Genomic DNA, 67,728 nt, shown 5'->3' on the forward strand with positions numbered 1-67,728 from the left:
AAACTGATGGGAAGGAAACCGCTTTAACCACCGATTTTCACCTTGGCAGTTCGACCGTTCGGGTCAAGTGATTCAAACATTTTAATTATATATCTCATCATACACTTTGAATTGGAATATTAGAGTACGGTGGGATATAAATGTTACGAGAAATGGGCATGAAAACAACAGTGAAAGGAGGGTCTATGACGTCTGACGTCTGTCGGCTGTGAAAAGGGAAAAGAGGAGGAGGAGGAGGAGGGTGGTCTATGACATGATCTCTAGATTTCTCTCATCTATCATCTTTCTCTCAATCTCAGATTTAATATCGATTTTGCTTCTCTCTGTTTTTCTATGTTTTTTTGTTATTTTATTTTTAAAAATTTAAATAAAACATATTGGATTACAAACCGTTGCCCGAGTCAAACGGTTCAACGGTCAGACCGTCCGAGTCAACGGCGATTCGAAAAGTGTTAAAATCCGCAGGTGCGTATTACACACTCCGCTTAAGGTAACAGAAAGCGTAGGGGAATATCAGTCAAAGGAAAACGAAATGGCGGTAAAGCTTTACCATAACTCCGGTCTCCGGCTGTGTGGATGCCAACAACTGCTTAAACAAAACCGTCAAGTTTACGGTCTTAACTAGACCAACAAAATGCTTTCGCCTGAACAAAACGACGAGGGAGGGCTGTGAAGTGTGAAGTACGCCTATCTGCAACTCCTCTCCCCTGTTCAATGGCCTCTATCTCTCTTTCTTCGTTCTGCTCATCTCAGAGACCGGCATATCTGTTTCTCGATTCGAATTCCACGGATCGGTCGCGGTTCGGGTCATTTTCTCTGCGATTCCGGTCGATAAAGAAATCAAGAGTCAGACTTTCTATGTGCAAGGCTGCTTCTGTTGTCTTCCGTGACCTCGATGCCGACGATTTTCGCCATCCTCTCGATAAGCAGGTGATTGATACCCGAATTTGCATTCCATTAAAAATAACATCGAAAAATTTGTTTCGTTAATTTTGGTTTCTCTGGATGTTTTTGGTGTTTATTTACCACTACCGTTCTCATCTGGCTATAATTTTCCTGAGACTTATTTGTTTATGATCGTGTTATCGTATGTCTACTGTATCCGCAGTTTCTGCAATTTCTGATTTATGTTTCTGATTTTTTTTTCCAGAACACATTGCTTTTGCGGGCAATTCCAGGTCTTAATGAACTTGGCAAAGTTCTTTTAGGTAATAAAAATTAAGATGCCTATAATCTCTGCAGCTCATCACCAAGTATGTTTTTCTTCTTGGTATATAGTTTTGTTCAGTTTTCATGTTTATAAAAAGATTAGAAAATACTAGTTAGTGCAAGTAATGTTAAATGCTGGAATGCTTTATTGCGTATGAATTTGTCATTCAATTGACACTATGCCATATTTGTTAAAAGAACCTCAATAATTGCATTTCACGTTACAGTATTAAGAAAGGGTTCACCTGCACCTCTATTCCAAATTAGAGACATACTCTTACATTCAACGTGCTGTAAAAGATTCATTACACACGTATTAACAAGATACTTGAACATACAGTTAGGGTGAACAACTTGTGACCACATTCTGTGCCTTGTTGCAGAGGTGTCCCTGGTCATGTGTTTAATATGAACTATGGACTTGCCTTACCAGTCTCTTTTCACGTGATTTTTAGGACTGTTTTATGAATAGGGTAGCAACTTCTTAGATAAATTCCTAACATGATAAACATGTTTGCATATGGAGTATTCCTTAACTTACAAATACCAAGACTTTGTTGAATAGTTTACTCGATAACATGGCTTGCTTTTTTATTCATATATAATTTCCAGATCCCACCTTTCAACCTACAAAATCTTTTGGAGTCAAGGACATTACAATGCATAAGATACTTAATATGCGAAAGTATTGTATCTTTGTTAAATAGTATGCTCTTAGGTGGAATGCTCCACCAGTCATACATTGGAGTTAAGAGGATGATGGCTTCCATCTAGGGCTGCAAACAGATCAGATTAAACTCGGATAGGGGTATATCCGAATATGATCTGAAAAGAATCCAAGAGATCTAAATTTGATTTGATATTCGACAAATATCTAAAACATAGATTTGATTTGATTCGTTTGCATATGTGGATATCTGGTTTGATTAAAATATCAATAATTTTTTTACAAAATTAGTATACATTCATAAAATTATATATAAATAGAAATATATACCACAAATAAAAAATAGTTTATCCAAATCATAAATTATAAAGAACTTTAATACTAAAGTATATGTCATTAGACATAAATCTCAACCATTTAGAGGGATTTCTTGGGGGGATTTGGATAGAAATCTCAATTATTTCCTTCTTTCATCAGCCTTAGACCCCAAACCACCCCCGGCCTGTCACTAGTCCTACTTTTGAGTTCTTGCTAAATTTTGATGGTAACTGTCAAGCAGATTCCAACTGCAGCGTCTGGCTGGGATTGGTGGTCTCATCACTAATTCATCAGGGGCTGCTTTATGGGATTACGATGGACTGATTGGTTCTACAGATGCTGCTGAATCTGAAGTTTGAGCTCGGTTGGATTAGGGGTGGCTGCCTCCAGTCATTTCAGCCATTCAGCAATGGAGAGTGACTCATGGATAGCTATTGGGTGGGTCTCCAATCTGGAGGTTGGTCCTTGGAGACTGGACCACGTGCTGAATGAAATCTGTGATCGCTCAGCTCTCCTTCATTTCTCCTTCATATGGATTCCTAGGGAACTGAATACTTTGGCTGATTCCTTAGCTATAAATGGGGTTGATAGGGACTGTATAGCACTAGCGCTATGCCTTTGTAATATCTGGCCTTCTGAGCTTCTGCTTTTTGTACATCCTCTCATTTACATCCCCTTTTTTGGATCCATTAGGGTATGTACACACACACAGATCAAGCATTATCTGAGTCTGCTCCGATTAATAAACAGATTATATTTTCAGATCTGATTAAAGCTAAACAGATACCCGAATCCGACTTAATAAATTCAGATTTGAATTCAAATCCGATAATTTGCAGCCCTGCTTCTATCCCTTTTTGTAGTATGTGTAACATGCACTTGGTCTAGCATAGTAAATGGGATATTCCCTAATCAGCATGCTGGATTTCTGGGAGAGAAGAGTTCAAAGGTGTATTCATGAACTCTATTTTGAGTGGTTGTGAAACTATAACTGTGTATGGAGTCTATGGACTCTGCAGACTATTGTATACTGAACTTTCAAGTGGGCACTGCTCCAGACGGTGGGTGATCAAACTCAATTCTGATGACAGTGCATTGGGAACCCTGGTCTTTCCAGCAGTAGCATCTTAAGAAATCACAAAGGCAACATCCTCATGGGTTTTTTGCATTTGGTGGGAAAAGGAATTTTCCTTAGAGATCAGATGCTTGCTCTCATACACAAGAGTTAAAGTTGGCTAATTCATCTGGCCAGAGTGGTCTTGTAGTTGAAGGTGACTGCTGAGTTGTAATTAAGTGGATGTCTGTGGCAATGGATGGACTTTGGGCTTTCAGGTTCCTAGTTAGAGTAGCTGAGTCTATAGCCAATTCCTTGAACCATTCGCTCAGTTGGACCCCCGGATTAGCTAGCACCTAAGCAGTTGGACTTGCAAGAGAAGGAGCTAGTAGATAGGACCTGCTATGGTGAGTATTAGGGCCTGGGTAACACCTACAGGGATAATACATAGACTGTTAGCTATTCTCACACTCTTTCTTTTATCAATGTTTGCTTTTCTATATCTTTTGTACTGCTTCCAGTTGTGAGAATATCTTAACAGCAGGGGTATTCCTTGTTCATTAAAGTAATAAAAAAGAAGGGCTCTTTCTCCTCATTACATCAATAAAAATCTTTCAGTGTTAATAATAGAGAATCCTTAATCAGCGCTGTATATTAAAAAGATGTTATTGGTGCACATCTACTCTAAGAAACTACAAAACATTATTTCTTTCATACAATGGAATAAGTTCCCTAGGGAGCTAGATGTTGACAGGTGTTTGACTTGAAATGTCCCTCAACCTAACTATGTGATAACTTTCATTTCTTGAAGATAAATATGTCAACATTTAGGGGTCATTTGTTTAAGCTTTTGTGCATTTGTTATCCTAAGTACAATGGGAGAAATAGTGCAAAGATACTATCATTGAAAAACAACTACATTTTGCTTCATAAATAATTTGAAAAATAAAAGAACTTTTATGTGTCCAATAGCACTTCTTAGTTGACTTTAGAATTCATCTCCAACCACCCTCGACAAAATAAGAATTGCATCATAAAGACATTTGCCCCAAATCTCATCTAAATGACCACTAGTCACCTTTATTATGAGATACTTTTGTATTTGGAGTGAGAATGTCGTCCTGCCTGCATGATTTCAGAATCTATTGAGGTTTACTGAAGCAACCCATGTGAATATATTGTCATTGCAGGAACTGTTACAGAGCAGGTCATGCTTCTTGAGAATATAGGGACATCTGTTCTTGTTGGTGAAAATCAGGTTATTTGATGCTTCTGGCATAAAAGAAGATTTATGATAAAGATAAATATCAATGTTTTTTTTTTTTAATTTTATACTTTTGCACCTCTTTGAATTATGCAAACATCACAGGTAGATCTATTGTTTTGATAGGTATCTTAATGTACAAATCCATGTAAGATGCCCTCTTAATGTAAAAATCCATATAACGCGTACTTTGAACAGTTTATGAGTTTCCTTTTTGTATATTAAAATTTGATCTACTGGCAACTGTTGTAAATATGGTGTGGATGGTTTTGTAGCTGAACATTCAGCTGCCACACCTAGAACAAGGGGGGCAGGCATCTGATTAGTGGTCAATCAAGCATATTTGATGCAGTGAATTTTTGTGTCCTAAAACCCAATATCTAATGTATGCAAAATTCCTAGTACTTTGCTACTACTTGTCGACTTTGGCACTTGTTTCCTAATTCTCTTTTTAGTTTAATCAACTAGTTGAGATAAATGATTAAAAAAAACTTAGATGAGCTAAATGGTTTGTTAAGTTCAATCTTAATATTCTTGAAAAATATCATGTAAGTTTTATCTTGCTTTATTCTTTTTGAAGTTAATTATGGAGCTTAGCATACATAAAGATGGTAAACAGGCTACTGTCATCTTTCAATGTGGGTGCTCCCATTGGAATCTCCCTTTGTGTGTTTCTTTTCCAATTCTCATCAGTCAGGTCTTGTGCATTGTTTTAAAAGGCTTAAGCCTAGAGGCGAGGCACACAGATTTTTCCTCAAGCCTTAAGCCTCACACCTTTGATGCGAGGCTTAAGCCTTTGTTAGAATGTGGCATAAGCCTCAAGTATCAATGATTATTTAGAGATTTAATACAAAATATATTTTTTTGCATTTTTATAGTTCAAATTATATGGAAGAAGCACTTCAGTAATTATGAGAAAAATAAATAAAAAGAGTAAAAATCAAAAGCTAATAGGGAAATCAAGTTCTATTAGTTTCTCATAGTGTTTTAGGAGAGTTCAATGCAAAAAGGGCCAATCAAGTTCTTAGTTTCCCTTGGATATATCAAATGATTTTTCTTATCATTCTAGATCTAACATCCCATGTTAGTTATTTTTCTCATTTCTTCTCCTAATGGATTTATTTTATTTTATTTTTTGCAAAAATCAAATTAACTAAGTTATTTTCTTTCTTTTAAACTATTGAATGACTAGAAGTCTAATATCCAATTATATGGATGATTCTTCATATGTTTTCTTTCTTCTAAATTGGTAATTTTAATTATTTGAGAACTTTGCATTTTGAGACATGAAATGTAAAGTGTTTATAATTGTTAGTTGATTCATTGTTATTTTATTTAATTCTTAACCAATGGAACTTATTGCTTATAAAATTTTATTTTATGGATATTTATATCTTCTATCATTCTAACTTGGTATATTATATGTTATTTTTATCAATTTATAAACTTTAATTAATTTTATTCTTAAGCTTTGAGGCTTAGGCCTCGCCTTTTTGGGCCATTATGCCTCAACTACACCTTTAGCCTTTTAAAACCTTGGTCTTGTGATCCACTTTTCAACTAAGGTTCAGGATTGGGTATTTTTTATTCTGTTGAATCTATATGATCTTGTGATTCGATGCAAGGTGAATATTCCAGACGGACAAAGGAGGATCAAGAAGAAAGTGGACCAGAGTAGTTTGGGAAGACTGGGATATTTGTCATGTAATATAAGCATGAAGGTAGACATGCTTGTTTGAGTTAACTGGACAATTCAATCTTGTCCATGTGGGTTTGCAACAGGGTGTAGATTGTGAAAAACTATCTTGTGACTTGGGCTGTGGATAACAAAATCCATCTTTCTTGTTTTAAACATTTCTGATGTCCAAGTATGCATATGTAGCATGTACTAGTCATTTTTTTTAATTATAAATAACAATCATAACAAAATTAGGAGACTTTACTCATTGTGTGCATAAGTTTGATCTCTTATAAATACCTCAGTAATTCTGCCCGTGTTCCCTTTCTTGAGATCAGCAACAAGATTCCCATGTTCCTTCATCTGCTACTGATTTTGAAATTTCTTTCAACTTTTCAGCTTTCTGAAATTCATGAATTGATGGTTGAGGCGGCAAAAATACTAAACATTGAAGCTCCTGATTTGTACATTCGCCAAAATCCTGTACCCAATGCATACACTCTAGCCATCAGTGGTAGAAAACCATTTGTTGTTGTGCATACAAGCCTTGTGGAGCTTCTGACCAGAAGGGAGCTGCAGGTCTGCCTTCCTTTTAATGCAGACATTCTTTTTTGGGTTTATCATTTTTTTTTCCTTCCTTAGTCTTCTATTCATTTCTTTCTTTATATGATTACTGCTGTCTAGCTTTCTAAATATTTTGAATCTTTGTTTAAAGTTGACACACAATCTTCTGAAAAATCTTGCATGATTAACCCTGGGGAATAAATGAATGCAGCTTTCTAACTTCTATGTTTTTCCCCCCTGAGAGCATGACCCCTAATTTATTTATCAAAATTACTGAATAGGCTGTTTTGGCACACGAGCTCGGTCATCTTAAATGTGATCATGGTGTATGGCTTACATTTGCGAACATTCTTATGCTTGGTGCATACACTGTACCTGGTAGGTTTTCTGTTCATTTCAAAGAGTGGTGATGTAGGAAACTTATTCATCTTACATATAAAAAGTTCTAAATGTCACTTGTATCTAAAAAAATGGTGAACACTTGAGGGGGTCTAGGACACTGACCAATCTTTCCTGGTTATGAATTATGACCACTTGGTTGACATTTTGATGTCAAAGATGTCTTGGGTTAAACCTTTAATTGACTTATTCACATGGACCTGTCTCTTGATAGCCCTCACATTGGTGAAAATTATGTTATTTAGTGCAGAATACATATTTTCCATTGAAAATATATCTAAAATGCTTGGATTTTCATCTCGAATTAATGTGTGCACATGTCGATACACCCATGCCATTGGCAGGGCTTGGTGGATTGATTGCTCAGAGATTGGAAGAACAGCTCTTTCGCTGGCTCCGAGCAGCTGAACTAACATGTGATCGAGCAGCCCTTCTTGTAGCCCAGGATTCCAAGGTATATATATATTCTATGCAAATTACATATTTAGATTACAAAATTTATCATTTATATTCTGTAGCTTCTCTGTTGGTAATCTGATTTTTGCATTGTGATTCTACCAAGAGGTGGTCATTTCTGTTCTCATGAAACTAGCTGGGGGCTGTCCCTCCCTCTCTAATCAACTTAATGTGGATGCATTCTTGGAGCAAGCTCGATCTTATGACAAGGCTTCTTCAAGCCCAGTTGGATGGTATATAAGGTAACTCACACAATCAAAATATCATGCGAAGTTTGAGATAGTGAACAATGAGGTTTTGAAACTAACATGCTCATCTCATTTCAGAAATGCTCAGACAAGGCAGCTCTCCCATCCTTTGCCTGTTCTACGTGCCCGTGAGATTGACAAATGGTCAAGGAGTCAAGAGTACTTAACCCTTCTTAGACAGGCAACAGAGCTCAGTTCTGTTCAGAAAGTTTAGACTAGGCAAAGAGAGGCTGCAGCTTGAAGAGATCCAGATGATTTATGAAGGTGTGTTTCTTCAATGCTTCTGTTTGGCACTGATTTTGAGAATCTTGTGCTTTTAAGAAGTGAAAATTTCTCCATATTTTGATGGGGAAATGAAGGTCCTTTACTGACTATAAAGTGTCCCATCTAACCCTAATCCAACTGTCATAGAGTGTTGAAGTTCTCCCCAAAAAAATAAAAAATGGAACGAAAATAAGAAAGAAGAAAAAAAATATATAGTTGTGAATCCTTATTCTGTTGTCATGCTTTTCTAATTGTTTTATGGTTATCCAAGATCATGCAATAGAATGATGGAATTCCTTTTTATGCATTCAATATAACACAATACAATGATGATGAAAGTCATCTAATCTGACAAATTCTATGGTTTCTTTATTGCCGTCCAAGATGATGCAATGGGTTGGTGTTAAAGGTCATTTAATCTGTCAAATTCTGGTTTAGAACCTCCTATTAATGAAAGTGGCGTGTTCAACCCACTGCATGTGTGCTGTCCTTGTGGGTAATGATGGTCCATGTTTGTTTTATGTATTGGCAAATCAGTTGTAGGCGGTCCTTGTGGTTGGTGCTTCATTTTTTTCTCAGGTCATTTGTCATGCAGCTGTTTCCTTCTTGCTTAATCAAACACTTTATATGTTGTTTCTTCCTAGGCATTGGAGCACAGAAAAGGGGAATGCAGAGAACCAGTGCAGAATATGACACGTATAATTCTTATGCTTATAGCAGGACCATACAAGTACAGTATGGAAACAAAACCTTGGGGTGATTCATCCAGGTCTACTGGTATACTTAAAAGAGCAGAAGGATATTGGTTCTGAATATTCATAAAAAAAAAGATATTGGTTCTGAAAAGTTGTTGTATGCTTGCAACTAGATGATTGTATGGTTTATATTATCTCTGAATGTATGATACTGTTTCTTAAATATACAACATTTGTACGGGGTACTCATGAAATATCCCTTGCTCGCTGCGAAGGAAGATTGCTGCAATGCAAATTATTGGTAGTGCTAAATAACATGTGAGCCTTGTGAGACATTTAGTTCCTTTGAACGATTTAATGGCTAAAAACCAGGTTGAGACAATAGAAACTTGGCTTGGCTAAGGGTAAATTGCATTGCTGCATGCTTTTGTGCTATCCTTAATATCGTGAGTCCATGGATGATAAGTTGGCTAAAGGAGATATTTCATATTTCATGATTCTCAGTGGCCAGCCAGGGGGAATTCCTTTTTATTTTGCAGTTCCGTGCTTCTCAGCTTAAGACCTTTCACTCATGGAAGATACGCAGCAGCCAGCACCAGGCCCACCACTGAGAGAAAAGATAACCTCAGAAGCAGAAGAAAATGGGTGGCCAGTGGGGAGGGATGCATTTCAGCAAAATTGAAGGATGAGAAATTTTCTTTTCCTTGATTACCAAAAAAAGGGATGAGATTTGATCGTATGATATTTAGTTTTCCTGCAATTGTAACTCAGTTTGGATCAACCTGTGGGTTTATAAAGTTTTCACACATTTTATTTCAATGTTGAGGTAGAATTCAGATTTACGAACTAAAGAATGATTTAAGAAATACCGATAGGACGGTCAAGCAATGATGAGCACATTTGAGCAAAAGCCAATGGAGACACGAATCCACTGAAGGGTCCGTTTGGAGGTCTAAAGGACTGAAGTTTTTGGTTATGAAACTGCTTTGGATAAGGTTTTTTTTTTTTGCATAAAATTACGGTTGATTTCTGATTTCCACTGCAGAGCTATAAATATTCAAAATGGTAACAACCCACACTATGCACCAAGGCCGGCTTGTGAATTGGCATTAATTCCAAGCTGAAACCTATTCCAACAGTACTTTGAGCCTACAAATTCTGACCCTGGGCTGAATTGTCATTTTCCCTTTTTTTGGCTAACATCTAGTTGGGAGAGGTCAATAAAAACTCAACTCTTTTCTCATGTTGATACTCCAACTAACCCCAGGCTTCTGTAGTCCGATTCTTTTATTTCTACCAAAATAAATAAATTACCGATACTATGGTTTTCAAATTGCCATTGGCCCGGATGGTGGGATCTTTCGGCCCAAGAACCATTCAGGCAACCGGTTCTGTTTTACCCCACACTCGGTCCCTGGCAAAAAATTGTTGAATCGATCAACAACCCATTGATCCAAGTGGTTGAACTATTTACCTGTTCAATGATTTTGACTGTTTTTTTATTTTAATTATTTTTTAAAATTTTAATTTTTTTGTCGAAATAGGCCATCTGTTCAAACTGGATAGTCAAACGGTTGGCCCAGAAACCATAGCCAGTAACTCTAACTGAGCTCTCACTTATTTTGGTTTTGGGAGAGAGATTCAAGTAAATACGGTTCAAATTGAAGCTGAACAAAACAGTTAAAACAATGCAGCAGCAGCAGCAATAACAGCTAACATAGGTGTATCATGGGCAGCCCGTGCTGGTCCATGGGCCGAGTCTTGGGCCAGTCTAGGTTGCGGGTCAGACCAAGCTATAAAATGTATATTTAAAAAAAATTAATAAAATAGACAAAATTAAAAAAAATCTCAAAATTTATTTTATATGAATTTTGATATATACAATTATTTATATATAAAATAATAAATACGAAATTGAAAAAAGTACAATACAATTGAAATAAAATAATATAATATGGGCCCATGCCACACCAGCCTGTGGGCCTAAAATCTCAAGCCCGGAATGGCCCACATGCTACAGTGACGGGTTGTGCCGGGCCACAGGCGGTACGACTTATGTTGTATTTGGTTTGAAGGAAAAGACGGAAAGAAAGGGAAAGGTAGGGAAACCAAGCGGGCCCAAGGGGTGGGTCTGAGGCCCAGACCGGATGCAGTGTGAGAGTGAGAAGAGATACACGATTGTGGAGACTTCTAACAAAAAATCAATCAATAAAAAATCTCCGGCTTCAACTTAAAAGCCTTGTCCTTCCCAATTGGTAAGAAATAATTATAGGGATTTATCTCCACCAGTGGAAGGGCACGTGTTATACATAATCATGGAGATTTCTAGAAATATGTTAAAAAAGCGAGAAATCAATATAACGAAATTCAATTTAAAAAAAAATCATTTTTGTTTTTATTTTTTGACTTTTTGTTTGCGACGCGCAAGCCCAACCAAATTATGAAGTCTTCCACTTTATACTCATGGACCTCGGAATTCAGAAAAATCGGAGTTTCAACATCTATCTATCTATCTATCTATCTATATTGGTCTTGCCATGTCAGCATGTCTCTCATTTCAGAGAAATTATATATATATATTATTTTTTAATTTCATGTTATTTTTGAAACAACCATTGAGATGCACTTTCCTAATAACCTAAATAATTTCTTCTCTAAAAATTACTCCTAAACTACATCCCCCACTATCCCCAACTTTCTCTAAAATTATCTCTAATTCTTATTTATCTTCTAAATTATCCCTAATTCCTATTTATCTCCAAAATTATCTCTAATTTAGTAGAGAGTTTATATTCTAAATTATCTCTATCTAAAGAAAGTATGAATTAAAAAAATTGAGAATTATTTAAATATTCTAACAATATTATAAAATAACTAAAATATTTATTAAAAACACAAAAAATAATTTTATATTTTTATAAAATATATCACAAACTTATGTACTGACAATTTAAATTATGTTTTTCTAGATTATCAACTTAAATATTTTTTAAATATTTAATAATATGTAATAGCTTTAAATAAATAAAATTCAAATAACAAAAAAAATTTATAAATTATTTAAATATTTAAATAACTAAATAATTTTCATAACTAGATTTTAAACAGTTAAAATAACGAAATTATGTAATAAATTTAAAAATTTTCTTCAAAGTAGAAAAATAATTATGACATAATATTTAAATGAATAATAATTTAATATATTACAAATTTAATAAGGAAATTATGTAATAATAGTATAAATTATGATTTTATGAAAAATTAAATTCAATAAATAATTAATATTTTAAATTTTAAATATTTTACATATTATTTAAGTATTTAAATAACAAAGTATTTAACATAACTAGATTTTAAATAGTTAAAATAAATAAATTATGTAATAAATTTAAAAAATCTAAAAAGTAGAAAAATAGTTATAACATAATATTGAAATTAATAATAATTTAATATTTTTACATAATATTATAAATAATTAATTTTACTTATAACAAGTAATAATTCAAGAAAATAACTTTCAAAAAAATAATATTTATTAATAATAATTTTAAACTCTTAATCTATATTTATTATATAATTATATATAATAAAATTAATATTTATCGTCTTTTGTGATAAATGTATTTTCAATAAGTATGTATAACTTTATTTTGTTAAGTTATTTAATAGAAAATTTTCAATAATTATTGGAGATTACATTACTATCATTGAAATTTTTAAAATTAATTTATTGTACTTATTGTATTTATTGTGTTTTTGTTATAAGTTATTGATTAATATTTAGTAGAGCTTAAACTATTATTTGAGATTATACTATTTATTAACTAAGTTAATATATTTTTAATACTTATTGTATTTTTGTAATTTTTGTAATTATTGTAGTTTTCATTATCAATATATTTTCAATAATTGTGTATTTTTCTATAAATTTTCAATAATTATGGGAAATTAAACTATTGTTATTTATTAGAGATAAGACTATTAATTTAGCAGAAACTATGAGTGTTCATGAGTTGGTTCGGTACAATTGTAGGTTATTTGGCCAACCAAATTGACCTGGTCAGTTTAGGGAGTTGGTTAGCTGAAACCGATTAACCTTTTGTGAAAACCAACCCACTCAAGTTGTATTGGTTTTGGTCGATTTTTTTGGTTTGGTTAGTCTATTCAAAAGATTTGAACTTAAAAATTAAATTAAATTTTAAAAATTACAGTGCAATCATTAAAAATAAATTTATGATTTAAACATTTTAGACTAAGAAATATGGGAAATTTATCACTTTTTCATATTAAAAATTATATTTAAAATATAAAATATTAATATATATCAATGGTTAGGTTGTCCGATTTTGGTCAATTTACAAATGGACAAAGTGGAACTGATCCAACTTGGTCGAACTGGAAAATTTTTGAACCAAAGCTAACCTAAAATACTAGAAAACTGACCAACTCAGGTATTGAACAAATGTAATCTATAGAGTGGTTGCCCATGTCTTATTAAGGGCAAAAATTGTATTTTTATTTTTATTTTATTTTGATTAAATTTATTTAAATAAACATTAGGTCAACACTGTCATTTTCCACTGTCATCTAATGGAAGATTGATTAAATTCATTACAAACTATAAGTGGTGTTTTGGTAAAATGCTAACTATAAGGTAGATTTTAGTAAATCCATGAAACTATAAGGGGTACTTTAGTGTATGACCATTTTTATTATTTAGCTTTCTCTTAATTAATCCCATGCATCGCATGGATCCCCACTAGTTTTTTTTTTTTTTTTTAAAGTTGGTGTTGGTTCTTTTTGACTTTATTTCAATATTGTCTAGGGCAGATTCGATCCTAATAAAAGCAGGGCTGGACCATGTAGAAAACTAAAAGTATGTTGGTGCTGCTGTCGAAAGTAGAACTCTCTAGTCTGGACTCTTCGAATTCGGTTCAGCTTTGTTAAAGGTAGAAGGGATTATAATGTTCTGCTCATATGCTTTGTTAAAAAAGTTTGGAGTTAGAGGTGCAACTTGGGTGGGCCTAGGTTGGTAAATTTGGGCTTAACTTTGAGTTAGGTTAAACCTGAGTTCAAGGTTTGAGGCTTAGGGAGGGTTGGGTTGATCCTTAATCCCACCCAATCCACCCAAGTTTTACCCCGGGAAGGAGCATTATGATGTATTAGTTTGTATTTTTTATTAAATTATTTTAACTTTTACTAAATTTTCATTTAGTATTTTTTTGTTATTTTAAATGGATTAGAGGTTTTTAAATTAATAACAATTAAGTTTAAAATTAATAAATTTGTTAATTTTTAATCTTGTTAACAAATTTGTAGTATCGTTTTATTTTTTTAATGAAATTTGAATGGATATCAGATTATAAGATTTAATTTTGAGACTAAATTTTTTCTTACTTTTTATTATTTTATTAATAAACATGTATTAATTTGTTTCAACTTTATTTAAAAAACTCATATTAATACAAAATTAAGTTTGGATAATTAAACTAAAATTAATTAACTAATTAACTAATTATATTAATTTATATAAAAATATATAAGTAATATATATGGGCCGTGTCATATCAGGGCCATAAACCTAAAACCTAAAATTTAATAGAATTCATACAATCATGCCGAGACTGACACAGTCCGTGTACCATTATGCCGGATCAAACCGCGGGCGGCAGAGCCCGATTTACACCTCTAATCGAGAGTAGGTGAGGGTGAGTCAGTGGCGGACTCTTTAAGATTACAAGATAAGAATTAACATTTCAAGATTAAGATTAGGATGAGATTACAACAGAAATTTAAAATAATTTGAATCCTCCTATTTACGTAACTGTGCATGGTTATGAGGTGTCACTGCTCTTAACACATGCAACAAAAAATATTCCAATCCTAGGTAATCCACGTTCTTGTAAACGTCAACTGTCAAAAAGAAACTGAAGCCCATATCAAAGAAAATCAATCGCGGGAAAACGTCATCTCGGAAATATAAATACTAATTGAAAACATTCCGAAGTTGGGGTTGATTGGTAGTCAGCTGATAAGTCTGGTATATAAATACTAGAATACTACTACTATACTAGTTGTTCCTGCCGCAAATTTCTAAAAAGATCAGGGATGGAGAGAATGTTCTCTCTCAAGTTGTTAGTGTTGTTGTTGCTCTCCAATGGTGTTGCAGCAGCATCTCATAGGGTTGTGGGTGGCGAGCAACCGTTGTCAAAGATTGCAATTCACAAGGCAACGTTAGCTCTTCTAGATTCAGCGTCTGTTAAGGCATGCCCTCTTGTTCTCGGCTTGAAGGTAGAAAGAACTAGTACCCATATTCCATTAGTTTCCAATTTGCTCTTCTTTACTCCTTATACTCTTTGTTTTTCTGTTTCTACTTTGATCTTCTTCTTTCCTTTTTCCCTGCCATCGTCTTCTGTAGTCTTGAACTTTTTTACTTCTTATTAATATAATATGCCAATTAATCTTCCTTGCTTCAATGCATCTGTTTAATTAACCTTATTAAACTTGTATGATATTAAAACTTTTGGTCGTAAAAGCAAAATCCTCACTAGAGGAGGAGTAATCATTGGTTGGGAGTTCTTTGACATTTAGCATTTTTATATCATTTGTCCGCTTCTAAGGTTTCTCAGAGAATTTCCGACCCTAGATTTTAGTGGCTCATGCTGCTCCAAATAGCACCCAATCATATGATCATTATATTCCAACTTCCAAGTAACGAGTTTTCCTCTTGACTGTTACAGTGAGTTTATCACCGGCAAGTGATCATCCTGTTTGGAGCAGCAAACGGTGTGTGTGTGTGTGTGTGTGTGAATTTTGTATCTATTAGTAAAGCTGATTTGAATTTTGTGTTTATCCTAAATTGTCATAGGTTCAAAATTCATATATGTAATTTTAATTCATTTTCTTCATGATAGTTCACTTTATTAATAAATATATAAAATTTTGATCATTTTTTAGTTTAATTTATTTATATTATTCAATATTGATCGCAATCCGAATTTGATTCAAATCCCATATAAGTCTGATGGATAAGATCCAGTTCGATCTGTTTGCAGCTCTAATCCTGTTGGAGTGATTTACTAGCTTGGACCATCGATTATATGTGTGTTCCTTTATGCAACAACATGTAATTCCTACATATACATGAAATAATAGGTTTTACATTTACTCTATTGGAATTCTTGACGTTCAGAATGCTTGGGTAGGTTTTAAAGCCATTATCATTGTCTAAGCCTTGTCCCAAATATATGGGGTCAGCTACTTGAAATGATTGGTTTAAATACTTGATCAACTTCTTGCAGGGGGAAGATACTCAATGGGTAACTGTGATGCTTCATTGCCCCAATCCATCTGAAGATGATTGGGTTGGGGTCTTTTCTCCTGCAAACTTCAAGTAATTCTTTCCTCTATCCTTCTTTGTTATCTTTTGTTCTACTATGCATGGATTATGAGTTTTTTCCCCACCATACACTAATTCTTGGACCAAAATCCAAACTTCCAGAATAATGTCTACTTTTCCCTCTTTTATTGTTATAATGATATAATCTGGCAGTTTATCAATCTGTCCACAAGAAAGCACTGGTTCAAGAGTACGGGCTCCATTTATATGCTCTGCACCAATAAAGGTTTGTACTTCATCTAATTTACAGTATTGGAATAGTGGAATAATCTTCCTGGCTTTGCATTCAACTAAAATAATTCTCATTTGGTAATATAACTAATCGAATCTTGGTCATGTGCATCTTCAGTACCAGTATGCAAATTACTCCAGTCCAAATTATACGAAGACAGGGAAAAGTTCTCTGAAATTCCAATTGATCAATCAGCGGGCAGACTTCTCCTTTGTTCTATTTTCAGGCGGATTATCAAATGTGTGTTCATGATTCTTTCTTCTTTTCGTAGTTCACTATTTTTCTTCTGATTCCTAACCAGGATGGTGCTCTATTATAACTACTATTCTTAAATGCTTGGCCATCTGATATTTGATCTTATTTTGTAGTTCGCTACTCTTTTGTTGTTATCTTTTCATCTTATGAACTGAGCTATTAGAGAATGTGGAATTCCACATCCACTCATAATCAGACTAATGTTACAACTGGAATTTGCAGCCAAAAGTAGTGGCAATTTCAAATGTGATATCCTTTGCAAATCCAAAGGCACCTGTTTATCCACGTCTTGCTCAAGGGAAGTCATGGGATGAAGTAAGTCTATTTGAGCAATCTTCTGAAAGGATTTTGACTATCTTAGGCATGATACATTTGTTTAGGTCTTCAGTGTCCAATGTCACTTGTAGTAGACTGTTCCATTTTAGCATCACTTTCCAACCAATGTTATTTATTATGTAGCCAATAAATTTATTTCCTTGAATAGTTCTGGCCTTCTGGTTTGGATAAAATAATGATATTCCTTTCCTTCCTTTTTTTCCTGTTATTATGTGGTCACTGTCAAAAAGCATTATTAACACACTTGGGGTATCTTGATCTCCATGTTATTGTTTATTTAAAGATGGTTGATAAATGATGAATATTTTCATTTGGAGGATTGAGAAGCCATGTAAATGAGGTAATAGTGATTTCTCTGAGGATGAAATAGCTATGTTTATCCATAAAAACTATAGCTTCTCTAAATGAATCTTTCAAAGATTGGTCAATTTGAAATAGTTATGTTTTGGCAGCAAGCTCTGGTTAGAAACTTTATCTGTTGAAGTATTGGCCTTTGTCTTCTATTTTGTCTTTTGGAACATCTAAAATTCCATGTGCCAAATATCCTATGTTTTCTGGCAGATGACAGTAACATGGACAAGTGGCTATGATATAAATGAGGCTGTTCCTTTTGTCGAGTGGGGCCTGAAAGGAGAACCTCAGATGCACTCACCAGCTGGGACATTGACATTTCAGCGGAACAGCATGTGTGGTATGATCCCTTTTTTTTTAGTAGCCTGCTTGATGCAATTAAGACAAAGGGTGTGAATGCATACAAACTACAAATTGCATCTTGGTCCCAAATTTTCTCCTCCAACTAATTAGTGATGCCTGTGAACACGTCTTAGTTGGTTCATCTCTCCACGAACTTGCATTTCTTGAGCATTCTCTTGTTTTAATTGACCATGTTGATCATGTTTGCTTCATTGACATTTTATTTATTTTGGATATACTAATGCTTATTTAAAAGTAAAATAAAAACCTAATTGCAATTTTAATTTCTTCAAACATCAAAGACAAACATAACCTTGTGAGGAACACACAAAGTTAATCTCTAGTTTTTGCAGTCCCAGATCTTGCACTAGCAAAAACTGTCCCCCCCCAAAGAAAAAACAGCCGCGTGAATCCTGTTTTACCACTCCAACATAGTAAGCCATATTATCCATTAAATTGTGGGTCCTGATATCTTTTCTTACTATCTCAATTGATGTCCTTCTTTACTTTCCCCTGGTTCTTTAAAATGATCAACTTGCATAAGATCTCTTCTTTTCACAGATGCAGTGAAAGCACCCCCCAAGGTCCACTTGTATTATCTGCATTGCCATGACCATATTAATAAATCTCCTTATCATATTGACTGATCTAATGTGTTCTCTTATCATTCCCTAACATCTTATGAAGGTTCTAATTCTCTTTCTTTTTTAAAATATCTGGATAACGGGAGTTCCTTGATTTCATTTTCCTTGTGTTTGAATTTCTAGTTTAGGACTTGTGAGCTGAAATATGGTATGTTTTTTCTGCCTTACTGATAACACGGCTAGAATGTTGACACAGACACAGGAATCAGAATCGAAAATGTTTATGAGCAAGCAAAAACAATTAAAATACTCCTTATTTTATTGAATTTTAACATTATCAACTTTAGGCAGTTTTTAAAAGATTATCTTTATTACTTAACGTTTTGTAGGAAAAATGACATTGTACATTAACTGTTCATCTATGCCAAATAGGCAAGAAAGAAAAATGTCAGATAGGAGTGTCCCTCAAGAATCCATGGAGTGTCAGAGTCTGATGCATATTTTAAGCAGACAATTCATCCATTTAGGAGAATACATGCAATACTGGTTACCATGAGAATATGAGTTGCAGTCATGATGTGGAACACCTAATATTTTGCATCCATATTGCTTTATTCTAGCAATGCTCTTGGTTGGGCAGGATAACATTAATGAGCTACACTGTGATGTGGTTTACTTGCTGCATTATGCAGGTGCACCAGCACGGACAGTTGGTTGGCGTGATCCTGGTTTTATCCATACAAGTTTCCTGAGAGACTTGTGGCCTAATTCAGTGTATAAATCTTAATGACGCATATTTTTTGCTGTAATAGGGTTTACAAGAATTAAACAATATGTTTCTAAGAGGGTGGTAATGATTGATCCAGGTATACTTACAAGCTTGGTCACCGATTATTTAATGGTTCATACATTTGGAGCAAGATTTATTCTTTCAAGTCGTCCCCTTACCCTGGGCAGAATTCATTACAGCAAATCATCATATTTGGAGACATGGGAAAGGTAGAATCAGAAGTTAAAAGTAAATAAGCAAATAAACACTCATTATTTGTGTATAACAAATTGAATATACCAGTTGAGTACACCATTTGTAGAGTAGTCTGCGAACTGATATGGTTGCACATGGCACACATGCAGAGAGTTTCATCTATCAATCCTATTGATGGCTTATCTAACTAGGTTGTCTTGTAGGCCAAAAGGCAAATGGATATGACCCAGTTTAATCAAAGTATTAACTAGTCAAATGAGGGCCATTACCAACCACTTTAATTAGCCAGTTAATACTCATGATGCAGTTGTTTGGGCTGATTAAGTGTTGATTGGGTTAACAGGTCGACCTAGTCAAATATATGATTAATACTTTATTTGCTTGTCTTCATCTATAACTATTTAAAGTAGTATTATATATGCTTTTATTTGGCACATTCTTGCTAGTTGTTTTAAGCATTTGTGATTGAACATGATTGGTTGGTGGTATACAAATACAGATAAGACGTAATAAAAGCAGATGGTGGAGGAGTTTTTGTTAGTTTTCTTCCAATCAATGGTGTACTGGTATTGAGTTGCCATAGATAAAGGAATGCACCAAACAAAGGCTATAATAACTCCTAATTAAATGTTTGATATATTTTTTGTAAGTTTTCTTACAAATTAAGTGTTTGCTATATTTTTCTTTTATTGCATAAGTGCATGCAAATTGACTTATATATGATTTTATCAATATCTTATATTTAGGATGCATCTTTTTCATGATTGGCTACTCACTGCCTTGGCACCAACTAGTCGTTGCATCAACTGATTAGTCATCATCATACCACATCAATACTCTTATATTTGTTCTACTAGGACTAACTGAATTTTATATCTATACTCTTATATTTGTGCTACATGTACCATTATGTTATTGTTAGATTGTGTTGAGAAAACTAATGCCAGGTTCCTGTAAAAAAGATAACAAATGGGAGAATTTGGAGGATAAATTCTGACAGATTATCTCTCAGATCGTAGTAGGACAAACTGCATTTTGGATCTATACTCTTGCATTTGGGGAGGGGCCATTACTTGGTGTAATGGTAATATCTTGGGCTGGAAAGCCCGAGAACGTGGGTTTGTGTCTGAGGACGGCCACTTTGTGCAAAAAATGCCAAAGGTTATGATCATACCCACTCTACCCCTCCCAAGACCCCAAATAGCTGGGACCAACATTGGGTAATTGCCTTCTTTTAACTCCTGTATTTGGGGCACATATACCATTTTGCTATCGTTACACAATTTCTGCAGTCAACGTAGTAACCAAGGACTTCTTGCTTTTTCCTAAAAGAAGAAAAAAAGAGGGAAAACAAAAGTTAAACACCTTCTTAATTCTTTTGTCTGAAGCATCAGTAGGTAGTAGTAGTTGTTTGCCTTGGTTGCAGGAAGCATCTACCTAAACAGTAAGCTACACTCCCCGTTTGACCTCCTTCATTCCACCTGGATATATTCAGATTTGCATAAAAAACTGTCAATTTTGCTTCTTTTTTTTATGGATTCTAAATATTTTTAAAATCCGTCTGCAAACTCTCCAAAGTTTTCTTATCATAGAAAATGGAGAAACATATTTTAGCAAATGATTTACGCTGTTCCAGATACCAAACATCCACTTATCCTGATGTTAAAATTTGACTTTTTCAAAGCACTATCTTTGTTTCACCAAAAAAAGCATTTATCTTTTGCTTCCTTGAAGAAGTGATAAACTTTGAGCTTATTGAATAAATATGCTTCAGTTACTGTGGAGCCTAACTAGTTTTTTTAGTGGATTCCAAATATTTTAAAAATCCATTTACAAATTCTCCAAGGTTCCGTTAAATAGGGACAGTTTTCAATGCAAGATTTACTCTGTATACCAAGTGTCCATCTATTCTAATATTAAATCTAGACTTTATCAAAGGATTATCTTTTGCTTCCTTGAAGAAATGATGGATTTTTTTAGCTTATTGAATCAATATACATCAGTTACTATGGGTTTTTTTCTTTTCCATTCTTAACATAAGAGTCATTATTTAACTTTCAACTCATGACTTTGTCTTGTGCAAGTAGGTTGTCTATAAGAATAATGGTAAACAGGTTAACATCCATATTTTCTACATTTTCATTTTCCAGGCAGAGCGTGATGGTTCTAATGAATATAACAATTACCAGCCAGGCTCGCTTAATACCACAGACCAGCTTATCAAGGACTTGAACAACATTGACATAGTTTTCCATATTGGAGATATGCCATATTCAAATGGATATATATCACAGTGGGATCAGTTCACATCACAGATCGAACCCATTGCATCAACTGTGCCTTATATGGTTGGGAGGTTTGCTGACTTTGCATTTTTTAACATTTTAAATGTATTTCTTTTTTACTGGGCTTGGATATATTACTGATGGAAGTTACTGAAAAATTTGCTTTTATTATATTTCTATGTAGTGGCAATCATGAACGTGACTGGCCTGGAACAGGATCCTTCTATGACACTACAGATTCTGGTGGAGAATGTGGCGTGCCAGCTGAGACCATGTTCTATGTTCCTGCTGAGAACAGGGCCAAATTCTGGTAACTAGATAATATTTCTTCTTCATCAATTCCAAAAGTTGGAATAAAAAGTTAATGTTGGTCTTTGAACAGAAAACTGACATTAAATCTTAAACATGATGGTGCCAATTGGCTCAGTTGGTAAGGCCTCTGACTGGTTGTAATGGAGACTTGGGATCAAATCCCTTCATCACCAGGGTTAGGGAATGGGATGCCCCCTACTGTGTAGCCCCATGAAGAGGGGGGAAAAACTCATGGACAACTAAAATAATCACCATGAGGAATATTTATCATCCTTCTGAAACAAAACACGTAAAGGATATATACTATGCTGTCATTCGCTGCCAAAAAGACTAATTGTATTACATCATTTTCTTTTTGTAGGTATTCAACGGATTATGGTATGTTTCACTTCTGTATATCTGACAGTGAGCATGACTGGAGGGAAGGCTCTGAACAATACCATTTTATCGAGCATTGCCTAGCATCAGTAGACAGGAAGAAACAACCTTGGTTAATATTTGCTGCTCATCGTGTCCTTGGTTACTCCTCTGGGTCTTACTATGGCATGGAAGGCTCATTTGAAGAGCCAATGGGAAGAGAGAGCTTGCAGAAGCTTTGGCAAAAGTATAAGGTTGATATTGCTTTCTATGGCCATGTCCATAACTATGAAAGGACATGTCCCATATACCAGGTAATTGATAAATTGCCAATGTATGTTATATCTTTCCACGAGGTTCTATTAATTAAAAGACAATATCCTCTTCATGTAGAGTATACAATGCATGAAAGTGTATGCAAATAACATGGTGCATTTAGTGAGATGGGATGGACTCCCCACAAAGTGTGTACCTGACTGCCTATCCCCCCACCCCAATTGGGAACATCTCCCCATGACAAGCACGGAAGATGTTCCCAATGCATGGGGAAATGGGCTGTTGTGGGGTGTGTTCTGTGGGGAGCCCATCCGAACTTGCATTTAGTCTGTTGACTTTGTTGGTTAGCTCCTTATTTTCTGAAGCCAAAGCTTTTGTTCAAGAAAATATCACCATCATATTTGGATTGCTGGGATGGTGTATCACTTTTCTTGAATTATATGATTTAGAACTTTACATTCTACCCACCTTACTTTCTCTTGTTTCTTGTGATGCAGAGCCAGTGTGTAAGCACAGGAAAATCTCATTATTCAGGTACTGTGAATGGGACCATTCATGTTGTTGTTGGTGGTGGAGGTAGTCATCTATCGGAGTTTAGTGATCTTCAGACCCTCTGGAGTCTCCACAAAGACTATGATTATGGATTTGTCAAATTGACAGCATTCAACCATTCCTATCTACTCTTTGAGTACAAGAGAAGTAGTGATGGAAACGTCTATGATTCTTTCACTATATCAAGAGACTACAGAGATGTCTTGGCATGTGTACATGATAGTTGTGAACCAATCTCCTTGGCAACTTGATAAACATTTAATACATCATTAGGGAGAATGAATTTGTACTTCAGTCAATATGAAAAATGCTCCATTGATGTAATTTTAAATACAATCTTATTAATATAAATGAAGTTCAATACATGAATAGTTTTTGTCAGATAATGTGGGTGACTCTAGTGCAAATGATGTGGTTAATGCCTCAGACATGGCATCGCCAAAGAAATGCACCAAAGCTCATTATTGGTTTCAAGGGAAATAGCTAAGGGTTTGATCCTCTGCCCATGTGTGGATTCTAATGCCAGAGAGACTGACTTTATACTTTATGGGGGCACTTATCTGATAATCCCTATGCTGTTTTGTTTTGGGTTAAGACAGACTCCATAATGTTGGATTATGGACTCATGGACACATAGCAACAATTACCTTTCTTAAGGTCATGGAAATAAATGTCCTGCACAAGAAAGTATGACCCACAATATATTTCATGCCATCCATCAGCCAATGTGTTACGGTGTGCCAAATAGGAACTTTGGCTCTGGTTGACAGCCATATGCCGAGCATGTTACCAACTTTGGGAAAGTTAAAGCCAATCAGGTATTGTGAACAGCGATCTGAATTCTGGGTGCTATAATAGTATAATGACAGAGGACGAGCTCCAATGCCATCATATTCATTGTTATTCGATCATTTCGATATTGATACAAATTTTTATACCCCTGATCATGAAAATAACTGACAGATGCAATCAGATCATAAATTCTAAGAGGTGGATGTCCAGGCAGCAACATACTGAAAATCTGTCTCTGAGATGGTCTGATCTGGTCGTGTGTGTAGATATCAATGAGCTACACGATAGCGCCAAGCAAAAGCAAGTTGATGGAAGGGGTGAGCAAGTGCAGAGAGAATATGGGTTCATATGACAAGAAAATGGAAAATTTGCACTATGATGGACTGAAATTCTAGAACTTGTCTGAGTTATCTAACTAATGAGTAATAAATAGGGTAGTGCGCTCATGAATCATGACTTAATGAGAGAGAAGATCATTGAATCATCGTTCTTTTTTTCCCTCATTTTTTCTCTAATAAATTTCATGGTCCCTAAAGTTTTGAAACGGAAGATAATCACCCTGTTTCAGGCTTTCATCACCATCAGTGTCTCCATATTTTCAGTAATTCAAAGCAAACGTTGTTTAGACTTTAGAGTTAAGGCACTACATGAAACGAAATGATTTTTATTCTTATCACTATCGAAGATGGATCCTCTGATGATTGGTAACAGAACTGTGCGATGAAATTAGTTCAGATTTTAGATTTGTTTGAAACTGAAGAACATTACGATTTTCCTTACTGGTACCCAAACAGGGTCTCAATGTATAGAACTACTCATTTATATCTATCGGTGGGGATCTCGTTGATCCACGTTAACGCATTATCCAGACACTCGTTTTGTCCAAAACTCAGAACTATTGAATAATGTCCATCAGCCAACTGCTAAACCAATCATTCTCTTTCAATCAATCCATCAGAACCTTTGAAGGAGTGCAATTTATAGAAGGCTTTTGGACCTAAGAGATCCAATCAATCTCTACAGGCGAAGGAATCAGGCCAGCTATGCTTTACCCAAGTTCTCAAAATCAAATTATTCAGTTACAAGTTACAAGGAACAACTTGTAAAAAAAATAACAGTAATATATAATAATAAGTGGTAAAACAAATTCAGATTTGGCTCTACTTTTCAATAATCTATACAACAGCTACGATGAAAACCAAGCATAAAACCAGCATCCAATTCTGCATTTGTGGTGTGAGCTCAAATGAAGCACGGAGTACCACGTTGTCGATCACAGGACCACAAAACACAAAATCTCTTGTCTGACTCGTGGTTAGGCTAACGAAGCTGATGTTTGTTAGAGCTGAATCTGCCTTGAAAGTCATGAGGAAGCTTTGGGCCAAGCTGGTTCCGTTGGTCTGCATCATCAAGTTCATTGACGTAGATCCTGCTTGCACCCTCACGATGAAATTTGCATCACCAAGTACAAATTCCAAGTTATAGGTCGTACCCTTATTGAGCTCTGTTGCTGTTTGTATCCCAGCTGAAGCTCCCGAAACAAGCTCAACTGCAGCTTTGCCTTGTGGAACTTTGTAGTTTTTGGAGTCTATGTATTTCACTGTCCCTATCACAAACCATTGTTGTAATGCTGATAGAGTGAGACTTGGTTCTGCATCAAGTAGAATCCCCTCAGTGGAATCATTGAGGAAAGCTGGTCCCACTTCAAATCCACCATTGAGCAGCAGGTTGTCTGCATCACCCCACCATTGAATACCATAAATTGTACAGTTGGCGTTAGAGATAAATATAGATCGATCGTATCATATCATATAACAGAGGTGGTCTGAAATTAATATAATGTTTAGGGCTTGTTCTTTTCTTCCTTAACTCTTATCTCTTTATAGGAATCTTATAATTTTATAATTTTAAAGGTTTTTTTTTTTTTGTTTTGGATTTTGAGAGGTGAAATTTGGCCAAGGGATGTTGGTTCCAATTGACCAAGAATCCCATATTCTTTTTTCAGATTAATGTGGGGATTAAAGGAAGTTTATTTTACTCATAAATGATACCCATCTCCTAGATGGATAAATAATTTCTCACTTGAATGTGACAAAAATGCCCATTTTAATAATAGATTTTTATGGTTAAAATGGCTATTTCTTTTTTTTTTTTAATTTTTTTAGTGTTTGTTTCTTTTATTTCTTATGTTTTAAAGAATAATCTTACAACTTTTTATTTTCTAATAATACTCTCAGAATACAATCAGAAATTAGGATAGAGGAGAGGCTAGAGAAGAAATAAAAGTTAACCAATACAAATATTCAATTTGTACATGCTTACTATAAGTAATATTAATTAATGGTTTCAAATTAAAAGGTTTGGGAAAGGAGCAGTTTGGTCCATTAGCATTGGTTCAGTCATTTGGGATAAGAAAATCTACATACCAGTGGCCTGAATGAGAGTTCCAGTGCTCTGAAGAACGACATTGTCAATCACAGGACCGCAAGTGATATTTGGATCAGCTTCTGATGGTTGAGTTTGGAGGACAAGGTTGATGGGCTCTCCGTCGTATCCCCAACTACCCAAGTAGCAAGCGTGGCTTTCCCACTTTTCCTTGCCATATCTTTACTCCAAGGAGAAGAGCGAGGACTTGTTGGGAGCTGAGACGTGGTAGAACAGTTGTCTCCGCCTGGTCCAAAGGTGAAGGTAAGTAAGTAATTCATGATGTCTCCATTAGCTTTGAAGGTCTGGTTGATCTTGCCGTCTTGACCCAATTGGATGGCGTGTCCGTTCCCCGGCAATGATACGTTGGGCCCTGCCGTTACATACTGCACTGTGCCGGAAAAGGTTCATCCGGGAATGGTGTTATTTTGGTTCAAAAGCACAAAAGGGTCAGAACTGGAATTAGCCGGTATGTTTGATGGTGGTTTTTCGAAGTATGGATTCACCAGAAGATCTGCAGGCGGAAGTCGGAAGGCAGCGTTGCGAGTCGCAAGCAGTAATTCAAAATTAATGAGAGAAAATATATATATGTTTGGGGCCGGCCGTTAATTCACCTGCATGTGCCGCTGCTATGAAGAGAAGTGGGAGAAGTACTTCCGGCCGCTTCGTCGGTCTCTGTCTGTGTATCGAGAGAGAGAGAGAGAGAGGGAGAGAGAGAGGGAGAAGAAGAAGAATAAGAAGTAGAAACTAGAAAGTTGTTTCGCCAGTTGACTAATCATTTCTTAGTTGTTACAAGCTAATTCATGCGATTTTACAAGATGTTGAGTTGGCAGCAGCACATGTTTAACAAAGTCAAACCTCAATAGAGACTTGGACTACGGCACAGAGAATTACAGTTACAGAGAATAATAACAACCATAGGAAGGCAACCCAACGACTTAAATTAAAGAATTACTAAAAATAGAAAAACGAAGCAGGATATTGTAAATTGCTTTCTCTGTATCCCCTCACTGGCAGAAGTACGAAGAAGAACCACATCGTCGATGACCGGACCACAGGGAAGAAGCTCTCTACTCCGTCTCTCGTTGAAGTTAACAAAGCTTATCGGGGTCAGACTTGAATCGGCCTTAAATGTGAGGGAGCAATTTCGGACTGAGCCTGTCCCGTCGCTTCGCATCGTAAAATTCTGAATCGTGTTTCCTGCTTGGGCCCATACTATCAACTCTCCCACGCACGAATCCTTGGCGTCACCCATCATGAATGTTAGGCTATAATCGGCACCCTGCTGGAGTCTTTGAACCGTTTTGATTCCCGACGGAGCACCCGAAACGATCTCGATCGCAGCCTGGCCTTGTGGGACTCCATAGCTTTCGGTCTATGTACTTCACTGTTCCCATCACAGACCAATCCTGTAGCACTGACCACGATTCATCTGGATCTTCATCTAGTAGAATCCCCTCGGTGGAGTTGTTGAGAAAAAGCCGGTCCAACCTCGAATCCACCGTTGGGTAAGATATTATCTGTAATAAAAACCAATTCAGATCGAATCCATGGTTTTGAGTTTATCAGAGAAACTGGCGATGGCGAAGGAGTAAGGACGATGTACCTTCAAAATACTTGGGCGTCTCGATCCCTTTGAGAATAAATGTATCGACCACAGGCCCACAAGTAGCATTGGAACCAGAACGGTTGAATTGGCTCCGAATGACGAGGTTGTCGAACTCGGAGACACCCCAGCCCCCTAGATGGCATGAATGGCTCTCCCATTTCTCCTTCCCGTATCGATTTTTCAGGTAGAAGAGTCTGGAGCTACCAGGCACCGAAACATTTACGAAGGCAGTGGATTGAGAACAATTGTCGCCGATCCCTGGAGCAAGCGTGAAGGTCAACACATAGTAATAGAAGTTGTCGCTAGCTCTAAATGTCTGGTTGATCTTGCCGTCCCGACCCAACTGAATGCCGTGCCCGTTCCCATCAGAAGTCACATAACTGACGCTGCCGTTGAAGGTCCAGCCAGGAATGGTGTTGGCTTTGGTTAATTGCACCAACGGAGTATTGGGTCCTGCGGTTATATTGAGCGGTGGGGATTCGAAGTCTGGGTTCCGAAGTAGATCAGCTGCGAATAACAAAGATAATTTTGTACGTTAAGTTGGCGGCAATTCCTTTTCTTTTTTATTTTTATTTTCCATCATATCATATCACTCATCGGAATCTACATCTACTACCTAGAGGCTAGAGATGAGTACCGAGCTTTTAACTAAACTTTACCTGCAGAAGCCATTAAAAGGAAAGAGGACGTGTCGGAGAAGAAGAGAAAGCATTACAGCGGCCATGTTTCCGTCACGTAATGAGAATGAATGAGAGAGACAGAGGGGGTGCTTTATTTGGGGATGCGTTGACATCTATCTTTATTCTTTAAACAGACTTTGACTGAGAATGAAGTTGCGTAAGCCTTTTATTTTATTTTGGGTAAAGCCGTAAAGTCTAGATGAGATGAGGTAATTTTGGTTTTTATAGCATTACCTGGTGCCTGAAAATCATTTGATTTAGAACTTCTCAAAATTTCTTTTGGGAAGAATACATACAAAATACAAAATACAAGGTTTTGCAATCTAAATATTTTTATTTGTACTCCTTCCAAACAGAGCCTGAAGAACGAGAAATTTTTGAACGGTGAAAGTGTCCTCTAAAATATTAAGGAAAACCACAAGTCAAACCGTTTCTATTCATATGGTGCCTAAAACGGCCGTGATCACCATCGATTAATTAACTGAAAGGTACGTGATGGTGGACTGCACCCAAGAAGTCAAGATCTATGAAATTATAAATTAATTAACTAAAAGACAACAGCAAAACTGTATAAGAATGAGCCCACATTCTGCCCTGCCCAACCCAGCACAGCCGGTTGCTCTAGCAGCTCTTTCTGAATAATCCCACAGTAATTGGATGAGCATGAGCTGTCTATCGCCCACTAGTCCTGACTCCTGACTAGTCTCCAGTTTGAGCGGATACACATCTTCTCTAAAATAACTACATAGTCTCAATTCTCAATTCAAGACCTGAGGTGCTATCATGCGACTCTAGCTAATATTCCGACTAGGAAAGTAAGCAGCCTTAAAGGACTCAACTTTGGATAGAGATTCGAAGCATACCTGCATCACTTACCAGCTATCATGAAAAGGCAGACTCCACCACCCTCCTCAAGCTTCAGCCATTGCAAAAGCCAAATGATAAAACGACCATTGTTTTAATTACATTAGTCAAAATCCAAACAGTATTTCATTTCCAGAATCCCGATTGATGCACTATGTCCACTATTTTCAGCTATTGCAACGGGAAAATTATGACGGAAAAAATTATTCTCAGATTAGTTCTTTTAGACTTTTACAGTGGTCATCAGACTTCATTTCCGAAAAGGAAAAAGGAGCAGTAGTACCCTTAGCCTGTCCATCAAACTTCCGATAGACTAATTACACTCCAGAAAAACTGCAATAACTCATCAAAACTACCACACCCTTCTCAACCACCAATAACTGCAAAGTGAAAAGAAACAATGAACAAGTGGAGAGAGAGAGAGAGACTGTACACCTAATTATCATCTAAATCTAAATGGATAAGAACAACTCTGGTATTCTCTCCACTTTTTCCCTGCATGATAGGCTAATAAAGAAGGCCATAGGAGGGCATGTCTTCAATTCGTAGTACTTCATTCATTAAAAGTTCTCTCTCCAACTGAGCCCGAGTAGATTTCAAGACATCCTGATCAATATTATAGTTCAATATTCGATTAAATTCAATATCAGTCGGACAGCTGAGCAATAAAAACAAGAAGTTCCAAAATCATGCAGCAAAAACATGGGAAATAAAGCCCAAGCTAAACTACAGATGACAATGAAGTAATGCCACATCTTACATTGAACTCCATGTATGTGGCATTCTTCTCCAGCCACTGTTTGTCCATAATCATAAAAGCCACACAATAAAGCAAATCGAATGCCCATTCGTTCTCTGAATACACAAATAAATATAAATTATTTCCAACATTAGGAAAACATGTTTAACCACTTTAGCTGAAATAATAAGGGGAAGGGGGGGGGGGGGGGAGAAAAAAAAATCCTGATAGCTAAAATTGTGAAACATTCCATTGTCACATCCAGCTCTTGATCAATATCATACCTCAAATTATTTGACCCATGAGTCGTTGTACATGGGGAAATTCATAGTACATACTATCTAGAGTTTAGGAAAAAAAATCTTGAAAGCCCATTCTTATATGTGAACATGCTGTAAATTATAGGACTGAAATTAACATATAATACCAGTACCCCACTTTTATATTGATATAACCGCAGTCAAACTCCTCTATGGCAGTCTATGGCATGTTTCCAAGTAAAAAATATGCTTTCCAAAGTTTAAACTAATTGCATAGCAGCTCTTACCTGACAACATTTGTACGAAAACAGCTCTGACAAATGTCCTTGGTTTTGCTGCAATACAAGGTGCCCTACATTAGCAATATCACAATTGGGTGCCCCTACATGCAAGTAATAAAAGAGTAGGATTTATGATTTCTAGCCTACTGAACTACGAAGCAATTTGGATGGTTCAAATATGACAGCATATAATGCTGTTAGAATATCCAAATAAAGAAAGGAAAAATAATAGGCTAGAATGACACCAGTTGACTAGCCCTTTTATATTAAAAAAAAAGACCAATTTGGCACTGATTATGCAATTATATAATAAATCTTCAAACATTCTAAGACACTATATTCATGGAGGTGTGATTTGAATAGAACATGTGCTGGAATCCAATCAGATGGTTGATTCTTACAAGAATCTAAATCTAGCATTTGCATGATCATAAATGTTATGTTCACACCAGCAACAGCAAATGGATATTCCCATGTAGCTCGCTTCCCCCCTTGCTTGTTTAATAGGCGCTGGAAGGATGTCTGCAAATAAAAAATAAAGATAAATAAAAGACAGTTCAAACTTTCTCTCTCAATATCTAGAGAGGGAGAGAGATAAAATCCAGAGGTCTGCCTATTAGTTTAAAAGAAATATCTAGTATAAAAAATCATGATGATCATTAACGTATACAGATAGACCAGGAAAGTTAATTTGATACTATAAAGGACCACAGATTTGTGGTATAAATTCTCAACCGGTTAGCATGGTTAGAATCTCACAGAAAATGTCTTTGCAAAGAACAGCAAGTTCTCTAAAGAAATGAAGCCAGCTCCCCTGTTCATCAGGTAAGTTGATCATATCAATGAAGAAACATAGCCCGGAAACTACCTTGATGAAAGAAAGTAAACACTAAGCAACAGAAAGTGGTTGTATAAGATTAAGGAAACCTGAAATCAGTAGATGGATCTCTGCCCTGCCAACCCATTTCCTTCCATTGTTCAGATATCAAACCATGGAGTTCCCGACCAGGGTATGTAGCTGACCAAAGAGCTCTCAGAGCATCCTGCCCCATGAAAATGGCTTAGTCAATGGTCCCAATAAAAAGGATAGGGAAATATTATCTTTCAGTATTTACAATTTTCTTTTCTTTATTATTTTTTGGACTGGTTGCTTTTTCTTTGGCGGGGTGTAGGAATATTCTGGCTGTACAATAAAATGAGGAGTTTCATGCCATAATACTCTTCAAATATTAAATGTGGAGATTGTTTCCACGATTAACCCATGTGATCTCAGATGAAAAATTCATCAAGTATAATGCACCTGGTGATCTGGCCTGGAAGCATCAAAATAAATCTTCATTCGATGTTTCAATCTTTGAAGTCTCTCCTCCTGCAAAAACACAGCGTTTCCAGCAGTTATATATAGAATCAATGGTGTACTTCCACAAAATTAAGGTGTATAATTTGATTTAACCTTTGAAGAATGGCATGCCTATATTTATCGCTACAAATACTCTTCCAATAATAATAATAACCATGGGAAGAAGCTAATTTGTGGAAGCAGGTGATTTCAGAAATTTGATTTTAATATATTATACAAATAACAGCAAAAAACAAAAGCAAAAAGAATCCCAAACCATAGAGTGTGGCAGTTTTCACCCTGTTTGTGGTCAAGTGTTGGGGAGGCAGCACTTTGACGGTTTGGCCACAAAGGGGTGGAGCAAGGGTGGAACCAGAGTTCCAAAACTCATTTGAATACTAAAACAACAACAATAGATGTCTTATATTTTCACATCTGAACATCTACTTCAATTTAGTGATCTAAAATTTTGTATTAATTCTTGAAACTCCCTAAACCAAGACACCTAATCAATGCTTCATATTACATTTCTCTAGAATCAATATTGTGTTATTTACATTCAGTAATAACTAATAGCAAAATTTGTTGGAGTAGCATTTCCTTTACAACATGCATGACGAGAAGCAAGTTGCTTGAACCTCAAGGTTGCCCATTTTCATCAACTACAGAGTAATTCCATAGAAATATGTCATACTCTTGAAATATATAACAAAGGGTTATATCATGCTAATCTTAATAGCTGAAGTAACCCCTTGATTTAACTGATTTGATGGGTCGAAGTTGGCTTTAGATTACTATTTTTCATTACACGCACTTGGAGCTTATTGATCTTGAGTCCACCAAGGGCCATTACCTGATGTTGCTCTTGGCTATCTGGGGTCTTGGGAGGGGTGAATTGGATAGACCTAACCTTTGGCAGTTTTTTACACAAAGTGGCTGCTCTCAAACTCAAACTCATACACCCGTGCTTGTCATACCAAGATTTTACCACCGCACCAAGCAATGGCCCCTATTTTGAGTCCACAACCTAGTGAGAATCAGCACCTTCTTCTGTGTAAAAAAGCCTTTATCTGTAGTGTAATCCAACTAATTTAATGAACATCTTGAAGGACCATATGTTATTATGGTTTTACTTAGCATCAACTGTTGAACTAGGGCATAAGAACATGTAGGTTTCTTAGACAGGCATTTGTCATATCAGGAAGAGCTTGTATCAGGATGTCCAGACTCTGAGACATCCACTTTCTTTGCCTGCTTTGAACTTCACCGGTACATATTCCATCTGCTTTGAATACTTGGTCTGAACACTGCAATTTGCTAGCAAGTGGCTCAAGTGAAAGTAATGACCTATGATAAAGTAAAACAGTCAAAATCAATAAGCAACAGAAAATTTGGCTATGTAAATGCAAGACAAACCACATATTGTGGCCATTGGGAGTGTACATTAATTATTAATCAAGAACAAGACCTTTTTTTATCTTCAGTTGCCTAATTTTATTATTTTTGCCTATTTCTTGATAAGACCAGTTGGATTAACAGTTTTATAGAAATCCAGAATCTTTAGTCAAACCTGGGAACACAATTACGAAATGAGGATAGCACACAGCAAAATAAATTGCTTAAATCATGACATGTTTTACATTGCTTAAAACTTCTTTCTTTGTTTTCATGCTTTGGTTAATTTAACTCTACTTTTAGGCTCTGTTTGGTTTGTGGGATGATTTGGATGGGATGGGATGAGAAAGTGTGAAGTCTTCATTTTCCATCATTTGGTTTATGAGAAAACTATTGAGAGAAAGCATGACATAAATCAGAGTTGAAAATAAAACTATTTAGCTCCAGAAATCAATTGTCCCTCTAAAAAGTTTCAAACTTTCATTTAATCCATAATTTTTCACATAACAATGGACCATTGCCATCCATGAAATGGCATTTGTGAGAAAACACCTTAACCCACTTTGTCCTATAGTATCATGATTCAAAAATTCTTTTTCTTCCTGTAGTGATTTCAAGTGCCCATAGGCTCCGAATTAGATGACAGGGATCACGACTGGTGAATGGGCTTGGATGAGACTGTTCCAAGCGAAGGTGTTGGACATGGAATTTGGTCGAACATATGATGGGTGATTGTAGTTTTTCAGGTTTGGAGGAGATTTAAAGGTGGGGTGGGCTTCAGCACTACTGGCTTGCCAAAGTTGGAATTCGTTTATTGGTTTCTGGGCTTTGAACATTGTATCTGTTACAATTGAAGGGCATCAGTTTGTTCTATATTTGCATAAATTCTGGAAGTAATTAATTATCAGAATTAGTTGAGTGCATTTGGAAATAATTTATGAAAATCACAATTTTAATCGGAGGAACGATAGTGGTGTTTGGAAACATTTGGTGGAAATCATTGTATTAGAATAACAGTAATATCCATGTAGTAGACAGGGGAGATAACATAAAGTAAGAGATGGAGAATTGAAGAGAAGAAAAGAGCTCTGTTTTTTTCAAGAAAAAATAGGTTATATCTTAATCGAAGTAAAATGGTATAAGGAAATCAAACGCTGAAGAGAGAGAGAGAGAGAGAGAGAGAGCATTGGTTGTTGGAAACCATGGCAGCCAGGCCCACTGTGATTGCACCATATATCTATTTGGTTTTTGGAGCTCAAAAAATAAAGAGGAATTAAAAACAGTTGAAAAGGTCACAAGGAGACAACCATCTATCTGAAAATATCACCGGAAGTTTGAACGTTGCTATTGGGCAGAGGAAGTGGAGAAGACAAACAACAAACTCTTTTAACCCGATACTCTTTCCCCTTATTTTCTCACCGGGGTCGCACTGTTTTTGTGCGACCCCGAATCCCAGTTTTTGAGAAAGTGCGCCCCCCTATTTTCCCATCCCATTTCCATGCGTCTCACAAAATAAACATGGGAAAGTGGATTAAACCCAAATTAGATGGCTGTTACCACTTGAAGACTAGGTTAGCACAACATCCATCAAACCTTAAGTAAAAAAAAAAATGAAAATCTTGCACAACTATTATAAGAACAATACTTTAAGAATCAAATATTGTACAATCATCAGCATATTTCCTGAATGCCATGTTGCTTAGATGAAAACATTGAGAAGGATGAGTGGAAAGATTAGGATGGATGCATCCAAGGACAAGTAAATTTAAGAAAAGATTTAATTTGCATTTGGATGAGGATGGGTTTGGATTTGACCCTAGAGTTACTACTTTCAAGTCTAAGAGTATCTTAACCCTGCTATTTGTATCCACTCTCCAGATGCCCCAGGGCTCACTGAAACCTTTTTTTTTGGGAATTTGAACCAGAGGTAGTCATTTCATTTCCAGTTTTTCCACATTACTGAGTGGGAATGGAATTCAAATCCAATTCCCTTCCTGCAATCCAAACTTAAAGCACAACCCGAATAAGCAGCAAGGTAACTGGAAGTTCAATTAAATGGTTCAATTATGTAGAATGAGGATTAAATTGCACTGATGAAAGTGGGAAGAAGATGAAAGGAAAAAAGAAATTATGGAAAAAAAAAGAAGGGAATGAGAAAAAAGAGGGAAGGGACAAAGATAAAAAGGGAGATGGTTTTAGGGAGTTACTAAAAGATTTGATGACTTTTGCTTTAACAGAAAAAGTGGCCATCAGGTCATGTTAATGCTTGTGCTTTAACAGGAAATGACCCCAGATGGTTCACCATGTAGATGTTAGTTGACAGCAGCCGATCAAATTGGCCCTACTGAAGCAGACATCACAACCTTGCATTTATCAGGGGCGAAAACATCCTCTGCGTAATGGAAGCACTTCCCAATATGCAGCTATCTGCACAAATAGCAATGAGAACAATGACAATAATGGTAAAAAAAAGGAAGTGGATAAACAAGGGATCCCAATTACGAATTTTAAGGAATTAGAGGCTTCACCTATCAGGTTTAGCCACTGGTGTAGTGTGCTGCCAGACAATGCATTTTAAAAGAACTCCCGAAGAAAGACAATTTCATCCAAATACTAGTATTTGAATTCATGAAGCGTCCACTACATGTGAAACCAGTGAAGGCAATGGGGTTGACTTCCAACTCAAAGCATGGGAACACCGTTTCTTCCACTGTTACCCTTGTCCTTATAAAGTTATAATCTTTCTTTATATATTAATCCTAGTGAAATAACTCAGTAGCTCAACCCAGAAACTGATAAATAGATTGGGGATGAGCATGAAATAAGAATAGGATACAGTTTCGGAACCTATTTAAGTTGACAAGAGACAGATTTGCAAAACAAGGGAAAAGGGCTTAGGAAAACCAAGAAAATAGGAACAACTGAACATTTAAAAATCCCCGATCAGTAAGCATTCTTGCCTGTAAGGGTGTCAAATTCATGCAAATTCGTTCATAAGCTGCTCCCTTCCTCTTGAAGCAAACGCAAGTGAGGCCTCTCCCTATCCACGTTGGCGTACCACACATTGCATCATCTGCAAACAATCATTCTGTACTTACAACCATCATTGGAATCAACTAACGGATTATCTACTAATAAAAATTAATCTTGTTTAGTACATCATTTAAGTACTAAATGACTGTCTAATGACCACGATGGATATTCCCAGCTACCTCGCGTAAAAACCACACCAAATCATTTCATTACAACTAGCAAGGACGTGAAAGCCAAGCAAATAGGGCTGATGAGAAATGACAAAGTAGTTCAGGAGAAGAGCATCTGATCGAGGGATAAACCATGTGAGGGAAACACATAATTAACTGTTCCCAAGTAGATCAGTCTCTGCTCGTTATGTCCACGGGGTGCACTTGTATAGTGTGCTGGGTGGGCCAAAAGCTCTGTTGTCGTCCAAACAAATACGAGAAGAGGGAAGACACAATCAATTGGATCATAATTACCATTAGACGGATGGGTCCCATGCTGCCGTCCAAAAGCTTCAATTCATTCAACATATTTATATTCTTAACCATCCACTTCTGATTTCCACTTTATTAACGTAGAAATAAGCATCAATTATCAAGTTATGTACTTATCAAACCCATGAAGAACGAAAAGCACATCGCTTTCTGCTCAAAATACGTCACCCCGCCTCATCGGAAAAGCAGCTCAAGAAGCAAATTCCCAAGTTCCAACCAACCGGCAACCAATGGTCGCGATTCAATGTGGATCTGGTGAATTCAACCGCTATATTAAAGTTAGTTGAGATCGGCCATTATCCAATTCAAGGTAGGGCCGAGGGTATAGATTCTCATTTGACGTCGAAGGGGTGTCTCATGTGAAAGAGAGAGGCCCTTTGTTGAACTAACATTTATTAAAAAAATTGTAAGGATTCTGGAAGGCTCAGTCTCACCGATAAAAACGGTGAATATTGTTCTCTTCCCTTCAGGCCGAGGCTCCAGCACGTTAGTGGTTGAGAGTCCTAAGACTTCGAGAATTGAGACTCGAGAGAGCGGAGCGGGGACCAACAGACACTTGGATAGAGACAAATTTCTGACTTGGTCCTTCCCAATAATTACAAAGAGTTCTTTTTTATTGGATAAATAAACTTGTGCTCGAAGTTACATGTGTGTCCTGTAATCTGTATGCACAAACCATTTTACCATTCAATGGTGTTGGTGGTATAAAGTATTGACAACAGTCTCACACTTCGTCCGTAATTTCTCCGACAAACTCAATACGTATTGTATTTCTCCCTCACGAGTAATAACGACCATAAATACTTTAATATAACACCGCCGGTAGGCCGGTGAATGTGTTCGGCGGTTCGGCCGTCTGGTAGACGAAAAAAAATGGTCCACCGCCCTCCGGCTTGTTTACGTGTCCGACATTGCTAATCAAAACTCCGAAGATTGAGGTGGTCCCCGCGTATGGAACGGTCCTGATCCCTTTGTCCATTAATAGGAAAATCTCAAAATCTTCCCATTTCCTATTTTTAGGCTAGAAAAAGATTTCCCCATTTCCCTCAAGTTTGAGATCCCCCTACCGATTTCTCCATGTCAAATTTTCTTCTTACAGAAACCCTAGGTTCCACTTCCACCACCAAGGCTGCCGGATTTCATGCCTTGATGTCGGAATGGTTGGCTAGTCATCATCTTCTTCTACCACGCTTGTCGGTTTCATTTTTCTTAGGACAAATATACAGACAAATCATTGCAAAACCCTAGATACTCCATTCGTAACAGAAGAGTCCGGAGATCGTAGAGAATGGACTGCTTTAGAAAGACCAAAGTCGTGTACAAGTGCAGAAGACTTTAAACCTAGTAAGGAATCTTACCTCACGTCCAAGAAACATGACTCAAAGCGCATATAAGAAACATAGAAAACTGTTAGAGACAAAATGATGGAAATTCTCATCAAACTCGCGCAAGAACTTACACAATGAGAACTAATTGAAAATGCAATAAGCAAAAGAAAAATATGAAAATCAGACTCCACTTCAAAACAAAAGATTTTTGGAGAACAACCGATATCCAAATTGCATAGACGGCTAAAAGATAAAACCGATACAGAATGAGAAGCACGGAATGGCATTCGATACCATGAATTAACAGATATCGCTTCAGAGGTGTTGAGACACCAAGATTGCAGAGAAAAAGGTTATACCTTTTGATAGAAAAATCAGCGATAGACACAGGGATCACACGAATATAAGAAAGCTATGAGAAAAAAATAAATAATAGTGGATCAAACTTGAACGATTGCACAGAAGAGAATACCTGAATCAGTGGAGCCATGAGTGCACCTGGAGAGAGAAGAGGAAGAGAGGGTACGAAGAGCAACGCAGCCACCATGTGTCCTCTCGATGCTCATTTCAACGAGAAAATTCCCCTTCGCCGCTCCAACCTCCAAGAAGAACTAGTATTTCGTAAACTCAGAAACAACAGATGACGATAATAGGATAAACAGGATAGAGTAGTCAGTAGAGAGATAAATAAACAGGGAGGAATGGGAAAAGAGACCGATGAGTCTCGTCGTCGTTTTCTGTTTGCTCGCGGCAGTAGCTCACCCTCCGAGAGCACGAGCTCAGTTCTAAATTGTCTAGAATGACCTCAATGACCGGCGGTTTGTAATAAATGACGATTACGTTCTCCCTCCAATTCTCGATTTCTTGTCAGTGGACCTTGGACTCTGCCGCGTGGAAAAGACACGTTTAGAGATAATTGGCCATCCCTTTTGCTCTGATAGCACTTCCCTTCCGCTTGTTTTGAGCGATGCTCGCATCACGCGTTACGGATTGTGTCAAATCACAAAAAAGGAGAAAGCATAAATGGAGATTTTTGTGCAAAACATAGAGAACATTTTTGTATTGTAGCGAAAACAAAGCAAGCAAATATCATCGGAATTCTCAATACATACTTGGGATGTGCTGTGGGGCGCCTCTATCGGGGGCTGACGTGAATTCAAGTATACGGCATTAGGGCTGGAAATTGAATGGCCCAATCCGAATGATCTGATCCAATTTTAGCTTTTGTGCAGGACCGAATTGGACTAGAGCTTCGGTTTAGAAGGAATATAAATATGTAGTGTGTAAAATTTTGTATTTTATAAGTATTTATATTTATATTTTTTTCAAACTGATCCAAATCCTTTAAGGTTTGGCATGGTTAATTGGTTTTAGACTTGTTCATGGGTCGGGTGTCCGATGGGCCGGGTCAGCCTTCGGATGGGTTTGAACATGTTTATAGGCCCACGGTTTTAAATTCGGGCCAAAAAGCCCTGTTCGCAATAAATTCGAGTCGGGTTTGGGTTTTGTCAAAATAGCTTGGCCCGATCTAAAATTAGATTTAAAATGAATTATGTGATTATGTCCATTTGAATAAATTTTTTGATTTAAGAATGTAAAACTGTCTTTTAAAACGTAAAATAAAGGGAAAAAAACCATATTGAAGGCCCTTTGTTCATTTAAATAGAAAAAAAAAACCATCTAAATTTTTAATTCTAATTTGAATAGGAAAAATTATAATTTTTTTATTAGATCGGGCTTCAGATTCGAACTCGGATCTTGCATATTTCCATTAATGATGAATAAAAGTCCGACTCAGCCCAATCCATAAACAGGTCTAATTCATTTAGGTCAATGAAATTCGAGCCTAACCTAAATTTGATTTTGGATGGTTGAGGTTTAAGGCCGCTTAAACCCGACCCATATCAATCGAAATCCAACCTAATTTACACTTGTAAATGCATACATATGTATTTTATTTATATATATTTTAACCTTAAAGTTTACTCACACATAGGGGTGTGACGGTCAATTATGGCTTGGTATTTTGTCGAACCAATTTCAATGTAGGCCTCGTCCCGGATCCTCGAACAATGGGTTGAGCGCATTAAGGCCTCCTTTATTGTTTTTGGTAACTAGGTAAGCGTTTTTTAGATAAAAATTGTACAAATAACTTTGGTGCAAGTATGTTTATGCAATGTTATTTATCTGGCTAAAAATAAATGCTGATTATTTAATGGGTGGATAGAAAATTTACCCACCATACAGGAGGGTATCACTTGGACAATTCTATAATTGATACATTCTAAAAATATGCTTACGTATGAAAACAGAAAAATTGATCAATTACGTAATTGACCAATTATCCCATGGGATAACAGCAAACGGTTGGGCCTAATTGACACTAGTGAATCACTCTCTAATCTCTACTACCAAATAGAGTGATATTACAACGGTGACTCAATTGGTTGATAAACTGGATAGTCTTAGAATAGATGCGATTTCGAACCCCGTTCTGATTTTCACCACCATTTAGAGAAGAATTATTAAGGTTGTGTTTGATGTGTATTTCTATGCAGCTTTTTGGCTGTTTACAAGTTGGGAAGATTGAAAATCAATTTATTTTCGTTTGGCATATAGAAGGTTTAACCACCAAAAATTCGAATGCCGAAAAGCCATCTTTTGTGTCTTTTCCATAAGGTTGCGAAAAACCTTTAACCACCATAAGGTTGCGAAAAACACATTTTGGACTGATTTTGGGAAGCTTAAAATAAAACCTTTTGTGTCTTTTCCATTTTATTCTTGCACGGAAAGATGTAATGAAAGGCACACATCTGCCAAACTGTATTCGAACTACCCAGATCTTATATCAAAAGCTCAATTCATCTTTTAACTGTCAGAACTACAAGAATATTTCTCAAAAAGACTTATCAAATAGGCGCTAAATAATTGACAAAAAAATATTGTATTATATCGAAGAAATATTATTTAATAAAAAAAATATAAAGTGATGTTAGAAAGTGCCTTTCAAAATAAATAGCATCGATAGGGAGCTCGAAGCTCAGCGGTCACCGGTCAAATTGTCTGGGTGCTCATAGAATGACGCAAAGGCAAAATATAATGGAGCCGATTTCATTTCTTAAGCAACTAAGGTTCCCCTCGAGAGGCTCCATCAACATTAAATTTAATGAAGCTGGTGAAGGAAATTTCCAGACTACAGCATGAACTCGTCGTTTTCGTGGATATGAAGAAGCTGTAATTGAACTTTACATAACAAGTCTGGTTCTGTGTTGGAAGCACTCTACAAACTTGTTGGATATGAGAATAACCCTCTTTCCACCTCCTGACCAACAATAAATGCCATATCACAAATGGATCCAAATGTAGTCCAAATCTTTACATTTTATTTATTTAAAAACATCTTCATCTTGTTTTTTTTTCTTTTTTGGATTATTTTTCCTTCACATCCCTTATACCCCACTTTCAAGTTTCAAGTAGCGGACAAATTGCTTAAAAAACATAAATTCAAAGTGATTATTTAATTAAGATGATATTTGAAGTCACATTTTAATTCTACATTAAATGACAGAATTCTTGAAATTCAAATATCCCCAAAGCCATCTTTTTTCTACATAAATAGCATGTTAAAATTTTCCATATGGCCACTTGGCATCTCTCTATAAATGGAGACGTGGGATTAAACCTATAAAACCATGTCAAATGGGCCTTATGTCCACCCCTCAACCTGAATTCCCCGAGGCCCAATATCAATCTTATAGGACCACAGGCTCTTTCTCTCCATCTCTCTCTCTCTCTCTCTTTTCTAATAAAACCACAGGCTCTTTCTGTGACAAAGTTAGTGGGCCTCATGTGTATCATTGTCCGTCCCATCCCAGATTCTTTATATTTGTCTCTTATTTTTCCTAAATTACCTTAAGTAGAACCGCTGCTTAGGAATGGTAATGGAGCGGGGATCATAATCCCCGTTTTCAATTTTCCTTAGGGATAAATTTTGTCATCTATCCCTGATTCCTGACAGAGATGGATTTCCTGTAGGGATCCAAATCTCCGAAATTTTTTATATATAACAGTATTTATTTTAAAAATAAAATTACTTAAAATAAATAAATATTTTTTAAATATATTTTAATATATATAATATAAATAATATAATATATATATATATAATTGGGGTCGGGATGGGGGCAGGAACCTCAATCCCCATCCCTATCCCTGTCCTTGCCCCGCCTAAACAACCCCATCCTCAACTCCATCAGATCGGGGAAATCAGGTCCCCATAGGGATGGAGAAAATTGCGATCCTATCAAACCTAGATAATTCACAAACCCAAAAATAGGACTAGGTCATACACTGGATTGACCCATTACTCCAAATTCTCATACTTAGAAGGTTTCTAAAAACCGAAAAGAATAAAATATCATGGCCCTAGCAGTTCAACCGTTCAGCACAATTAACGCAGAAGAATCAACGATTGTTAAAACTGTTTGTTCTTAGTTTGAGAGACAGGACAAGTGGAGTCTGTTTATTTTATGGTCGGTAACATACGAACATTTCATTTTGGTGTGACGACGAGTTGGACTTAAGACACATGTCTGCTTGATTAATGGATTTATTTATTTATTTGATTCTATGATCAGAGGACCCCCAACTCCCCACCTTTTGATGACAAATTAATCCCTTAATTAGGAAGTAATTAACCGGCTCTGGTATGCAAGAAACAAAAATTTTATTCTTGTTTTTTTCAGAAATTCCTGCTTTAAACAAGAATTTTATTTCTTGTTCTTCAGGAGTAATAGATACCTTTGGCAAATTGTTTTTTGAGAACAATTTTTTGTTCTATAAAAATGGAAATAGCGTTTAGATAATGAAACTATTTCTTTATCCATTTTGCAAATTCACCTACATTAAGTCTAAAATTAACCATAAAAAACATGTCATTGTCATAGCGGTGTCTTTGTGTCGTCACCACCTAATCCTTGATCACTTGAGGATTAAAACAAAACATACAAACAATAAAACAAAAGCTCAATATGTCATAATGCAACAACACTCCAAGCAGTAATGGCTATAAATCGATCCCTATTTCATGCATTTAGTTCTTTTCGCACTTCAACTTGTCTACTACTATCATGGGGTATGAATTGGTCTACCCAAATGAAATCACTTTTTTATGCCTACTTGTAAAAAAACTCTATTATTAAATATTCAAAATTTTAAAGTCAATGGTCAATAAATTAAAAACTGCAGTGGTTTTGGTTTCTCTTAATAGGGTATGCAGTGGCAATTTCATAATTATGGCAACCATTAGCCCAAACCATCCTAATTAAGCTAGGCATATTTTTTACCATCTCTCCCCAAGGAAAAAAAAAATGAAAAATATAATTTTCCTAAGAGCTTGTCTTGGTGTTCTTTTTGTAAATCCCGATTTTCTTCTATTAATTATCTCTCTAATCTACCACTATCTTCTACTCTCTTCTCCTCCAACAATATCCAACAATATCAAATCTAGTGATGTAGGATGAACCCCATAGATACTTATAACCTTTCACCCCACCAAATCTCATCTCCTGATTTCATAATTTTTTATGTTACTTTACAACTTAGAATTTTCATCCTTATGCAAGACAGACTCGAAACTACACCAAACTAGGTCAAGCATTTACATCCATCTAGGGCAAATTACCTACAACGTTTCATTGAAAAATTCCAATCATAGATGGAATTTGATGTCCACATCACTACTATGGTCAAGCATTTTACATCCATCTTGAATTACTACTATATCCCATTAAATGTGGAGTCCAAGGCAATTCATTGTAAAAGATGTTGATCAATCAAACAGAGTATCAATGCTTCACTGAGAATAAGTAACAGAATAACAAAGAGAAGTCATCACCATCAAGCAATTCTGAACAACTTTGGCATCAATCACCTCTTGGTAACAAGCCAAACATAACTTGTAAATGATTGGGTTTGCGGTGGGAGCAAAAACATATATAAGAAATTCCAGAAAACATATATAAAAGAAAAACTATCATCTTCTTCCGCCTCCTCTTCCTAAATTTGTTCCCCCTCCAACGCCCCCCGACGGTGTGCAAGCTTCATCAAATTTGACTCAGAGAAAGAACATTACGTCAGCCAGGGAAGAAGAGAATTTGAGCAAGAAAATTGGTCTAATGGCAATGTTAGTAAGATGAGTGATGAGATTTCAATTTCACACGGAGGAGATAACATTAACTGTTGTAATAGACTTTGTTCATGTGGTGGGAGCAAATAACGATTTCAAAGGTGAATCCGGTCGGAGTTTAAAACAGATGCCAAAAACCATACCTGTTGACGCTCGCCGGTGTGTTCCGCTCGCGTCCGGTTGGATCCAAGCCGAGATCCTCCTTCCTCTAAGATTTGTAGGAGCAAGTTTTGGAGTTCATTGTCAAATGAAAGGTTAGTAGGGTTTACTATTGTTTAGTGTAACGTTTTAAAAAACGACCTGGAAACGGAACCGTTTTGGACACCGGTTTCTGGGTCAATGGTTCAACCGTTCGATTCAAATGGATGGCCCATTCTGACAGCAAAATTAAAAAAAATAAAAAAATAAAAGAATGGTCAAAAACCGTTGAATGGGTTGATGAATCGACGGTTCGACCGCCCAGGTAAACGGTTTGTTGACTTTTTCAATGGTTTTTGACCAGATTCTGGGTTTTGGGTAAAACAGAACCGGTTGCCTAGATGGTTCTCAGGCCGAATGGTCCAACTGTCTGGGTCAATGGCGGTTTGAAAACGTTGGTTTAGTGTGAAAAATCAAAAACACCCCTTCTCTCACGTGGATGTCCATCACACGTGTTCAAAAATATGGATTAACGTAGTGGGAACCGTGCGTTCCTTGGGAACGTGTTCTTTGGGAGCATCGATTTTTCACTCCAAAAGAATGGTTTTTTTTTTTTTTTATTGTACCAAACATGTTTCTTCTCTATCAGAACATTGGGATCATGCGAAACGTTCTTAGGGAACGCTACCAAATAGGGCCTAAGAGTCACTTCTAAAAAGTAAAATCACAACAATTTAAATTTTAAACCAAGGTTTTTAAAACTGGACCAGATAGGAAAGCATTCTGAGTGGGATTGTTTGCTCTGACAAAAAATTAAAAAACTAAAAAAAGACCAAAAACTATTGTCCAAGTCAATAATTTGATGGTTCGATCGCCCAGGTTAGTGGTTCACTGACCAAATCAATGGTTTTTGGCCATAAAAAAGTTTTAGGGTAAAATGGGATCGGTTCCTACGAGTGAGTAAAAAAACCGAAAAACAGAACTGACCGATTCTTAACAGTTAGTTTGGTTTCGATTCAATTTTATATATATTTATGAATATTATATATATTATATATTATTTATTATTTAAAATATAATATTATATATATATTAATATTTTTTAGTGTATATTTATATATATTATAAAAACTAAAAATCAACAAATCAAACCGATGGTTAACAGAACCAATCAACCGATTAACCGATTAGTTTCAATTGGATTTTAGTTATCAATTTTCCAAAAACCAGTACTACAAATCCGGTTCAAAAAAATACCCCACGGCAAACCGTGAACAATCCTAGGCCGTTCCCAGTCCAACCGTCTGCTCTGGTCAGAATTTGAAAACCATGATTTAAACCCTCGAAGCTACAAAGCATGAAGCCAAAACCTAAAAATCTATAAGCGGTAATCCATAGTTTCTACTTTTTCACAAAGCCGATTTTTTAATTTATATACTTCATGCTTTATGGTTTATACTAAGGAAAAAGTAAAAATTAGGTTATGTGCTTTTGGGCTTTAAAGGCACTAATCTTGAAGCTTATCCAAAAGCATCCTAAATATATAAAACAGTATCTTTTTTAATTAGCAACCTCTGTAGCAGAAGTCGTGTAGATCAAAGCCCAACCACAAAATAATGGATCCAGGTCATCTATGAAAAAAATATAATAATAATAATAATAATAATAATAATAATAATAATAATAATAATAATAATAATAATAATAATAATAATAATAAAAAGATGAAAAAATACAAATGGAGGAAATAAGGGAGTCTTCGATTTTTGGATGAGTCGGGATTCTTTTATTGGGCAAATTTCACAAGATCACAGTTTCCTAACGAAGTAACGAGACAAAAGTTTCAGTAGATTCCATGTGACAGACAGTTCTCCAAATTACAATAACAAAAGACAAAATGTTCCATCTGTTTTTTATTTAATTAATTTGGATTGAAACTGTTACATTCTTGGTGCTCCTTAATTAATGTGCATTTAGCTCCTTATTGCTTCAGATTTACAAAAAGAAACTATCAGAACGAATTCTCGTAGCAAATCAGGCTTATCAAATTTACAATTCATTAGATTGGAAATAGAAATCATTTACGATTTTCATTTGGTTCGATGTCTCAAAATTTTCGAGCTAGCCAAATATGTGAAACACACGCTAGAGGGAGTGTCCAACCGCCCATCGCCTCCTAGCCACTCATTGTCCCCATTGATTCATAACAAGCTCTTATACTAAAATCTTTGCAAAAACTTGAAGGTACATCAACACAGATTAGTTTTATTTTCTTATAAGCGTATTATTTTGTAGGTTGGGACTTGGGACTTAGGATGTGTTGTGTGTAGCAGATGAATTAAGAAACTAATAGAAATGGAATAAATTAATCATTAATGGCACAGCATCGTCTTTGCTCGAAAGAAAAACTTCAAGAATCAAGATTCGCATCTCATGGTAGGTGGCTTTGACTGTGGAAGTAACTTCAAGTTTGTCTGTATCTAATATTTTAAGAGAGGTCAAGAACAAAAGGCGTTCAAAGGTGACAGAAGGGAGGTAGTACGTAGAGGACATTAGGCTGGGAGTCTAAAATCTGACGCTTGAGTCCTTGACAACAACCACAACTACTGATAGATGCGAGGCCAACGTCGGCCTCGCGCGCAATATGGCCTCTGGTTGTGGTCGTGGAGACGCTCACATGAGTGCTTAGAAGTTGGTAACAAAGCTGCTGCTGGGAAAGGGCCTGAGCCCTGTCTCGCCAGGTTGGACTCTGAGCCTGAGCCTGACCTGAGGTGATTGATGTATTGTAAATTGTAAATAATACAAACAACAGAGCGTCCGCTCTATATCTGCGTGATACCTGTCAGCTCCTATCCAGGCCAAAATTTTTTGATCAGACTCGGTTTCCCACCCACTCTTATCCATTTACATATTAGTTTTTACTCTCTGCTTTTAAATGGTGTAAGAATTCCTTATCCACAAAAGTAGAGAAAGAAACAAAGAATATGCCACCGATATAGCCATACAGTATCCAATTATTTTTATGCCCGAGCATCAGCATTTCCTGTGAAAATGTAAGTAATATCTCTCAGAATATCCTTTTCTGATCATTATCGTTAATTGCGCATGTCTGACTATCAATACTGCAAGTCTACAACTGCATCTGCACTCCAAATATTCATCTTTACTCAATTCTAAAGGAGCTCCGATGTCCTACCAGTAAATTCTGCATGCATCATCTAGCCATATACTCTAAGGGTATTTTTATTTTTTTTTGTTGGATCCCAATATTGAGTGGGGAAAGTTGGGAATTATTCTTTTTTTTTCAGATTTGTGTTAGATTTACAAAAATTTTATTTTTTCAATTTATCCCATAAGTGATATTCATCTCCTAGGTGGATAAATAATTTTTCTATCTAAGAAGAAATTGTCAATCCTTGGATGGAACAAAATGATCCCTTTAATAATTGTTTTTTATGACTAAAAGAGTTATTTTCTTATTTTCTTGAGAAATAAAAGAACATGGATAAATACACTCACCTGCCTACCCTATAAGTATTTCCCAAAAAACACATACCCTGGTAGATGCAGGTACATGGATAAATTCATACTGAGATGTTCTCAATATACATCTGGATGCCTTGCTTGCAGATCCATGATGGAACATTTATCTTTTAGAGGCGTTCTTTTTTTGGATTTTGAGAGGGGGAAAGTTGGTCAATGGGATTTTGATTTTCATTTATCAAAAACCCCATGTCCTAGGTGGCTAAATAACTTTTCCACTTGTGAGAAAAGTTGCCAACACTTGAATAAGAAAAAAATGTATCTTTTAGTATTAGACTTTTATGACTAAAATGGTCATTGCCTTATTTACAAAGGAAATAAAAGAACATGGGTAAATGCACTTATTCGGATAAATCTTTCTTGGGAAACACTTACCTGGGTAAATACATTTACCCGGATAAATAACTTATCAAAAAGTGAACCGAACCTTAATGACTATCAAGGTGTTTGGTTCCATTTAAGTTTATTCAGTAAATGTTTATTGGCGGTGCCACATAGGTGCCATCTCAACATTTTCTCTCTCTTGCTCTTCTACATGCATCAAAAATGTAAAAAGTGAATTTTGGTTTTTGTGCATGCCAGCCATTTGTGGAAGTTATGTTTTAAAGCTTCCACAAACGACTAGGAATTTATTCACTGTTACGATGATATGGTGCCTAATTGTTATAAACGGTTGTAATTATTGTATTTTTCAGTTTTACCAATAAATAAACTACAAACGTTTATTCAATAAACATAAACGGAACCAAAAACACACTATGTCAAATAATTTTGATAATAAGATTATAGTGATTGCTATATTGGGTGATAGGATTCATAGTTCAACCAGGGGTTGGATTTTTTTTTTTTTTGTTTGATAATTGGTCAAAACGCTTTTAGCATATTTTTTTAGATATCATATATTTCCAGCTTCATAGTAGAGCCCTAGCGCGGTCGCAGGATCATGTGATGAACTTGGCTGTTTATAAAAAATAACATGGGCTGTAATGGAATCCGGATTTCCTGCACTTGTTTGGTGTATGCCATGATGCATTTCCAATAAGATTGTAACACGTCACGTTTTAAATATATAAACTGATGGTTTGCTTCTTTAAAAGTAAAAAACACGAAAAATAAATCCTTTCCTTTCCTAACGCCCTCTCCCTATCCTTTTTTTTTTATTTTTTGGTTCTTCTACTCTCTATCTCCATCCTCTATTCCTCCCTAACCAATGAACCAGAACAGTCACGTTTTAAATATATAAACTGATGGTTTGCTTCTTTAAAAGTAAAAAACACAAAAAATAAATCCTTTCCTTTCCTAACGCCCTCTCCCTATCCTTTTTTTTTTTTTGGTTCTTCTACTCTCTTTCTCCATCCTCTATTCCTCCCTAACCAATGAACCAGAACAGCCATAGCAACAAAGCTACCGAAAGTCTGAAGCTGATCAGTTCATTAGCAAACCGAACTGTACACAGTCAAAATAACAAATACAGGGTAGCCTAAAACACCTTGATTAACACCTCGATTGTGGAAAAAAACTCAATCAATCCAATAAAATCCCCCGGTTACTTAAGTTAAATAGAAACATATATGAAATACTTGTATAAGTATTTTCCACATAGAAATAACCCAAAAGATTATTTACGAATTAATAAGATAGAAATAAAATCTTCAAACCTATTTTGGAAAGAGCGGCCAACAACAGATCAAAGTTTAAAACATTTATTAAAAACCAAGGAAGACATTATAGAATAGATCGATCACCTCATATATGAAAAAATGGTTAGAAAAAATAAGAAAAAGAAAAGGAAAAGTAAGTCAAGAGTTGAGAAATGAAATGGTGCATCAAGAAGCGAAACTTTTCTAAAGAAATTAATAAGTTATTCATGAATCGTTTTGAAAAATAATGGATGGGGATCCGTCCTCTCATATTTGAGGCTATTTATGATCTCTGGTCCCTGCCTAATAGATGTGAAAGGAGCGATGAGACTTTCCAACGCTACTTAACAGTTTAAAATAAAATTCCTACCCCTTGTCAATGCTTGAAGATGAAAGGGCGGACTGCAATCATTGATGGCATTTGCACAGCGCACAGCTATGAGGTTTGGTATGCAAGAGTTACCTGTTCTCTCCTAATTCTCGAATTGGCTTTTTTTCTAATTTTTCTGTTTTATTAATTTATTATTATAAAAATATAATAGGCCATTTAAATCTCATTAGGAGCGTTATACAAAGCATGACGTGTTACAATCTCATTGTGAGTGCATCACGACACACACCAAACGAGTGCAGAAAATCCGACCTCGTTTGAATGTTTCTTATGCATAATATGTTTACCATGAATATGGTGTAGAAGAACGATTTTAATCAATATTTTTTTAATTAAAAGGACAAACAAAGAATTAAGTAAGATAAGGTGTCATGCCGAGAAAGCTCCAAAAACAGCGCAGAATGTTTTGTCCAAACAGCCAAGGGTTTTTCGGTAGAACTTTCCTAAATTTGTTTCACACAGGCAGTAGCATTTCCTCATACGTTTAGTTTGATGGAAATTAAGACTTCAGACAAGGAAAAAAACAAAAAAGAAGTTGATGGATAAATCTTTGATGCCGGAAAGAAAGGGTATGGTACAGTAAGAGCTTTAATCAATCATTCAATCAACACCTCCTGCGAATTATATGAATATAATTTTACTAACTTATTAAACTTGGATTAAATTTTTAATTTTTAAAATAAAATTTTATTAACCTACAAAAACCTAGCCTGGCCAGTCCATTATTGTCATGTGGTATTTCGACGGCATTTCCGTATTAATTTGGTTGTCCAATATGACACTGCGTACGTTTTTAATATACTTTTTTATTTTTAGTTTTGTGTTAAGGGTGGCCACGAGTCAAGTCTTCACGAGTTATTCGAGCTCCTCTTGATTGGGTTTCAATCAATTTGCTTCAAGCTGAGTTTGAGTCCAATTTAAGTTCCTTTATTAATTGAACTGAATTCAAGCATAATAAAGCTCGGCTCATAAGGCTCGCGAGCCGAGCTCGAATAGCTATATAATAATAATAATAGTAATAGTAATAATAATAAAATAATATTTTTATTTTTATATCTAATAATAACTAATTATTATAATTTTTAGTTTTTTAAATATCAAATAAAAAATATTTTTATATATAATTTTTTATTTTTATAAAATATTTTTCTCAAATCAAACTGAGCTCAAGCTCAAGGTTCTAGCTCAAACCGAGCTCAAGCTCGAGTTCGAGCGTCATATTGCCTTGGTGAGCTGAGCTTGACTAATTAGCTATTCGGCTCGGCTCGGCTCGGCTTGAATCTACCCCTATTTTTTGCTACAATGTATTTAATATAGTTATTTTAGTTATGGAAAAAAGTGTATTGTTTGAAGCAATAATGAAATAGAATGTTATGAGTTTTATGTAAAAACATCACTTTAATTTTTAGATTTTCAATATGAATATTTATATGATGTTCGGCAAGTCTTTTTAGGAAGTTCTTTCAACAGCTTAGACGACTAAAAGATACATTGAGGTTTTAAGGTCTTATCTTTAAAGATCTAGACCATTTGATAAGCATCTAGTCTACCATGATATGCCAAGCTGTTAAATGAAAGACTTTAGGCACAAAAACACAGGCAGCTTCATTTGAAGCTTCCAAGTTTTTGGCCATTTTAGTGCATATGTCTTTTTAGCTTCTTGTCTTTCATTGCTAAATGGGGAAAGGCTAAACTTTGGTCTTCTATGCTTTGAAAAGCCTGAAAAACCATACAAAAATACTTGCCAAACACCCCTTAATTTGTAGGATTGAGACACCAAGGTGCCAAACACCCAATTAAAAAAGTTGGTTGGATAATAGGTTTTCTAGTCTAAATAATTGGGTGGGGGGTGGGGGGGGAAGGGACAGTGCTTAGTATGCTAATATATATATATATATATATAATTGCATGGGTCGAAATTCAAAGGAATGACTCTTCTGTCTTGCTTTGTCTTGCTTTCAATGGAGGCAATCGTCCCATATATATACAATTACATTATGATCAAAGTAGCAACTCTAGAAAATAGCGACTTCCTAAAACAATGCCTTCCTAAAACTCTATCTTCCTAAAAATCCATATGCACAATATTAGCAACTTCAACTTCCTAAAATAGCACCTTCCTAAATACAATATTAGTAACTTCCTAAACACAATATTAGCAACTTCTTAAAACAATATCTTTCTAAATATATACAATATCTATAATATCTCCATTACTCCCCCTCAAGTTGGAGCATGTAGGTCACGTATGCCCAACTTGCAAAAAAGAAAATCGAACTGTCGTCAGCCAAGTGCCTTTGTCAAAATATCTGCCAACTGATTGTAAGTCCGTACATGAGTAATCTCAATAGTCCGGGCATGCCAGGCATCACGAACAAAGTGACAATCAACCTATATATGTTTGGTGCGCTCATGAAACACCGGATTAGCTGCAATATACATAGCGACACAACTATCACAATGCAATTTCATAGGTTTGGGATGTTCCACTCCAAGATCATGAAGGACACTCTTCAACCATTTCAATTCACACGTCGCGGCAGCCAGAGACCTGTACTCTGCTTCTGCAGATGACCATGAGACGGTATGTTGCTTCTTGGTTTTCCAAGAAATAGGAGACCGTCCAAGAATTACAAAGTACGCAGTTAAAGAGCGCCGTGTCTAAGGACAACTGGCCCAGTCGGAGTCACAATAAGCATATAATATGAGATCACTGTTGACGCTCAAGATGATTCCCTGTCCTGGATTTCATTTTAAGTGTCGGACCACCCGTAGAGCTGCATCCCAATGTTGTTGTCGTGGTTGTTGCATAAATTGAGCCAATATATGCACAAAATAGCAAATTTCAGGTCGTGTTATAGTAAGATAAATTAATCTCCCTACCAAACGTCTATTTTTTTCTGAGTCATCCAGGAAGTTCCTGTCGGCCAGTGCAAGTCGATGATTTTGTTCCATGGGCAGATGGGTTGGTTTAGCCCCCAACAATCCTGTTTCAGAAATAATATCTAGTGCATATTTTCGTTGGCAAAGATAGATGCTCTCATCTCCTCTGGCGACTTCGATACCAAGAAAATACTTTAGTGTCCCAAGATCCTTCATGTGAAAGCACCGAATCAGATATTGTTTGAATTGATGTATCATCTTCCCATTGTTTCCTCCCACGACAAGATCGTCCACATACACCAAAACACATAGTGTAGCTCTGTTTTTATAGTAAGTGAATAAAGAATAGTCTGAATGTGATTGAGTAAAACCATACATCTTCAACGCCGTACCTAATTTGGCAAACCAATTTCAGGGTGCCTGTCACAATCCGTACAAAGATTTGCGTAGATGAGATACTTTCCCTGAATGTGTAGATGAAAAACCGGGCGACAATTGCATATACACCTCTTCCGCCAGGTCACCATGCAAAAAGGCATTATGCATGTCCATCTGATGAAGCTCCCACTTTCGTGTCACTACTACAACCAAGAACAACCGAACAGTCACCATCTTTGCCACAGATGCGAAAGTCTCATTATAGTCTATCCTGGCCTTCTGGTTGTTCCCTAAAATCACCAATCTTGCCTTGTGTCTTTCAATCGTTCCATTTGAATTATACTTGGTCTTGTATACCCATTTGCACCCGATCGCTTGCTTCTCGGGGGGCAACGGTTCAAGGGTCCAGGTCCCATTACGCTCAAGAGTTTCAATTTCTTCCTTCATGGCTTGTCTCCAATGTAACTCATGGATTGCTTCTGAAAAATATGTGGGATCTTTCCCTGTAGTTATAGCTGCCAAAAACTGTCTATGTCTCAAAGAAAAGTTAGTACAGGTCACGTAACGTGTAATAGGATAGGACGCACCTGAGGAAAGGTATGATGTGGCATGATCCGCGGGGGGGTCGTTAATGTGCTGCGCTGTGTGGCATATATAGTCATTCAGCTTCTCAGGAGGACGCCTTTACCTACATCCTCGACCAAAGTTTTCACCTTCAATGTTGCTTTCCAATTTCACGTTGCCCTCTCTCTGTTCATTAAGATCTTCACCACTCCCCCTTGCTTCCGGAGTCAGATCTTCTTCAGGAGTTGATGCATCATTGTTCGCCTCATGGTCATCGAAGAATTATGCATCATTATTACAGACAGACGGTTGCTTGGACACATCGGGGTTAAGGGATTCAGAAACAACAACTTTATAAGGAAAAATATGTTCAGAAAATATAACATCACGAGATACAAAGAACTCATTTGTATCTAAGTCATAGAATCTCCATCCTTTCTTACCGAAAGGGTACCCAACAAATATGCACCTTCGACTTTGAGAACCAGACTTGTCTTTGTCATGCCCCTGATAATGAGCATGAAATAAACACCAAAAAACACGAATATATTTGTAAGTTGGTTCCTTCCCAAATAGTAATTCCCATGGACTCTTTCTATCAAGTAAAGAAGTTGGAGTACGATTAATCAGGTACCCAGCAGTCAACACACATTCACCCCAAAAACTCACCGGTAAATTTGCTTGAAAACGCAAAGCACGTAAAACATTCAGAATGTGTTGATGCTTGTGTTCCACCGTGTCGTTTTGCTGAGGTGTCCCTACACAAGATGTTTGTTGAATGATGCCATGAATATTACAGTAATTACTCAAGGCTACAATTTCTGACCCGTTATCACTTCTTATCACCCTAACCTTACTGTCGAATTGGGTCATTACCATGGCACAAAATTTCACAATGTTAGTACTAACTTCATTCTTTTCTGCCATTAAATAAATCCACATTGCCCATGAGTAATCATCAACGATGGTCAGGAAATATATAGCACCACATGAAACAGGAATACGATATGGTCCCCAAACATCACAATGAATTAAGGCAAAAGGTGCAAAAGCTTTATTAGAACTTAGAGGAAACACATCACGAGTTTGTTTAGCTCTTAAACAAATATCACACAACTCAATGGATGTTTCTTGACTAGCAAGTTTATTTTTAATAGTAGGAAGTAAACTAACAACTTGTTTTGAGGGATGTCCCATTCGCTTGTGCCACAGCTCATATGAATCCACCTTTGCCAACCTGCATGCACTTGTCCTTGCCACATAACGTCAAAGATAGACCCCATCACACTTCTCACCCACACCAATCACTGTCCTCGAAGTGGGGTCCTGCATCACACAAAATTTGTCAGAAAACGTGATTGTACATTTTAATTCATCAATAAATCAAAACACATATTCAAATTGCAATTCAAGTTGGGAACATATAAAACATGTTTTAAGTTCAATCCTTTCCCAAGTTGTACTTCTCCTTCTTGCAACGCCATCAATTCTTTCCATCAGGAAGTCCAACGGCACAAGGAGTAATTTCATGCACATTCTTCAACAGCTCCAAATTCCCGGTCATATTATGAGAACACCCTGAATCAATCAACCACATTTTCTTACCCGTCAATTTTTTTTTTAAGTGGATTCCTTATGAGAATTGATCATCGCCATTAATGTTGCCAATTATCATCATGTCTGGGAAAACCAGCTTTATTGCTGGTCCGTATAGTCGCAGCAGTGGTGTTGGTGCCACAGCTTCCTGGTGTTTGGACAGCATTGGCCGCCGCTGAACCAGTTCCCGTGCCTTGACCTCCTCGTCCTCCATGACCACCAGAGCAACCTCTTTTGCCTGCAAACCACCAATCTGGGTAGCCTATAAGCTGGAAGCGTTTGAGTACCTCATGTCCAATTTTCCCATAGTGAGAGCACATCTTTTCGTCCTTGTTCTGAGATTTGGTTCTATTTCCAGTTTACACAACAAATCCTACTAGCCTCTGCTCGTTCTTCACATGCTCAAGCCACCATTTTGTGTCGTTCTTCTTGCATAATTATTGCATGTATTCGGTTCAAAGAAGGTAAAGGTTCTATACTCAAAATATTCAATCTAATAGTGCCATAAACTGCATTGTCAAGACCCATGAGGAATTGATGAATTTTTTCCTTTTCCCGCTCCAACGACAGCTCGGTCGTCACTCCACACTTGCATCCACCACACGTGCATTTTGGGTTCTTCACATACCCAGCCGACTCCTCTCACATGGTCTTCATCTTTCCATAATATGCGGGTACAGTCATACCTTCTTGTTTGCAATTGGCCAAGTCGCTCTTCAATTGGTGAATCCACAGATCATTCCCGATGGCAAACCGTTCTCGAAGATCCTCCCACAGTTCCTTTGTTGTCTCCATATAGGAAATCATAGATCGGAGCCCTGGTTCTATGGTATTGAATATCCATGCTACCAACATGGAATTCACACTATACCAATCTTCCAATTCACCGGCATCATCACCAGGTTTCGTCACATTTGCTTCAAGGAAAGCTAATTTCTTCTTTGCCCGGAACGCGTTCTTCACAGCTTTGGCCCATTCATCATAGTTATCCCCTTTCAAGACAATAGGGGTCACGACCAAGTCAGGGTTGTCCTGCGAACCAAGGTAATAAGGAGATTTCGAATCAGCCATAGTGTAAGTATGACTCTGATACCATAAAGAATAATTGCGTAGGTCGAAATTCAAAGGAATGACTCTTTTGTCTTGCTTTCAATGGAGGCAACCGCCCCATATATATACAATTACATCATGATCAAAGTAGCAACTCTAGAAAATAGCAACTTCCTAAAACAATGCCTTCCTAAAACTCTATCTTCCTAAAAATCCATATGAACAATATTAGCAACTTCAACTTCCTAAAATAGCACCTTCCTAAATACAATATTAATAACTTCCTAAACACAATATTAGCAACTTCTTAAAACAATATCTTTCTAAACATATACAATATCTACAATATCTCCATTATATATATACATATATATATTATAAGCATGATAAAGTATTTGTTTTGTATTATGTACTTTACACTTTTTGCTTTTACACTTAAAAGTATCAAAAATCCTAAAAGTACGAAATCGGTTTTTTATACTTTGTGCTCGTAGCAAAATTAGACTTTCATTTTCGTGCAAACGGATGGTGTGACCACCCTTCCATTAACCTCTCAACCCTACCTCCACTTACCATTGCTAGAGTCGGATGGCCATCACCGGTCTCAAACCCCAAAACCACTAGAAACCGTCACCAGAAGTACAAACGGATGTGATTTTTTCAAACATAAAATGGTACTTCTGTTTTGTAAAGCAGACTTTTCAAATTTTTTTTTTACCCAAACAGTTTTTAAAACAAAAATACCAAAGTAAATTTATTTTATGTACTTTATACTTTGATGTTTTCAAAAATATAAAAATAAAAGTAAAAATCTATCCAAACAACGCCCATAATTCCATAACTATCAAAATGCCCTTTGTTTAACAACTTTTTATAGCTTTCTCAACTAAAACATGGTTCTTTAATACAAGCATGACATGAAAGTCATATGGTGCATCTCACACATCAATATGGGAGTCCAGATCTCTTGCACGTGGCCACATACACTCCCTATCAGATTGTGACATGTATCGTTACACAAATTAAAGGATTTATAAGTACCCCCGCTTATTTAATATACCATTTTTTCAAATTTTAAAATTCATTAGAATAAGAAAGTACAACAATCAGAGCGAAATGTTGAGAAGAAGAGAAACCCTTCTTCTTCTTCAGAGGTTTCCTTCAATTGCCAGTTTTGTTGTTTTGCAGGCCGATGGCCAGGCCTTCATCAAGTAGGAGTCATTCATACGCTCCCCATTATACTTATGAAAGGTGAGCTTGTAGACTCAAACATGATTTGGTGATGATGTTGCATCCTGCAATTGAGAGTGTAAGAAGATGTGCAGGAGATCCGAAGTCCCAATATGGATTAAATTATAATGTTTGTATTTGGTGATGACCATACAATCAACAATAGATAGTAAAAGTACATATACCCATGAATCATGTAACCAGTGCTAGAGCCTTCAATGGTTCAAGTCTGATTTGGGATAGTGTATACCGGCCTTACTACACTTATTAAATTGGAACAATGAGAATGATAAAAAACTGAACAAATTATTAATCGGGATCGTAGGGTCTGATCAGATTATACTTGGCACCTATAATTATCAATGATATATAATAATAATTTAGAAATTCATTTGGATAAAATAAACTTAATACAATTAAAACTAAAATACTAAACTATTTATATGTCGATAAAATGTGTTTTTAACCATAATTATCTTATGTATTGTTTGTGAATTCTTCAGAATCAGAATTGATATAGCGTTTGTTTGGCATTGATGCCGTTGCTCCAAAAAATGGTGATACATCAGCGTCACATCGGAAAAATGATTCTTCAGGAAACGTCTATTTGTTTGGAACCATTTTTTCACAAAAAAAAAAAAACGGTGCTCCAAACCATGTCTTGGAAATCGAGAAGGCGTTGTTTGGAGCAATGCTACAGTTGACATTTTCTCATATTGGTGTTCGTTGCTGTCAACGAGAACATGATGTGGTAGTGACATGGACTTCCTATAATGGGTATGAATGCTGAAAACAAATATAAAGCATTGGTACCAAACAAAAGTGTTGCTATTGCTCAAGGAAACATCCAACCTGGCAGCAACGTTTCCAAACAAAAAAAAGAAAGCGGTGCTTCCAATCCACACATCAGCAGAGAAAATGATCTAATGATGTATCTACAACATTGATGCCAAACATATAGTGTCTGTTTGGCATTGATGTCGTTGTTCTAGAAAACGGTGACACATTAGTGCCATGTCAGAAAAAACGGTGCTCTAAGCCATGCCTTGGAAATAGAGAATGCATGGTTTGGAGCAACGCCAAATTTGGTGTTTTCTCATATTGTAGCTCGTTGTTGCCAATGAGAACATGATGTGGTTGTGATGTAGACTTCCTATAATGGGTAGCAATGTTGAAAACAAACATAGAGCACTGGTACCAAACATAAAGTATTGATGTTGCTCCAAAAAATGTCTTACCTAACAACAACGTTTCCAAACAATAAAAAAAAGACACCATTTTCCCAAAAAACGATACTTCTAACCCATACATCAGCAATACCGTATCTGACAAAATGGTGTTATATCTACAGCATCAATGCTAAACATATAGATACTGATGAAGGAAGATTTGGCCCGACCTCTCTATTACGTGACACGTGGCAGAAACAACAGCTCGGCAAAAGGGGCCAAGCCTAGGCGGGAACGAGGGGACACGAGCGGACTGAACTCCCTACCGGGGGCCCGAACTGACCCACCTTGTAACAGCTCGGGATACACTTCGCCAAACTGACCTTGTAACAGCTCGGGTTATACTTGCCAAACTTTGTAACAGCTCGGGTTATACTTCGCCGAACTGACTCACCTTGTAACAGCTCGGGATACACTTCGCCGAACTGACCCACCTTGTAACAGCTCGGGTTATACTTGCCAAACTTTGTAACAGCTCGGGATACACTTCGCCGAACTGACCCACCTTGTAACAGCTCGGGATACACTTCGTCGAACTGACCTGCCCTATAGATACCTCCGAGCTCAAGACCGCCTCGCTCAGCACTTCGCATCACTTGGCACCAAAACCAAACAAATCGTACCACGCCCGACACTAAGGAAATTCGTGCCCACGGACGCCGCGCCTGACTGACTTGGGATCTGACGTTTGGCGGTAGCACCCTAAACGGACACCTGCCACCGCCACTGACACCGCCATCTCCGGTTAGATGACGGTTAGGCAGTGACGATTCTGTCTCAGCAGAAAGGACGACGACCGAATTGACAAGCACCAGGGTAATCATACTTGACCTGACAAGGGCCCCGGGACGAGTGCACGAAGTGACTATAAGAGCCCCCTGCCCCCGACAACGGAGGTATGCAAACTTTGTGCTATCTGGTATTACCTAGCTTTTGAAGGATTCTAACTTGAGCTTCGGAGCCTCTACACCGGATTCCCCCCCGAAGCTTCTCCATCTCCTCCGTTTCAGGTTCCTTGCTACCTCGTTCGGAAGCAAGGCAGCGGACAGCTAAGACCGGCCAGATCGCGCTCCATCAATTGGCGTTGTCTCTGGGAAACGCTTCAAAAAGCCTCCCTCCAAACTTCGATAACCCCTTTTCCCCCAAAAAAAAACCCAACACTCATGGCCTTCTCCAGCAACACCGGACGTGGCACGGAGACAAACGCCACCAGGGAACAACTTCAAGTCCCCGTGGTGTGCATCGGACAGTTCACCATCCCCCTTTCGGCGGATGGGATCCCCAGCTTGAACACGCCACAAGCAGTGGCACCCGTAAACCCTCCTACCACAAGCATCCCCTTTCCTCTCCCCATTGAGACAACCTTCACTGAACCGGTTGCCGTCCCCCTGGCAGCTAGCCAAAACCGGTTGGAGGACCCGATGCAGTGCATGTGGGCAATGCAAGCCCAAATGCAACAGTTCCAACAGCACCAGCTTCACCAGCACCAAGTGCTGCACAACATCTCCCAGTATCACTATCAACAGCAGTTTCCCCAACTGCCACCGAACCAACCACTACTTCTGCCTCGCCACCCCGCTCCGAGGCCGGTCAAGGCCTCCCCGCAGGATGGGCTCTCCCACCAAGCGAAGGCCTCCCGGCCCCAGAACCACCCCAACAGCCAGGCCTCGTCCCAAGGCCGAAGAGATAAAAATGTCATCCCTGCCTCGCAACCCGCAGGCGGGTCGGGAACCTCGCCCGCGAGGTCGGCACCCCGGCGCTCCAAGCCCGAGCTCCCGCTCACCGAAAACCAATTCACGCCGCTAGCGGCAGACTACCAGCATTCCGGGTCCATCGAGCTCGGTAACACGGAGGCCAGCAGCACCAACACAAGGCCCGCTCAACGGCGAAGGCGCCGGCGAAGTCACCGAACCGCCACCCGTGCCTTGTCGGAATCCAGAGGCAAAGACACGAGCTCAGACGAGGTAGGGGCTCCCCCGGTTCTCTCGGTTCCTTCCCCCCTCGCATCAGAACTCCTGGCGGTCCCCTTACCTAGAGACTTCAAGCTCCCACCTCTGGACAATTAGACGGGCCCTTCGACCCCAATGACCACGTTGACGCCTTTTCAGTCCCAAATGCACCTCGCCAGGGCCAGCGAATCGTGCATGTGCGTGGCCTTTACCACCACCCTCAGGGGGGTAGCCCGCACTTGGTACAGGAACCTGGCCCCCGGGTCAATAAAGTGTTGGGCCCAGTTCGTGCAAGTCTTCACCACACACTTCGTCACCAGCCGACGGTGCCCCAGAACAGAGGAAAGCATCTTCGGAGTGGTCCAAAGAGAAGGAGAATCTATTCGGGGCTACATCAAGCGGTTCAACGAAGCATGCTTGCAGATACCGCGATTGGACCTTGCAGTGCAGCTCACGGCGGCCAAAAGAGGGGTGACGCACAAAGAATTCAAATGGCACATGGTGGCCAATTGGCCCGCAACCGTGGCCGAATTACTCAAACTCGCGGATAAGTTCATGAGGACAGAGGAAGAAATCAACAAACGAACCGAAGGCGGGAACGAGAAAAGAAAGAGAGAAGGCGAGCTCCCCAACCCGGTGAATTGGAAAAACCCGACTCGGGAGCCGAAGCCGAACCTGTCATTCCGGGCCCCCCTAGTAGTTCAGACGGACTACACGCCGTTAAACACAAGGCAGACAAAGATCTTAATGACGATCAAAGACGCTCCATACGTTAAGTGGCCACCTCGCCTAAAGGGAAATCCGAACGAGAGAAATAAGAATTTGTATTGTAGTTTCCATAGAGACCATGGTCATAGCACCGAACAGTGTAATAACCTCCGGGACGAGATAGAGGGGCTCATCCGTCGCGGATACTTGAGAAACTTTGTACAGCACAACAATAACAATAAAGCAGGTCGGCAAGGGGAGCACGAAAAGGATGCCCCCGAATCTAGCAATAGACCTACCGAACCGTTGCAGAAGCAGCCTCCGAAAGAGAGGCCAGTTCGGGGAACCATCCATGTAATAGTGGGAGGTTCGGTGGTAGCGGGGTTTAACTCGGCAGCAGCCCAGACTTCAGTTCGCAAAGCGGCCCTCAAAGAACGGAACCCCCCAAAGAGACCAAAGACCGAAGAACCAATCTTTTTCACGGAGGACGACGCGCGAGGAGTCCACTACCCCCATGATGACGCGCTTGTCATTAAACTAAGGATCAGCGACTTCGAGGTCAGGCGCGTACTCGTAGATTCGGGTAGCTCAGTGGACATCCTCTTCAAATCAGCATTTGACCAGCTGCAGTTACAGAGGAGCGAGCTGAAGCCCGCGAACACTCCCCTGGTGGGTTTCAGCGGAGAGGAAGTCAGGCCCCTCGAAAAAGTAACTGTCCCTGTGGAAGTCGGCACATGGCCTTGTGCGGTCAGACTCAACCATGATTTCCTGGTAGTCGCGACCCCCTCCCCATACAATGCCATAATAGGGCGGCCGATCATGCATATGCTACGGGCGGCGGTCTCCACCTACTGTTTGGCCATGAAGTTCCCTACGGACTTCGGTATAGGGGTAGCGCGGGGCGACCAGCTCGAGTCCCGCAAGTGCTACGTTGCCGCCCTGAAGGGAAAAACCAAGGCGGCCGACGACCTCGAACTGGAGCGGCCTGCGAAGCAAGGTGAGGAACGAGCTTCGCCCACGGAGGAAACTGTCGCAATCCCGACTTCAGCTACGGACCCAGCTCGCACACTAAGCATCGGAGCTTCCATCGAGGATCCCCTACGAGCCGAACTGTCAGACCCGTTAGACAGAAGAAACGCAACTTAGCCCCAGAACGCTGGAGAGCAGTCGACGAGGAGGTCAAGAAGCTCCTCGCAGCAAACTTCATAAGGGAAGTCCATTACCCGAGCTGGGTGGCCAACCCGGTGTTGGTAAAAAAGGCAAGCGGCAAGTGGCGCATTTGCGTCGACTATACCGACCTGAACCGAGCTTGCCCGAAAGATTGCTTCCCCCTCCCCAGAATTGACCGCCTAGTGGATGCGACCTCGGGAAACGAGTTACTAAGCTTCTTGGACGCCTACTCGGGCTACAACCAAGTTAGGATGGACCCATCCGATGAGGAAAAAACCAGCTTCATAACCGAGTTTGGCCTGTATTGCTACAAAGTCATGCCCTTCGGACTAAAAAATGCCGGAGTGACTTTCCAAAGACTTGTAAATAGGCTATTTCGGCCCCTGATTGGTACGAAGATAGAGTGCTATGTAGACGACATGGTCGTCAAGACTCAGTTTTCACAAGAGTTAATACAAGACTTAGATTCTGTTTTCCAAATCCTACGTCAGTTTAGCATGAAGTTGAACCCCAACAAGTGTGTCTTCGGTGTCACCTCGGGCAAGTTCCTAGGCTACATTGTCAATCGGCGCGGCATTGAGGCCAACCCGGACAAAATAAAAACCATTCTAGATATGAAACCACCTCGGAAAGTAAAAGAGGTTCAGAGGCTAAACGGCCGCATAGCCGCTTTAAGCCGCTTCTTGTCTAAGTCAGCAGACCGCTGCCAACCCTTCTTCAAGGCAATCAAAGGCAAAGGGTTCGAGTGGACCCTGGACTGCCAGTTCACGTTCGACGAACTGAAAGGTTACCTCGCTAGTGTGCCAACCTTAGCCCGGCCCGAGGTGGGCGAAGTCTTAGAACTGTACCTCTCGACAAGCGACGAGGCGGTCAGTTCGGTACTGATAAAAGAAACAGACCGGGTCCAACGACCCATCTATTATGTTAGTAAAATTTTGCAGGGAGCAGAGGCAAGGTACCCGGAGATAGAAAAACTAGCATACGCCCTATTAATAGCAGCTCGGAAACTCCACCCATACTTCTAGGCTCACACCGTCATTGTCCTAACTGACAAACCTCTTAGACAAGTTTTACTCAAACCCGAGGTCTCTGGTCGACTGTCAAAATGGGCCATCGAACTCAGCGAGTACGACCTCCAGTACAAACCGAGGACCGCTATCAAGGCCCAAGCTTTGGCAGATTTTATCGCCGACTGCACTTTCAGCCACAAAGCCCTACAGGTCGAGCCCGAGGTCCCTAATTCGGGCGAACCCGGAGCTCCTGAGCCCATAGAGTTCGAACCCCGTGAAGTAGCATCCAGTGTGGCATCTCTCCTGGTCAAGCAAATAGCGAACTGGGATGAGGAGCCCTGGATCCTTCACATGGACGGTTCCTCGAACCGGCAAGGCAGCGGAGCTGGAATAGTCTTGTGCGGCCCGGGCGGCACAAAATTAGAATACGCACTACGCTTTGAGTTCGCGGCATCCAACAACGAGGCAGAGTACAAAGCACTGATCGCCGGGCTGGACCTAGCGCGAAAGGTTAAGGCAAAACACTTGGTCATCTGCAGCGATTCTCAGCTCGTGGTGAACTAAGTTACCGGTGAGTACGAAGCATGCGATCTCTCCATGATCGCATATTTGGCCAAAGTAAAAGAAGCCCTGCTCAACTTCCGGTCACACATCATCAGGCAAATCCCGAGGTCAGAAAACATTGAGGCCGATGCCCTATCCCGGTTAGCCAGTACGAGTCACAACAATATGAGAACTGTGTACATAGAGAACTTACCTCGGCCTAGTATTCTCGGGGGGACAGAGGAGGTCGCTCTCGTCATAGAAGCAGAGCCGAGCTGGATCGATCCAGTCGCGAGCTTCTTGTTAGACGGAACCCTCCCTGCAGAACGCAATGCGGCCAAGAGGGTGCAGCACCAGGCGGCCAAATACGTCATAATAGACGAACTGTTATACCGACGGTCGTACACGCTCCCCTATTTGCGCTGCCTGCGACCTACCGAAGCCGAGTTCGTACTCCGCGACACTCATGAAGGCCTGTGCGGCGGACACTTGGGGGGCAGAAGCTGTCGAGCTCGTCAGAAAATGCGACAAGTGTCAGAAGCACGCTAACATCCACCATCAACCTGCCTCCGACCTCAAATACCTCGCCAGCCCGGGGCGCTTTGCACAATGGGGCATCGACCTCCTAGGGCCATTCCCACCAGCAACAGGTGGAAGAAAATTCTTAGTTGTTGCACTAGATTACTTTACGAAGTGGATAGAAGCCGAACCTCTAGCAACTGTTACGGGTCGAAACATACAGAACTTCTTTTGGAAGAACATAGTATGTCAGTTCGGGTTACCTCGGGTACTAATCTCCGACAATGGCAAACAGTTCGAGGATATCAAGTTCCAAGAGTGGTGCCAGAACATGTAGATTCGGAAAAATTTCACGTCAGTCGCGCATCCGCAGGCAAACGGTCAGACGGAAGTAATGAACAGAGCCATCTTGCACGGACTGAAAGCACGTCTGGATCGAGCTAAGGGATTGTGGGCCGAAGAGCTACCAAGTTTCTTATGGGCTCACCGAACTACCGAAAAAAGCAGCCACGGGAGAAACCCCCTTCAACCTCACCTACGGCACTGAAGCAGTGATCCCGGCGGAAATCGAAATTCCAACATTACGATTAAAAACATACAATGATCGGAGACGAGCTACGTACCAACCTCGACCTACTGGACGAGGTAAGGGACCTCGCGCACATCCGAACAGCGGCATACCAGCAGCAGGTAGCTCGCTACTACAATAGCAGAGTTAAGCAACGAAACTTCCGAGTCGGCGACCTGGTCCTTCGTAAGATTATGATGCCCGAACCCGGCATGGGCAAGCTTGGACCTAATTGGGAAGGGCCCTATATAATTAGAAAGAGCACTCGGGGGAACATACGAACTCAAAACTTTGGAAAGCAAACGAGTACTTCGAACGTGGAACATCGTGAACTTAAGGCGATACTACCTATAAACCACCAAGCGAAGTGGACGAAATCAAGCCCTATGTGCCACAAGGCAAGCCAAGAGGAACTTCGGCGTAGACAAACAAAGTGGAGCACATTATCAGCTCGGCAAAAAATCAGTTCGCGGCATAAAAAACCGCGGAAATTTAATAACCCGGCAAAGAAACAGTTCAAGAAAGATGAGCAAGGGGAAAAAGACTCCATTGCAAGAAACAGTACATTGGCAAAAAAAAAAAAATTACATGCCCGAAGCCACTTCTTCGCCATCGAAAGGCACTTCAACAACACCCGAAGGCCCTGCCTCTCCTTCAGAGTCCGTCTCGCCATCGGCAGCATTGGCCATCTCCTGAGTTATACGCGAAGTGGTTATGGCACTTACATCGAGGTCGGGGTACGTATTCCGGATCATCCACCGGCTCAACTTGAACCCCCTCCTGTAAGAGTCCACCATCAGATTGTCAAAACGCGGAGAGGCAATGTAATCTTCAACTACCTTCTTCTTGGCATCTTCAATGCCTTGGGAAAAAATCTGTGTTCTTTCCCTGATGTCCTTTTGAAGATATTCGACTTGATGCTGCAAATCCAACTTCAAATCCGCCATATGCTTGACAACTACCTCCATGGCCTCGGCGTCACGCTGAGACCTCGCCTGTCTGGCCAACGCGACGCGAGCAACCTCTTCAGCAGCGTAAGCAGCCGCCTCAGCAGCCCGGGTATTTGCCTATGCAGCACGGAAAGCTTCTTCAGCAGCATGAGCGGCAGCCTCAACAGCTCGCGCCTGTCGCGAGCTCCTCTCCACTTGTGCTGCCAAGGCATGAATTGAAGAATTCACCTATCAAAAGAAACAAGTGAGCAAATGACAGAAGAAGCAACAGAATAAAAAAGGAAGACGGAATCTAACTTACCACCATAGCATGTGTTACGGTGCGACAAGCAACCTGATTCAAGGGAAGATCGGTCCACGCCGCGACCTCCTCAGGGAAAGTAGCGTCCCTACTCTTCTGAAGAGCGTAGTTCGGCGACAACACGCTCCTAAACTCCCCTTGAGCTCCCGAGCCTGAGGGCCCAGCCCGCGTATGAGCAGACCCAGAGTGAGCAGGAGCACTTGAGTACGCAGGAGCGCCCGTATGAGTGGTCTCAGCGTAAGGCGCCCTGGCAGTCTCGTGCACCGGTAGAGTCACTTCGGGCTCCCTGGGCAGATCCTCCGGCGTATGGTCCGGGGCTTGGGGCTCCTCATCCAGGGGCAGCTCGGTACGAGTTCGCTTGGCGACCCGCTTCCTCCTCTTCATACCTTGGAACAAACACCCCCCACGAGTTCTCTCCGCATCCATCACACCTGCAGAAACGAGTTCGACATCAGAAAAAATGAAATAACAAAGCAAGCAAGAAACTGCATAGCTAGAAACCTACCCGAACTCAGGCCGGCTGCAGTAAGCTTGGCCTCCGTTAAGTAGTGGTGGCACTTTAAGCCTTGCCGTGCCCATTGCTAGAGACCCATCACCGTCTCTTTATCGAGAGTTATGCCCAAGTCAGGAGCGGCCTCACCCCACCCGTCTGAAAGGGCCATCCTTGTGCACTTCGCACGCCGAAGTAGTCCCGCTTCCAAGCCGGGACCTTATTAGGAAGATTGTGCAGAAGCTTAAAACCCTGGCGAGGAGAAAGGTAATATGCCCGTCTCCCCCCAGGAAGAGAACCCACCTGTCTCTTGAGCATCAAGATAGAGGAGAATATCTCTAAGTCTAAGGGGAAGTTCTGCTCGCAAAAAATGGAAACTGTCC

At 38.4% G+C, this 67,728-nt stretch overlaps 5 protein-coding genes and 1 long non-coding RNA gene across 13 annotated transcripts; 2 read left to right on the forward strand and 4 right to left on the reverse strand.

Moving 5' to 3' along the window:
• The first annotated feature begins 483 nt into the window (after positions 1–483).
• LOC148853539 (Peptidase family M48 family protein) lies at positions 484–9,128 on the forward strand. The gene is made up of 9 exons (XM_088941112.1): positions 484–930; positions 1,151–1,208; positions 4,439–4,506; positions 6,590–6,769; positions 7,036–7,132; positions 7,498–7,607; positions 7,718–7,851; positions 7,936–8,121; positions 8,766–9,128. The coding sequence occupies exons 1-8, from the start codon at positions 715–717 to the stop codon at positions 8,069–8,071; spliced, it is 999 nt and encodes a 332-aa protein (XP_088797238.1). The 5' UTR covers positions 484–714; the 3' UTR covers positions 8,072–8,121; positions 8,766–9,128.
• Positions 9,129–14,760: 5,632 nt separating this feature from the next.
• On the forward strand, positions 14,761–23,447 carry LOC148853540 (putative inactive purple acid phosphatase 27). 2 transcript variants are annotated; one of them, XM_088983945.1, is made up of 12 exons: positions 14,761–15,107; positions 16,118–16,209; positions 16,369–16,441; positions 16,565–16,687; positions 16,925–17,017; positions 17,600–17,729; positions 19,008–19,089; positions 19,182–19,314; positions 21,451–21,656; positions 21,770–21,895; positions 22,259–22,568; positions 23,028–23,447. In XM_088983945.1, exons 1-12 carry the CDS (start codon positions 14,925–14,927, stop codon positions 23,331–23,333), a joined length of 1,857 nt encoding a protein of 618 aa, XP_088840071.1. In that variant the 5' UTR covers positions 14,761–14,924; the 3' UTR covers positions 23,334–23,447. The 2 variants fall into 2 exon arrangements, with proteins under 2 accessions (XP_088840071.1, XP_088840073.1); XM_088983947.1 differs by lacking the exon at positions 14,761–15,107 and adding an exon at positions 15,548–15,602.
• A 1,602-nt stretch (positions 23,448–25,049) lies between these two features.
• LOC148853541 (BIIDXI-like protein At5g11420) lies at positions 25,050–26,477 on the reverse strand. Its single transcript, XM_088983368.1, has 3 exons — positions 26,439–26,477; positions 26,301–26,328; positions 25,050–25,606 (listed from the first exon to the last, which is right to left on the reverse strand). Exons 1-3 carry the CDS (start codon positions 26,475–26,477, stop codon positions 25,050–25,052), a joined length of 624 nt encoding a protein of 207 aa, XP_088839494.1.
• A 562-nt stretch (positions 26,478–27,039) lies between these two features.
• LOC148853542 (protein TEEBE-like) lies at positions 27,040–29,601 on the reverse strand. Of its 2 annotated transcripts, none has more exons than XM_088986170.1 (3): positions 29,464–29,601; positions 27,905–28,414; positions 27,040–27,818 (listed from the first exon to the last, which is right to left on the reverse strand). In XM_088986170.1, exons 1-3 carry the CDS (start codon positions 29,471–29,473, stop codon positions 27,739–27,741), a joined length of 600 nt encoding a protein of 199 aa, XP_088842296.1. In that variant the 5' UTR covers positions 29,474–29,601; the 3' UTR covers positions 27,040–27,738. The 2 variants fall into 2 exon arrangements, with proteins under 2 accessions (XP_088842296.1, XP_088842295.1); XM_088986169.1 differs by lacking the exon at positions 29,464–29,601 and adding an exon at positions 28,567–28,682.
• On the reverse strand, positions 29,527–39,439 carry LOC148853543 (uncharacterized). Of its 6 annotated transcripts, none has more exons than XM_088986163.1 (9): positions 38,781–39,302; positions 36,426–36,538; positions 32,032–32,100; positions 31,659–31,774; positions 31,491–31,545; positions 31,133–31,253; positions 30,738–30,785; positions 30,212–30,306; positions 29,527–30,057 (listed from the first exon to the last, which is right to left on the reverse strand). In XM_088986163.1, the coding sequence occupies exons 1-9, from the start codon at positions 38,872–38,874 to the stop codon at positions 29,959–29,961; spliced, it is 810 nt and encodes a 269-aa protein (XP_088842289.1). In that variant the 5' UTR covers positions 38,875–39,302; the 3' UTR covers positions 29,527–29,958. The 6 variants fall into 6 exon arrangements, with proteins under 6 accessions (XP_088842289.1, XP_088842290.1, XP_088842291.1 ...); XM_088986164.1 differs by lacking the exon at positions 38,781–39,302 and adding an exon at positions 36,963–37,438; XM_088986165.1 differs by lacking the exon at positions 38,781–39,302 and adding an exon at positions 36,678–36,847.
• A 4,695-nt stretch (positions 39,440–44,134) lies between these two features.
• Positions 44,135–44,744, reverse strand: LOC148853544 (uncharacterized). Its single transcript, XR_016095060.1, has 2 exons — positions 44,639–44,744; positions 44,135–44,407 (listed from the first exon to the last, which is right to left on the reverse strand). It is a non-coding gene; the product is annotated as an uncharacterized LOC148853544 (long non-coding RNA).
• Between the last annotated feature and the right edge of the window lie 22,984 nt (positions 44,745–67,728).

The sequence above is a fragment of the Nelumbo lutea genome, chromosome 4 (genome assembly GCF_056320005.1).
Source record: "Nelumbo lutea isolate HS-2025 chromosome 4, American lotus-T2T, whole genome shotgun sequence".
Taxonomy (NCBI): Eukaryota; Viridiplantae; Streptophyta; class Magnoliopsida; order Proteales; family Nelumbonaceae; genus Nelumbo; species Nelumbo lutea.

Coding starts and splice junctions, on each gene's coding strand:
- LOC148853543 (XM_088986163.1), bottom strand. CDS start 38,874: ATGAGCATCGAGAGGACACATGGTGGCTGCGTTGCTCTTCGTACCCTC. Junction 32,101..36,425: donor TGAATTTGACACCCTTACAG/GCAAGAATGCTT, acceptor GTGTTTTTGCAG/GAGGAGAGACTTCAAAGATT. Junction 31,254..31,490: donor TCTTTGCAAAGACATTTTCT/GTGAGATTCTAA, acceptor TTTTATTTGCAG/ACATCCTTCCAGCGCCTATT.
- LOC148853542 (XM_088986169.1), bottom strand. Junction 27,819..27,904: donor GACGCCCAAGTATTTTGAAG/GTACATCGTCCT, acceptor TTTTTATTACAG/ATAATATCTTACCCAACGGT.
- LOC148853540 (XM_088983945.1), top strand. CDS start 14,925: ATGGAGAGAATGTTCTCTCTCAAGTTGTTAGTGTTGTTGTTGCTCTCC. Junction 21,657..21,769: donor GTGCCTTATATGGTTGGGAG/GTTTGCTGACTT, acceptor ATTTCTATGTAG/TGGCAATCATGAACGTGACT. Junction 22,569..23,027: donor GGACATGTCCCATATACCAG/GTAATTGATAAA, acceptor CTTGTGATGCAG/AGCCAGTGTGTAAGCACAGG.
- LOC148853539 (XM_088941112.1), top strand. CDS start 715: ATGGCCTCTATCTCTCTTTCTTCGTTCTGCTCATCTCAGAGACCGGCA. Junction 6,770..7,035: donor TGACCAGAAGGGAGCTGCAG/GTCTGCCTTCCT, acceptor ATTACTGAATAG/GCTGTTTTGGCACACGAGCT. Junction 7,133..7,497: donor TGGTGCATACACTGTACCTG/GTAGGTTTTCTG, acceptor TGCCATTGGCAG/GGCTTGGTGGATTGATTGCT.
- LOC148853541 (XM_088983368.1), bottom strand. CDS start 26,477: ATGGCAAGGAAAAGTGGGAAAGCCACGCTTGCTACTTGG. Junction 26,329..26,438: donor AAGCCACGCTTGCTACTTGG/GTAGTTGGGGAT, acceptor GTCGTTCTTCAG/AGCACTGGAACTCTCATTCA. Junction 25,607..26,300: donor AACTCTCATTCAGGCCACTG/GTATGTAGATTT, acceptor GGGGTGATGCAG/ACAACCTGCTGCTCAATGGT.